Source organism: Malania oleifera, chromosome 6 (genome assembly GCF_029873635.1).
Source record: "Malania oleifera isolate guangnan ecotype guangnan chromosome 6, ASM2987363v1, whole genome shotgun sequence".
Classification (NCBI taxonomy): domain Eukaryota; kingdom Viridiplantae; phylum Streptophyta; class Magnoliopsida; order Santalales; family Ximeniaceae; genus Malania; species Malania oleifera.
In genome coordinates, this window is record NC_080422.1 from 111,162,433 (window position 1) to 111,234,521 (window position 72,089).

General features: G+C 37.7%; 2 protein-coding genes across 3 annotated transcripts; both read left to right on the plus strand.

Annotated features, from left to right (window-relative positions):
* The first annotated feature begins 14,364 nt into the window (after window positions 1-14,364).
* Window positions 14,365-28,692, plus strand: LOC131158877 (omega-6 fatty acid desaturase, chloroplastic-like). Of its 2 annotated transcripts, XM_058113806.1 has the most exons (11): window positions 14,365-14,573; window positions 14,732-15,125; window positions 15,328-15,370; window positions 18,185-18,423; window positions 19,556-19,699; window positions 19,833-19,984; window positions 26,610-26,732; window positions 26,902-27,079; window positions 27,294-27,412; window positions 27,750-27,864; window positions 28,355-28,692. In XM_058113806.1, exons 2-11 carry the CDS (start codon window positions 15,072-15,074, stop codon window positions 28,514-28,516), a joined length of 1,329 nt encoding a protein of 442 aa, XP_057969789.1. In that variant the 5' UTR covers window positions 14,365-14,573; window positions 14,732-15,071; the 3' UTR covers window positions 28,517-28,692. The 2 variants fall into 2 exon arrangements, with proteins under 2 accessions (XP_057969789.1, XP_057969788.1); XM_058113805.1 differs by lacking the exon at window positions 14,365-14,573 and having other exon boundaries at window positions 14,622-15,125.
* Window positions 22,428-26,629, plus strand: LOC131158878 (uncharacterized mitochondrial protein AtMg00810-like). Its single transcript, XM_058113807.1, has 3 exons — window positions 22,428-25,226; window positions 25,306-25,372; window positions 25,472-26,629. Exons 1-3 carry the CDS (start codon window positions 24,951-24,953, stop codon window positions 25,576-25,578), a joined length of 450 nt encoding a protein of 149 aa, XP_057969790.1. The 5' UTR covers window positions 22,428-24,950; the 3' UTR covers window positions 25,579-26,629.
* Window positions 28,693-72,089: the final 43,397 nt, after the last annotated feature.

Below are 72,089 nucleotides of genomic sequence, written 5' to 3' on the forward strand. Positions count from 1 at the left end.
CTATCTTCTGTTTCCCAAATATGCAATCCTCACATGTGTCAATCTTCTTCAAATGTAAATCACTCAACTTACCCTTTGAGTGCATCACCGTGAGTCCTTTCTCACTCAGGTGTCCAAGTCGTTGATGTCATATGTTGCTATCATCATTTCTTGTAGAAACTATAATAGACATGCATGCATTACGAGTTACATAAAGAGTACCACTTTTTTTACCTCGTGCAATTGTTAATGCACCCTTTAAAATCTTCCATTCATCACCAATGAAAGTTGTGTTATATCCTTCATCTTCCAGTTGACCGAATGAGATCAAATTCTTCCTTAGGTCTAGAATATATCTGACATCTCTTAGTTTCCATACTGACCCATTCATTTTGATCTTCACTGTCCCCTTGCCAGCAATGTCGTAAGGTTGATCATTGTCAAGATATACTTTACTGAAATTACGTAATGTATACTCCTCTAGGCAATCTCTGCTGCAAGTGGCATGGAATGAAGTTCCAGAGTCTAACACCCAAGACTCCTTTTTGCTCTCCAAAGAGTAGATCAACATATCATCATTTTCTGAAGCAACATTTGCTTCTGTCTTTGCCCTCGTCTCACATTCTTTCTTCAAACTTTTGCACTGGTTCTTGTAATGACTAGTTTTTCCACAATTTCAGCACTCAATAATTTTTGTGCTCTGGGAACCTATGTCCTGAGAACCTTTAAGATTTATGGATTTAGACCACCTGGGCTTAGATCTGCCGTAGTTGTTTGATCGTCCATGCATGTTTCATCTGCCTCGACTTTTCATGTTCAAAGCTAGACTCAAAGTGGAACCATGGTTTGATTGTATTCTGATTTCTTCCGTTAAAATCATGCTGACAACCTCATCGTATATAAGCTTTGATTTCCCTGCGGAGCTACAAATTGCAGTAACAACACTATTCCAACTTTCGGGCAACAGACTGAGACTCAATAGGGCACGAATCTCACTATCAAATGTAATCCCGACTGAGGCAAGTTGATCCGACAACTCATTGAAATTATTCAAATGTATGCTAAAACTTTCACCTGTAGACATGATCATAGTAAATAATATTTTCATATGATGTACCTTGTTAGCGGCTGACAGCTACTCGTACATATTAGAAAGCACATCCATCAGAGACTGGGTGGATGATATATGCTTGATATTGAATGCCACAGACTTTGACAATGTCATTCTGATGGCTCCGAGAGTTTTTCGATCAAGCAACTCCCACTTGTCCTTGTTCATAGATGCTGACTTACCCTTCAATGGTAAGTGCAACTCCTTCCCAAATAAATAATTTTCAATATGCATATTCCAGAAACCGAAATTGTTGTCATTGAACATTTCGATTTTTGAGCTCTTTTTGTTTGACATCTTGATTTGCTGATCTAGAGATGGAATTAGCTCAAATAGATAAAATGATTGGATCTGGAACGGTCGAAAACCTTAGAAATGGTTCAAGTCGTTCCAAAAACGAACCCAAAATGACTCCGAAAAACCCGGTCAAAGATCAAGTCAAACTTGGTCAACGATGTTGACGTGCTAGGGTGCTGACAGTGCAGTGCTGATGTGTCACTATGGGGTCCACTTCGTCGGCATGGTATTGGGGCCCACTTGCTCACATGGTAGGTGGCGTGGATTTGACGTGGCGGCTGACGCAATAGTGGCTGAAGTGTCACTAATAGCTGATGTGGCGCTGACTCAGTGCGTCCCTGGATTCGGATTGGGGTCGGGTCGAGGATCGATTTCTGGGTCAGATCAAGGATAGTCGGGTCGGGACGAGGTGGTCCGGGCGAGGAAGACACGTGGTACGCGTGAGCGGCAGGTCACTGGCACGTGGTGAGGCGAACTACTCTGGCGAAGCGCGTATTGGCACGTGTGCCTCCGTTTGAGCTCCTTTCGAGCTCTAGCTTGCACAGTTGGCTTCATCTCGGCAAGGTGAACATGATGGTGGCCTCAAAATTCAATTTCAAGCCACTGGACAGAGCTCTGATTTCGATGAACAACTCTAATATGGCCTTTCTACTCCAACCAAGCTTTGATACCACTTGTTAGGACCGGAGGAGCTCATGGGTGAGCTTGATACACATAGGTGAGCACCAACTTGACCCAAAAGCTTAAGCCTATTGGGTCTTGGGCCCAACCATGTATATAAGCACCCATCATCCACTCTAATTTTCTAATGTGGGACAAGCTCACTAGTGAAATTCTCAACAATCTCTCCCTCACTTGTGAGTTCTAACTGCTCCCCCTTGAACGGAAATCGTCTCCCTTCTGGAAGTAAGCCCAATTTCCCAACAGTTGCTCAAGTGGGTTTTACCACTGGTGCCTTACGTGCGTCAAATTGCATTCCACGTGCCTCCAAACCAATCCTACCTCTCACGTCTTGACCCTATTCGGATCCATTCACAGCCTAGATGATCCTTATTGGCCTCAGCCACACACTTGGTCCTCTAACTGTTAGCACGTCATGAGAATTGGCTTCTTGTCTCAACTTTTACAATGTCGCTCATCCAGAGTTATGAACCGTCGGCTCTGATACCACTTGTTAGGACCTTGTGAGCAACTAGAAAAATTGGGACACCAGAAATTTACGTGGTCGGTCAAGATCGACCTATGTCCACGGAGCACACCACAATTCACTAAAAAAACCCGCCGAAAAGAATTACAACTCTCTCAGCTTCTCTCTTCCACACACTCTCTTCTTCCTCTCTTTTCTTCTTTATATTTCTCTGTGTATATCAACTCTCCACGGTTCCTCTATTTATAGGGCTGATAATCAATTACAATTAATTACAATAAATCAAAAAATGAGAGGTTACATTCATCAAGATAAATGGCACAGCTTGCAAACGCGGCATAGCTTGCAAAACGCGTCTCCAACTCAGCGTCTCACGCGTCTCCAACACAACGATAATAATATAAAATCACTTTAAAATCTTAATCACATATAGTTCTTAATTGTAAAAGTGATTTTAGATTATTTAAAAATCTCAGTGGTTGTTAGTTATGAATAGATCATGTAATGTGTAGATTTATTAGGAATTGTAACATTCTCAAAATTTCTCCAATTTTTTTTTTTTTTGTATCTATATAACCATACCTAAGTAGTGGAAATATAAGTCATACAACCACATATACTATACAATACCAGAATTTTGTACATACAGACCATATCCATATACAATAACTCCCTCCAGTATCATCTACCCAAAAAAAAAAAACAAAACCCAATCATAAACTCACCCTAAAACCAGGGCTATCAAGAAATCCTTCTATCTGCTCGCCTAACTGGCTCACATGAAAAATGGTAAAATAATAGGGTGAGACGACGCTCAATAAGTGGAAATATGCTATTACTAGTGTGTGGCGACTGAAAAATCTGTAACATTAATATACATAAAATTGCATGATCTGAAAAATCTGTAAAACACATGTATAGTAGCTTAAAACATTTACATCATCTGAACTTTCCATCATTCATACTGTTATATCATACTATATACAACAAAAGCTGTAAAATTGTATCCATATAAATAATTGTGCTATTTCCCTAGGACTCTGTATGTCATGATTTAACCCCTCATGACAGGGTTGTGCAGCCCGTAGGCGGGACTTAACCTGCTCGGCCCTCCAAGTAAGTCATCATACTCTACACTACCTGAGCCCGGCCAAACTGCATTCACTCCTAAGCTCGGGACTGGCTGCTATCTCGTCTAACCGGCTCCCTCAACCCAGCGTTTTGGGGAGCTACATCCCCTCCGAGCACGGTTAGACGGTACCCACACACTATCTGAGATATGTGGTTGCACTCTATCTGTATATAGCAACGGTATCGTACTTTGTAAACTGTATATATCTGTAATATTTCCATAGGGATTTAATACTATATAAGTACATTTATATATATATCTTTGCTATTTTCATCATGTTTCCAATATAGTCATAATGCTATGATTCTGTACTGTAATACTATAATATCTGAGTAACTATAGCATCTTGATGCTAACTATATAATTTGTCTTTATAAACTGTCTATATAATTTGTCTGTATAAACTATGTGTTATGACATTTAGGAAAACATGACATTGTGTAAATACTATAATATACTGAACTGAATAAAGTCTGTATAAATTTGTCTGTTAAATATCTGGGAATATCTGTATATATATACTAGATAACATAATATGCTAAAACACTGTATAAATTCTACATCAAGTAAATATCTACTCAGGCCACACAAACATTAAAACTCTTATTCTGTAAAAATTATATAATAAACTGGTATGTATGTATCTATGAAATCTATGTTAATATTCTTAAAACTCCTAGCATAGCATATTCCCTTTACCTTATATCTGAAAAGCCTCTCACTGAACTCTAACCCTACACCCGCAGGGTTCTCCACTCAATACCCTGAAAACAACATCCCCCAGAACAAAACATCAGTATTTTCTTACCTACAACATTTCTTATAACTACAAGGAAGACATAATCTGAATAAAATACCTTGCCCTAGATTTGTGATGAATTCCAAACCAACTTCTCCCACGATCAGCGTCTGCAAACTTGCAGAGAACTTTGTCAGGAGCGTCATGGTAGCCTCAAATCTTCAATCCGACAAGAAACAGAGTTAGAATCGAAGAGAGAAGGGGAGAGGGCATAGAGAGAGAAAAAAGGAGTGTTTTGCGCCAAATAATGTTAAAAAATCCGAGTTTTCACTATTTATAGGGTCGGATTCGTCGACGATACACGTTACCTCGTTGACAAGTCCTTAAGTAATTTCGTTGACGAACCCAATCTCCTCGTCAACGAAATTCAGACTGTCCAAAAACCCCTCTTGGTTTCTTCTCGTCAACGAGGTGTGGCTTCGTCGATGAGACCTACTTATGCACTTGTCGACGAACTCCCTGTGTTTGTCAATGAGACCATTTGTAAAAATTTTTCGCGTTATTTATATCAAAAGGCAACGTCGGAAGCCTGCTGACTCCTTGTATTTCTATTTCTATTTCCATTTCCCTCCCTCTTAATTATTTAAATTTCATTATTCTTCGAGTTGTTACAGGAACTACATCATATTATCTATGATATGCTGTAAAACATATGTTAGTAGGTTTATTACGAACTGCAATGATATTGGTGTTATGAATTTTATAGATGTGATTTATTTATACCAACGTCATATTCATTTAGGGATAATATAAGAAATATATATAAATGATCGTACAATAAAACTCATCTGACACACACTGATAATAATGTATTCCGTCTCAGTGAGAGGTGTCTCACCCCCAACAAATATATCAATTTTTCAGGGCCTTCAGGGAGTCGAGCTTAGGAGCTCAAGGGCGGGACTTAGACGATCTCGTCAAGGGTGAGTGTGAGCAGGATACTGTATGATTTCTGTTAGATGTTTTTGGACATTATGGGGTGGACATATGTATTATTTTGGGACTTGTAGAAGTCATAATTGAGTTAGTACTCTGGTAGGTATGCTAGTAGAAAAATATTTTGCTTCCGTTATTTGTCAATTAAATTAAAGACAAAGATGCTTTGGAACCTACGGGGTTTTTGATAATTTACAAATTTTGGGATTTTATGCATTTATGTAGTATGTATTGTAATTTTGGAAATGCACAGTTATGGTATCAGAGTTGCCGTACGTTGACAGCATTATTTTATGTATGCGTTTTTTTTTCGGGGCGCTACAACTTTATTTTTGGAGATGCCATGAATTTGAAGTTATATTGGATTTGGATAAGATGATGCATAAAAAAATTATTGAAATTTGTCCAAATCCATCCAAATCCAAGATTTGAAATTCATACTCCCCAACCAAGATTGAAAGAGGGTAAAATGGTAAATGAATATTTAGAGACAAATTATAGCCAAAATATCAATGGACCCACTTGCCCCTCGCCAAGCTTTATGTTGTGATCTTATATGACAAAAAGTGAATGTAAATAAGTTCTCATACATCATTAAAGTTTGAAACTTTAATGTTAAAAACGAATGGTTCAAATTTTTAGATAGGTAAAAGGAGATATATGTGATAAGATATGAATTGTCTTTTCGTAGTGTAGTTTAGATTTACTTTATTTTTTCAGAGGTCTTGGATTTGGAGTTGTATTAGATTTAGATAAGATGATGTATAAAAATTATACTAAAATTTGTCCAAATCCATCCAAACTCAAATTTAAGGTTCGAAATTCATACTGCTAAACACTACCTTTGTCACGCCCCGAACCCGAAAATGGGACCTGAGGGTGGAAATTGTAACCTAACCTGTCCCTCTATCAAATAAATCATCACAGATACAGTACACTGGATGAGGGTCCGACCCCGTGGGGTTCCCAAGCACCCTAAGCACATCCAATCATAATCATATACGTAGTTGAAAAAGTCATTCTATATCAACATATGCAGTACCATACCAAAGTCTATACAAAAGCAGAACATGACTCTAACAAAATGTATAAACTAGGTGCCCAAATACAACTCAAAATGGCAACCCAACAAAACTACAGTCCTAGCACTTACCCAAACACTAACACAGTACACCGGCCACTACGCTCCTTACACCAGGACGCTAGTTCCGGTTACTCGAAGGACCTGTAAAAATGTACGTACAGTAGGGGTGAGACACCACTTAGTAAGGAAGAACACATGTTATATCGGTGTGTTTCACTTGAGTGTTATCATGACATAACATACAAGCAGTTGAATGCAATCCAGTACTAATTTACACAGTGCACACACGCACGCATACGGCGGCCATTTATACGCAACCCCGTAACAATACACACACATGATCAGTAACCCGGCGTTGTCACACCCTTAGCCCGAAGCCGGTCTGGAATTCCGGCGTTGGCCCGTAGCCAACCCGTGAAGCACGGTGCCACCGGCACATGGCTAGTCTTCGACTCCCATGGCATCGTACTGGCGCTAACTGGTGGATCCACACCCTTCGACCTAATCTTCCGGAATAGGCTCACGCCCTCGGATATAAAGCCGACCATTCTTGCCAACATGGCTGGAGATACACACGCCCTCGGATATAGAGCCGGCCACTCTCAGTACCTGGAACAATTTCGGAACCGCGTTCCTACTAGCATTTCAAAATATCACACACACATGCATGCTCATATAACCAAACAAACCACACTCATTTGGTAATCTAAATCATGGTTTTCCAAACATATACAGTTTAAACAAAGTCAAGGCACGTTCATCCCAATATCATAGTATAAATCACGCATTTACTCGGTTTTCAACAAAACCCGGGATTCAGCCCGTCACCCCCTTTTTCCCAAAAATGTAATAATGAAAAACCCATAATTTTCCCCGTTAGATCCCCCCAAATGAGTGGCCAAAACATACACAGGACCGTGGACCACAGTTCCACTGAGTCCGATTTCAAAAATAACCAATATAAACATAGTTCCCCTTACCTTAACCCCGTAAGCAAATCCCGAACTCCAAGGTCCCTAAACAGCGAACCGAGTTCCAAAACCTACAAATCATAGTACAGAATATACTCACAAGACTGATACCTACAAAACTATTGGATCAGAATTAAAAACCGAGCCTTACCTCGATTTTACGCCGAAACCTGAAAATCTTCAAAACGAGATTCCGATCCGTAGAAGTTGTAGAGAATCCTTCCACGATCCTCATGGTAGCTTCTGTTTTTCGATTCCATCAATGATCGGCAAAGAATTTTAGAGAGAAGGAGAGAGTAAAGAGAGTTTAGAGAGAGAGAGAGAGAGAGAGAGAGAGAGAGAGAGAGAGAGAGAGAGAGAGAGAGAGAGAGAGAGAGAGAGATAAGATTGAGTTTACTTAATGAAGAAGTAATAGAAATTTCCTTTTATAGCCCTTGACCCGAAAATTTCCAATTTTGCCCCTCGTAATATTTAAACCCATTTTTCATATTTTGGGTTTTTACAACCTTAGTGTACATTTCTAATTAATTTAAAATAAATACAAATAGACAAAATTAAAGAAAAAAAAATTCAACTTGAAGAATTATAAGAGAGGAAAGAAGAGGAGAAAAGTTACTTCTTGGTGTGTAATGTGTAGCTCAAATCAATGAAGTTTTATAAACCACAAAAAATATTCTGAGGTGTTTATGAGTCAAGTTTGTTGGAGTCAATTGACATCCATAATTTCTAACCAAAAGCTACACACATGCTAAAGTAAAGAGGCGTTTGGGAATTGACTAGTCGCTTTTGGCAAAGCTTCTAAAAGGCGGACCACTACATGGAGTAGTCATTGTACATCCTCTACCTCATCTTGCTAATAATAATGAAGGGCTTTGTTACAAGTGACAAAAAGTTTACATAAAACAATACTACATAAGATAAGTGGCTGAACAAAAATATTTCTCTACTAAAAAAATATAAATATATATATAAAAGTAAGTTTTTAAAATTAAAAATTTTAAAGTTTGAACTTGGGACTAGTAGTAATGTATAATATAGAAGTGCTATAGATGCCCTTTAAATAATATTTTAAATGCATTTTTACATTCGCTAATTTAATAATAATCTCTTCACATAATTTGGATTAATCTTTCTAATATAATCCTAATATTTCATAATTTTAGTGGAGGCATAATCACATTCTTAATTTAAATATTTCATAATTTAATATAAAATACATTATTTTCCAAAATTTTAGTAGGGGCAATTGTCCCTTTTAGCCGTAATCTAGGTCTACCACTGCATAAGATTTTTTAAGATAGCTCATTTGAAAGAAGTTATGAGGTTTGGTAAAAAGGAAAAGTTGAGCCCTAGGTATATTGGTCCTTTTAAGATACTTGAGAGAATATGGTCAGTTGCCTATAGGTTAGCTTTGCCGCCAGCTTTGGCTCGAATTCATGATGTGTTTCATGTTGCCATGTTAAGGAAATACGTCCCAGACCCATCCCACATAATCAATTATGCAGAAATAGAACTAAAGGATTCATTAGTTTATGAAGAAACACCAGTACAGATTTTAGACAAAAAGACACAAGTACTGTGCACTAAAGAAATTCAATTAGTAAAAGTTTTGTGGAAGAATCACGCTATGGAGGAAGCTTCTTGGGAGCTCGAGGAACAGTTCAGATAGAAATACCCGCAATTGTTCCAAGAGGTATAGAAGTATTCAGGTAAGGTATAATAGTTAGATAAGTTTCTTTTGCAGGAACATGTATTGATTTTAGTTAATAGATAGTTTTTAGTTTTATATATGTAATCTCCCAGAACATAAATGTAACCACGGTATTCCTCCGCCACAAGTGAGGGCAGGAAATATAATAAGTAGACCCTTTTCCTTTACGGAAGGATGGAGTGTATAAATGGGGAGATACAGATAGTAAATTTCAAGGATAAAATTTTATAAGGAGGGGAGAATGTAATCACCCGAAAAATAATGATATTTAAATAATATAAAGAAGGGGAAATGGAAGTCGGAAACAAAAAGATATGCATGCATATACAACTTTTTGTAAATCCACTTGTTCTCCAAAGTTTTTTTTCCTTTAGGCAGCTTCACTAACTCAAAGGTGTGGTTATCTACAATGACTGCATCTCATCTTGCATGGCCTCAACCCACTCTGTCTTGTGTTCATCTTCCATGACTTCTGCAAAACACTAGGGCTCTCCCTCGTCAGTCAATAACACATATTGTTCTGCTGAATACCGAGTGGAAGAATGTGGGTCTCTAGCTGACCTCCTGGATGGAATCTCTGGCACTGTGAACTGTTCATCAGTCTCAACATCTCCCTGAACCTGTAAGGGAACATCCATATCACCTCTACCCTGGTGGTCATCCTAAACATCATTCTCAACCTGAGATGAAAAATTCTTCAAAGAAATTGGATCCACATCAATCAAACTGTCACCCTGTTGAGACATAGATTTCTCTACCTTCTCAATATCCTGAATCGTCTGATCTTCTACAAACATGACATCTCTGCTTCTCACAATTTTCTTCTCAACTGGATCATAAAGCTTGTATCCAAATTCATCTTGACCGTAGCCAAGGAATATACACTGTTGCATTTTCTCATCAAGTTTGGACCTTTCATCTTTTGGAATATGCACAAATGCTTTGCACCCAAAAACACGCAAATGATTATAGGAAACATCCTTACCTGTCCAAACTCGGTCTGGCACATCAAACTGTAGAGGAACATAGGGTGTAAGATTCAACACATGAACAACAATTCTCAATGCCTGCCCCCCAAAGGATTTTGGCAACCGAGCTTGTGAAAGCAAACATCTCTCTTTCTCAAGCAGTGTTATGTTCTTCCTTTCTGCTATGCCATTCAATTGAGGAGTTTTCGGAGGAGTCTTTTGATGCCGAATACCTTGCTGTCTACAATACTCATCAAATGGACCAGAATACTCTCCACTGTGGTCAGTCCAGATGCACCTCAGTTTCTTCCCAGTCTGTCTCTCAACTAGGGCTTGAAATTTCTTGAACCTAACCAACACTTGGTCTTTTGACTTCAAGATATATACCCACAACTTCCTTGAATTATCATCTATAAAGGTCACAAAGTATTTGGAGCCACCAAGTGTTCTCGTCTTCATAGGGCCACACACATCTGAATGTATTAAATCTAGTATCTCTGACTTTCTTGAATGAGGGGAATTCTTGAAAGAAACTCTACTCTGCTTCCCTAACAAACAATGAGCACACCTTTTCAGAATTGTACTTTTCAGTCCACATAGTAGACTTTTCTTCCCTAGTAGAGCTAATCCTTTCTCACTCATGTGAGCCAGTCTCTTATGCCACAACTCTACTATACCATTATCCTCCATCGCATTAATAATTTCGTTGGAGATCTTTGCTTGTAGAATGTACAATGCAGAGTGCTTCATGCCTCGAGCCACAACTATAGCACCCCTGGTGAGCTTCCACTAGCCATCACTAAAAGTGCTGCAGTACCCTTCGACATCATGTTTACTTGCAGAAATCAAATTCAAACGAATGTCAGGAATATGCTTCGCATCTCTAAGAATTAAACTCGTGCCATTATTTGTTTTCAGATACACATCCCCAATTCCAATAACTTTAACTAAGCCATCATTTCCCATCTTTACTGTTCCAAAGTCACCAGATCTATAGGATATAAAGAGATCCTTCCGAGATGTAGCATGAATGGAGGCACCACTGTCAATCACCCAACTGGTCTCATGATATACAACATTTATCATCTCATCATCATAAATAATGAGGAATTCTGTAGGAGTGGTGGTAGTAACTCTATCATCACCATCTTTGTCATCTCCATTCTTCGTTCCCTTCCCTTTCTCATTCTTGTTTTCTTTCTTCAATTGCCTGCAATATTTCTTAATGTATCCCTTTTTCCCACAATGATGACACTCAACATTTACAAACTTGCTTTACTTGCTTCTACTGTTATCTCTGTTCTTCGGACCTCTGCTCTTACTGCTCCCCCTCTTTTATGTAACCAAGATCTCTGACTGTGAAGAGGATCCCTGTGTTTTTCTTCTCATCTCTTCATTTAGCAAACAACTTTTGGCCATATCTATTGTGATTACACCTTCTGGAGCGGAGTTAGACAATGAAGTTCTGAGCATCTCCCACGAGTCCGGTAATGAACCAAGCAACCATAACCCTTGTATCTCATCATTAAAGTTAATACCCGTTCCAGCCAATTGATTAATAATTCCTTGGGATGTATTCAGGTGATCAGATAAAGGAGTCTCGTCTTGGTACCTCAAAGCCATCATTTGTTTAATCAGAAACAACTTATTATTTTCAGCCTTTCTAGCATATAACTGCTCAAGCTTATTCCATAGAGAACGTGCATTTGTTTCTCCACTAATTTTGTTTCTCCAGTAATATGGTTCAAAACATTATCATCTACCCATTGTCTGATATACCCACACACCTGTCGATGTAACAAAGTCCATTCCACATCAGACTTTTTTTTTTTTTTTCTGGTTTTTCAGCACTAAATACTGGTAGGTAATAATCTTTAATATAAAGAAGATCCTCCATTTTTCCTTTCCATATGTGATAATTTACACCATTGAGATTAATCATTCTACTATTATTTGCTTCCATAACTCAAACTGTCAACTTGACAATCTGTGAACCGGGCTCTGATACCACTTTATTAGGAGAGATATCAATAAACAACCACAATAGAATAATTCTTCTCCCTATATGCAAGTAAATATAGTGTATCTTTACTTTTATACGTGATGGAAATAATAAGAAAAATAATCAATCACACCAAGCCACAAGAATACAATCAATTTTTTACGTGGAAAACTTCCCCAGTGTGAGGAAGAAAAATCACGGGACCTAATCCAGTTAAAATCTCCACTATCAATCAAATAATGGGTATACAAAGTTTTCTCTAATCGTAATTAAAGGATACAAATATCTCTCATTAAGATATTAACAATTTTGGCAAATACAAAGAGAATTGGAGAAAATATACCAAATTCGCGGTTACTGTTCACGGGCAAAAACCCTAACACCTGAACTCCAAATCCGATCTCCACCGTTCAGATTGTAGCTCCTTGAGTCATGAACCTCTCCTCCAAATTTTAGCTCGATCAAACCGTAGATAAAGTGGGATCGGAGTCTTGATGAAATCTGAAAAGCATGAGAAAAATCGCGTTTCTCTCTCTTTCTTTTGAGAAGTGATGGTTTCTCTCTTCTCACCTCTCTTTTTATAACTTCCTTTAGGTTTTTCACACTAAAAATGATGAGCTTTGAGTTTTTAATAAAGCTTACTTGGGCTTTCCTCCACATGGAAGGAAATAACTAAACACTCTCGCGTGAGGTTTGTTTCGTAGGTTCTTGTTGATTTTACTTTTTAGGAGGTTTTTTTAAAGTTTTGTCTTTTATTTCTTCCATTGATTGTCTTGTAAATACGATATTTTTTCGTTAAAAATAAGGGTTTATCAATAAAAATTTGGAGGTGCGGCCTTCCTCTTAAAAAAAAGAAAAAAGAAAAAAAAGTGTGGGCTCAACTAGAGCCACGAACTTCTAAACCATCAAACCCATTTCTAAAATAATGCAGTTGGGATAGCGACAACATGCAAAAGACCGAACCTGCAATCTTTCAAGACTAAATTTGTTTTATTTTTTGCCCTTCTGGCGTGCGTGAGGACTGAGGAGTTTTGATTTGGGATGGCACCAAAATACAAAAACTAATTGGGTCCTTTTGTGGGGCAAACCAGTGGCGGACCTCATGGAACCCACTCACACATTTCAAACTCAAAATATAATAATATATATATATATATATATTTTAATTGAATAATATTAATATTATTTAAAATAAAAAAATTGTATTTTAAAATGTAAAAAAGTGCAATTTAAATTTTTTATCTTTTTTCAAGTCTCATTCACTTCCTAACTAATAATTTTATTATATTTCTAATTATCTATTACTTCCATCTCTCTCTCTCTTAGCCTCTCTAAAAAAATCTTTCCATCTCTCACACTCTCTCTCTCATCTCTCGGTCTCTCTATGATTTTTGTTCTGGCTCTTGTGTTCATTATCTTCAAGCCTCCGATTTTCTGTAATTTTCATTAACCATAATTTTGATTTCAATGTTTGTTCACTCTGATTTTTTTTTTTTTTCTATTTTTTCTTAGATTTTGGAAGCTTTGATGTTAGAGCGTTGTATCCGGTAAGAATCCGATATCTCTAAAACCTCATTCGCCGATCGATTTGTAATAATAATAATAATCAGGTTATTATTTCTATAGATTTATTAAATTTATTTTTATTTGTTTACATAATTTGTCAATTTATAGTTAGTGTTAATTTGTTTATCGTATTTTCATCTACATTCTAAATTTTTTTACCTTTAATTTTATTGTACCTATTCATATATGTTACTATTTTTTAAATTTAATTTTTAATAGCACACGTATAAAATATATGAAATCGAATAAACTTGAGTGAGGTGAGCAACATTTCCCAATAGTTACAAAAGAAGGATAGGTGGAAAAATTGAGTCCTAATTTTTTCATGGACCATCGTACACCAAGCTAATAAAAAATGAACACTTGTATAACAGTGATTTGTTGTCAACGATTTATTAGTGAGTTGTATATGTTCGGTGACCTAATAGTTTCTCCTCTAATCCTACATCTATAGCATGAATTTTCAAATCTTAAATTTAAATTAATATGTAATTAAATAAAATATTTTATAAAATTATATCGAATATCTTTCAAATTTAAATAAATTCAAATCACATGCTCTCCAGCCAATGAACTTTTATGGGCCAATAATAATAATGATAATAATAAGTGGAAGGAATAAGTAAATGCTAATTCTATTTTTATTACAATAAAGTAGACAATTTGAGGAGAGGGGAAAAAAAGAAGTAAAAAAAAAACAGATGCAATGAGTCTCTCATTTTCTTTTAGGTCAATTCCTCAAAGAAAATGAGTCAAGAGCAAAATATCTCTTTCCATTTAAATTTAGTTGTCCTGTTTGGCAGCGGAGAATTTGACAGCCCATTTGAAACTTGAGGAAAGAAAAAAAAAAACAGGAAAGAAAATCGAAAGGTACATGCTTTATTGCCTCTCTCTCTCTCTCTCTCTCTCTCTCTCTCTCTCTCTCTCCCTATCTCTGTTTAATGATTCATTTAAAGAATTACGGGTTTGGTGCACCCACTAGCAAGTGTCTGATTAAAAAAATATTTTCCATGGGTCTTCCATCAAAGCTGGTCAAGCCTGCACTCCCAAAAAAGCAAAAAACCAAATTAGCACAAACCCCAGGGAAGAACCCTAAAACACTGAAGATGATGAGTTTAAAAAATGGAATGTGGGGATGGGGGATAGGGGGTGGGGATCGAGCGTCATAGCACGTGCCAAGCTGAGACACGGACACACCCTCTTTTTGAGTCTTATTTCTTCTTAATTTCCACCGTGCTGTGATCATCCCAGCCCAGCCCAGCCCAGCCCAGAGGTGGCTTTCATCTGCTTCTGCTTCCAGTGAAGGAGCTGCTCTGTGATCAGTGGTGCTGGGGCTGTGGAAGTGTTTGATCTGTGCTGCTCTGCTAAATGGCTTCTGGGGCTTTCATGATGCCTTCAACTCTCTCTGTGTCCCTTTCTCAGGTATTAGCTCATTTTGATTTTGTTTCTTTTTGGGTTTTGAGTTTTTGAATGGTTTTGGTTGTTGTAGATGCTGTGAAGAGCTAGTTGAAGCTTGTGCATGCCATGAACCAGTTTTTGGTTTTGAAACAAAAAAAATTTTAGTTTTTGAAACGTAGAAGTTCATTGGTTTTGATGTATTGAGTGTTATGTGCTGATTTTTCAGGACTCGTATCAAAGGTCAGCTGGAATCCATGGACTTGCTCCTCGTAATTCTCCACGCCTCTCTCTCTCTCTCTCTCTCTCTCTCTCTCTCTCTCTCTAAAAAAAATGATTTTGACTTTCACTATTTGCATATTCATCATCAATGCATGGCTTTTGATAGAAATGCATGGGAAGAAGAACATGGATTTTCAATTGCATGAGAAAAGAGCTTAAAGCTTTTGTCGTGTGTACGCACACACAGTGCCTCATTTGATATCTATGCGGGGGCTATGAGATTGCAGTACTAGTTTAAGTAGATCTAGCTGGGATCTTATGGATCAAGAGAAAAACAAAGTATAAAATTATTTAACCAAAATTTTCTATTATTACTATATGTTTTCGAATTTGAAATGTTGACGTTTCGTGAGATTTAATCATGCATGATAAAGGAAATTATTGATCTTGACTGATTCATGAGTCATGTGAGTTTCAGATCTATGGGAACTTGGATTGGATTTAGAAATGTGTGAAATTTGACAAAACATAATACCCAATTGTAAATAAGTTTCATCTACTCTTGACATTCACGCCCCCAAACGCTTTCTGATCGGACAAAGTCTCGATCAAAACTTAGATGCAACCTTGGAGGGGGTTACCGTGTTCAAAACCTAGATCTAACAAAATGGATAAAAATTCGTTAATCTGAACCGAATTCGTCCCGCTTAAATTGACTCATGACCGATCTACACATTAAATGAGTCGAATATGGTATGAACTTTTTTTTATCTGCCTCTAAATGAGTTGGTTGGCGAATTTAGGATTTTATCCTATGGATATCCGCCTATACGCCAACAGCTAATGTTTAAATTCATTGATAATCCAATATGTTCATACTTATTAGATATCAAATCAATTAGCACAAACTCTATTGATCAAGGCGTAGTACTACACTCAACTTTTGCACTACTATATGCGTCTCTAGGTCTACCCTGTGCCCACATTCAAACTCAAGCCCAAATGTTTAATTTTTTTTTTTTTGTGATCAAAATAAAACTTTCTAAATTGATGCTCTAAAAATTTTAAAAAAAAAATTGAAATTTTGTGATTAGTTATTAAATATTTAATATATTATCAAATTATAATTTTTAAATTAACTTCACTTATTGTGTTATAAAAATAAATTGTTCATTGAATGGTAAAACAATTATATTAGGTAGGAGAATGATGGATTATCCGTCATGCGTCACAAATTATCCGATCTGAATTGCAATAAATCCGCAACTTAAATGAATCGGATATGAATTATAATATTCTCATCCGATAATCCGCCTAATCCATCACGGATTATCCGACCCGATCCGTTATGTCAGGTCGATCTATTCAAAACATAATACCCAACTGTAAATAACGGCCACTAGTCCTTTCATGAACTCTTTTGTGCTCTTCCATATAAAAAAATCAATTGCAAAGCAAGGAAGCTGATTTTTTTTTTCTTTTTTTAAAAGCGTATTATTTGTTTTATACAAATTTAGTTTTGGGTAATTTTAAATTTATACATGCAAAACATGTAAGGATTGGCCTGCCTCTTTACGGACATTTTTAATGGTTTTTAACATTAGCCGATGATTGTATTATTTTATAATTTTATTGGGGACATAATCATAATTTAATAACTTGGTGATTTAGTAAATAAATAATGTGTCAGTTTTTTAAAGGCTATTGTGGGCAAGGCAACTGCCCTACTGAGCATTGGGCCGCCAGAATGTGGGTCCACCCTTTACTGTTTTATTTATTTATTTATTTTTATTTTTTTTAAAAAAAAAGACACCTTCATTTATTTATTAATATACTCTCACTTTTTTAAAGGGTTCATCCTTTTCTATAATAACATTAATTTTGTTATAGTACTTAAGTCAAATATAATTGAAACGAAATTTATTTTTATTTTAACTGTTCAAATTACATGCCATTGTAAAATATTTTGGCAAGAAAAAATTTTAAAAAACAATTTGAAATATATTACAATTGCCTTTGACAAATTTTTTGTTCTCATTGTTCGGAAAGCAGTGAAATGTATGTATTAGTGTAGGGTTCGATGTGAGTCCCACATCATTTTAATAGGTTCAAATATTAATATAACATAATAATTTTTAATACGATTAACTAGACAATATTCTCTTCCATTCAAAGTCAATTCTTCACAATTTTTATTAGAGAAAATACCCCTTATTGCTGTGATGGCAACAAGTAAAATCAATGAAAGTTTGTAAAAAGTAATGGGTTGATGAGACCCCACTGCGCCTCCACTACCTTTACCAAATTCCTCTCAACTGATGATATTTGAGCTTGACCAGTGACCACACATTATCAATTTGAGTTGGGCTAACTGCAACAATTTATCAAACTTGACTGTAAGATGATCTGATTATGTATGTATCCAGTGAATTTTGCACATCTCAATGGGAGAAATTGCCCACTGAGATCATTGTAGATCCGCCATTGACATGAATCTTTGTTCTCTACTCAGCTCAATGCAAGCCTGTGTCCTTTTAAATAAAATTTTATGAGGTCATTTTCCATCAACGCACGTTATTTGTTGTCTTTCTCTTGTCATTGTGAAACAAGTTGTTCCCACTATTGCATGTTTCAACAATCTTAGCCAATATGTTTATCTAGATTCCTTTATTATGCTTCTCCAGTTTACTTCAAGCCTGTATTATTGGCATCGTCTCATGTTGTGCGAGTCATAAAATGTATAGACGACATTTCACTATTATTTACTCTTTAGAGGTTACAAGCCTGCAATTGTATGTGGTATTTGTTATTTTCCTTTTGTGTTTCTCCTAAAAGCATCTTGTGATGATTATGGTGATGGACAGGCATGTATAATTCAAAATGGGAAAGCCTTCTCCAAAGGAGAATCAAACACCTACAATGTTTGGTTCCTGCAAAAAGGACTAAAATCATTCAGGCATTGGCAATTCCAGATGCGCCGGCTTCGCTAGACAATGCAGAGTGCAGAAAACGCCTAGCTGAGAGTTACGGTTATACACAAATTGGAGAACCACTTCCAGGAAATGTTACATTAAAAGATATTGTTGAAACAATTCCGAAGAAGGTACTCTCTTTAAGTGATTACATTCAGGCTCTTTCCTTTGCTGTATATTCTGAACCTACCCAGTCGGAAACTTGAACTGATAGGTTCTCTAATTCACTAGAAGCGTATAGCTGCTTCAAAGCAGTTTTCTTTGATACAAAATGGTATTCATACTTGTATGTATGTATGTATGTATGTATGCATGTTGGATGAATGGAAGGTCCATTGGACCTGGGTGGATGCCATCTCCCTTCCCTGACCCCTTTCCAGTTTTCCCCGACTCCCAAATTTTGAACATCTCCAACATGAAGAAATGGTTTGGGTATTCCCTAGGAGACAGTAAATAGAGGATTGACTTGACAGATACTACTTTAAAAAGTCAACCACTGAATAAGATGCTGTACATTTGGTATATTTCTTGACGTCTGCATTGTGATGCATTGTGATTTTGGTTATCTTCTGAAAAAACTATTAAGATGCTGTTTTTTGTTTAATCTTACAAGTCAAAAGGTGGCTGCATAAGCAGAATAGTGTCTTCTAGGCTTCTCCAAGTAAATCATTCCTTAAAATTGCGAGGTCCTAGTATTGGAACTGTACAATGGCCCATAAAACAAAAATATGAGAGAGAGAGAGAGAGCTGGGAGGGGGCAGTCAATGGGAATTATGTAAATCAAATACTTAAAATATGCAGCAGGCAAAAGATATACTCATATATTTATTGATTATATGATTAGTTGTAGTCAGCTCTTGTAATTTTGTAAGGTTATTCTATCTATGAGAGTTAAAAGATCTAGTTTTCACGTTTTTTTGGGTGTTTGTTCTTTATGATAATTAACTCAATATTTGCATTGATTTCTTTAAGATATGGTACAAATGGTGTGTTGTAAGCATTATTCAATATCATCAGCTTGTTTGTATATCTATTATCATCACATAAAATTTTTGTTGATGGAGTTGCCTTATGACATGTAGACAGTATTTTATTCTACAAACAAAATGTAGTGAAGGAACGCCTTAACTTGGTGGGAGTGCCCATCTGGAGGGGGCGAGAGGGGTCGTAATTACATAAGCATGGGAAGATAAGCACAATAATATGTATTTGGGGGCATTTCCTGATGCTTTCTTTTTTATTTTTTCAATTTTTTGTTGTAAGTTGTACGAGATCGATCACGTGAAATCGTTGAAGGCACTTTCATTCTCAGTTGGTACCTATGCATTGGGACTGTTCATGACTTCACAAGCCCCCTGGTATCTGCTTCCTTTTGCTTGGGCATTGACAGGAACTGCAGCCTCAGGGGTTAGTTTTGTAGTTATTTTTTTTTCTTCTCATATTGCTTTGTGACTTTATGCACTCCTTTTTCCTTCTTTTTCTTTCCATTCTTCTCAACTCAAATACTGATTTCCTTATTTGTTTTGCTGCCATTTGAAAGTTGTTTTGCATAGGTCATGACTGTGGCCACAAATCATTTTGGAAGAACAAGTTAGTGGAAGACATTATTGGAACTTTGGTCTTTTTGCCGCTGATATATCCATACGAGGGATGGCGTTTTGAGCACGATCGGCATCATGCAAAAACAAACATGTCTGTATGATTTTCTCTATCAGTCTTTACATACGTTGAAGCCAATCTTTACCACTTTTTTTTTTTTTGGCAACCTCTGCATATTGTCATATGGAGGGGTGCTTTTAGGATGATCTCATCTTCTGAAATCACCGCGCAGATCTAAGAGTTGAACCTGCAAAGAAAATTTCCCATCCAAATAAAAATATATAAGTGGTCAAACAAACAAGAGAGAAGTCCTCCCCTACTTGTAAACTTTAGCTATCCAATCATAAGATTGTTTTGGATCATTAATATCACCATTGAATGTTTGTTGATAATTTGTTTTTAAACCCACTTGCTAAACATGGTTGATGGAATTCAGTGGCTGGACCACCTCATTCTTTTATCTCGAAAAATATTTTAGGTGAGCTTTGTGTATCTCGTCCGTGACTTCCTTTATTATTACTATTGGAAACAACTCAAACAAGGTGTTAGCACCGAAAGAGTCCATTGGTAGACTCAATACACATGGGTGAGCATCAACTTGACCCAAAAGTTTATACCTATTGGGTCTTGGGTTTAACCATGTATATAAGCACCCATCATCCGCTCAATTTTTTCAATGTTGGACAAACTCACAAGTACAATTCTCAACAATCTCCACCTCACTTGTGAGTTCTAACTACTCCTCCTTGAACGAAAACTGTCTCCCTTATGGGAGTAAGCCCAATTCTCCAACAGTTGTTCAAGTGAGCCTTACCACCGCGCCTTACGTGCCTCAAATTGCAATCCACGTGTCTCCGAACCAATCCTACCTCTCACGTCTTGAGCCTATTCGGATCCATCTTCCAAACCTAGATGATCCTTATTGGCCTTGATCACACACTTGGTCCACCAACTATTTGCACATCAGGAGAATTAGCTTCACGCCTCGACTATTTTTTTTTTTCAATATTGCTCACCCAAAATTACGAACTGTCGGCTCTAATACCGCTTGTTAGCACCGAAAAAGTTCATAGATGGACTTGATACACATGGGTAAACACTAATTTGACCAAAAAGTTTAAACCTATTGGGTCTTGGGCTCAACAATGTATATAAATACCCATCATCCACTCAATTTTTTCAATGTTAAACAAACTCACTAGTGGAATTCTCAACAATTGGTATCATGATCTCCCCCTTCTCGACTAGGTGGGGGGTTTCGCCATCTCGGCGTTCGAGTGACAAGTCTCAAACTTCTCCCTTGCTAGTGCCTTTGTTAACATATCAGACTCATTATCATCTATGTGAATTTTATCAAGTGCTATCAACTTGTCATTAAGATTATCTCTAATCCAATGGTACCTTACGTCAATGTGTTTCAATCTCGAATGAAATGAAGAATTCTTAGCGAGGTGAATAGTACTCTAATTATCAAAAAGCAACACATATTGTTGTTGCTTGAAACCGAGCTCCTGTAAAAACATTTTCATCTATAGCAACTCTTTACAAGCTTTCCATTGCTACAATCAACTCTGCTTCAGTTATAGAAAGTGCAATACATTTTTGTAACCTCGACTACCAAGAAATAGCCCCTCCTGAGAAAGTGATCAAATGACCCGAAGTAGACTTACGGGTATCCACATATCCAACCATATCAGATTCTGTATAGCCAACCAACATTGGTTTGCCTCTCTCAAAGCTAAGACTTAACTTGGAAGGGCCTCGCAGATATCTCATAAGCCACTTTACCGCATTCCAATGTTCTTCTTGGATCTGAGAGTAATTGGCTAACAACACCAACTGCATGGGCTATGTCTGGCCTCGTACAAACCATTGCATACATCAAGCTTCCTACTGCTGAGGCATATGAAATTCTTTCCATATCTTCCTTCTTTTCATCTATTGAAGGGGTTTTCTTTGTGCTCAACTTGAAAAGTGTAGCAAGAGGAGAGCTAACCACTTTAGCCCTGTTCATGTTGAACCTCAAGCACTTTCTCAATGTATTGCTCCTGCTATATAAACGACTTCTTGTATTTTCTGCATCTATGAATGCGACCCCAAGAATCTTCTTTGCTGGCCTCAAGTCCTTCATTGCAAATGACTGACTTAACTGCTTCTTCAACCTGTCAATTTTGGAAGAATTCATGCCAACAATTAACATATCATCAACATAAAACAATAGAATAATAAAATCACCATAAAAAAATTTCTACACAAAAACACAATGGTTAGAAGTAGTGTTCCTGTAGCCTTGCTCCTTCATAGCAGACTCAAACTTATTATACCACTGCTTGGGTGCTTGCTTCAAACAATTAATACTTTTCTTAAGCCGACACACATAGTCCTCTTTTCGTTTCACCCTGAAACCCTTTGGTGTTCTGTAATGACCTGCTTTTTCATGCCATTTTTTTTTCATTTAATATATATATATATATATATATATATATATAGCAAATATCTCTGTAATATCTGCTAAAAGCATCTCAGGCCCCAAGGAAGTACTGAGGAAACTTTGTTCACATTACATTTCTAGGCAGCGGTAAACATAAAACTGACAACTGTATTTACAATACCAAAAATCTAGAAAGTCTCAAAACATACATCACAAAATACCCAGTGACATCAATAAAAAATCCTGGGGTCTACCCAAACCACCAACACTCAGAAAACACTCACCCTTCCGAAAAGAGTAGCGCAAGAACCTCTCTACCTATGAGCTTGATCTACTCGCGTAGTTGGATCACTTGAAAAATATTAAGTCACTGGGATGAGACAACGTTCACTTGAAAGTTATTGGTTCTTCATCTCCCTATTGGATCTTAGACTTAGGTGCTTCTAGTCATATGACTAATTCTCTCCATGGTTTAAGTAATGTCAAAGAATATTGTAGCTTTTCACATATTCAAACAGCCAATGGTAGTGCTTTACCCATTGTGGCAGTTGGTGATGTATCTTCTTCCTTTAAGGATGTTCTTGTATCACCTTAATCTTTCTATGAATTTGTTTATGTTGGTAAGCTTGTGGACCAATATTACGATGTACATATTACTCGTGGTGGTTGTGTTGTGCAAGATCAGATGTCAGGGCAGTTGATAGCGAAGCATAGATGTCTCTTTTCTCTACAACTATATGTTCCACGAAGCTTACCTTCTTTCTTTGTATCGTATTTGCTTTGTAGTAAGTCTAGAGTGTCAAATGAAGTCTGGCATAAGCGCCTTGGTCATCCTAATTCTAAGGTTCTATCTTATTTGTTGAAATCTGGTATATTAAATAATAAAGAGCATTCTTCTTCCACTATGTTTCCTGATTGTGCAACTTGTAAACTTGGCAAAAGTAAGACTTTACCCTTTCCGCAAAAGTAAGACTTTACCCTTATAAAGTAAAGCCACCCACAATATTGAGATCATTTATAGTGATGTCTGGGGTATTAGTCCTATTATTTCTCATACCCAGTACAAATATTTTGTGACATTTATTCATTACTGCAATAGATATACATGGGTGTATTTCTTGCAGCACAAATAAGAAGTTTTTCATATGTTCAAACTGTTCTTAGCTCTTTTTGACACTCAATTTTCAACTGCTGTTAAAATTCTTCAGTCCGACTCGGGTCAGGAATATATGTCTCATGAGTTCTAATCCTTCTTGCAATATAAAGGTATTATCTCTCAACATTCTTGTCCATATACTCTACAACAAAATGGAGTAGTTGAACGAAAGTATTGCCATCTTTTAGATGTTGTCCGGACCATGCTCATTGAGTCTTCCCTTCCTCCTACGTTTTGGGTAGAAGCACTTACCACATCAACCTTTCTTATAAATAGACTTCTTTCCCAATTTTTGGATTTCAAGTCTCCATATTTCCAGCTTTATCATCACAATCCTACCGATACAAATCTTCACATTTTTGGGTGTGTATGCTTTATGCATCTTCCCCCACCGGATCGAAACAAGCTTTCTGCCCAATCCATCTGTTGCGCCTTCTTGGGATATAGTGTCACACAAAAGGGTTATTTATGCTATGATCCAAACTCTAATTGGGTTCATGTTTCAAGGAATGTGCTCTTTTTTGAAAATCAATGGTTCTTTCCTATGTCTTCCTCACCAAAGTCTTCCATTGCTTTCTTGCTTTTTTTATGACACTTTTAGTGCTCCTAGTACTCATGTTGAAAGGTTTTAGCCAGGCATGGTATACCAGCGAAGACCTCCAGTGCTGCTCCCTTCTGCTCCCTTCTGCTCTTGTCTTGCCATATACTCCTTTGTGCCGCTCCTCTAAAGTATATGTTCCTTTTGACTGTTATGGATTCCTGTTATGTATGGCATGTACTGCTACTTCTGCATTGTCTGCCACTTTTTGCTATTCCTACTAGTTACTCACAGGAAGTCAAAGAGAAATGCTGGTCGTAGGCCATGCAGGACGAACTATGTGCTCTTGAGGCCAATAAGACTTGGAAAGTGGTGGATTGTCCTACAGGAGTGACTCCACTTGAATGTAAGTGGGTCTATTCTATTAAGGTTAAGTCTGATGGTAGTTTGGACAGTTATAAAGCCCACTTAGTAGCTCTTGGAAATAATCAAGAATATGGAGTAAACTACGAGGGTACTTTTTTTCTGGTGACCAAAATTACCACCATCCACACAATTTTGGCTATTGCCGCTTCTTAAAAATTGGGGTTTGCACCAAATGGATGTGAAGAACGCCTTTCTTCACGGGGATTTCAAGGAAGATGTTTATATGCGTCCTCTTGTAGGTTTACTTTCTACCCCTTCTTCGACAGTGTGCAAGTTGCGTCGCTCCTTGTATAGTCTCAAACAGGCCCCTTGTGCATGGTATGAGAAATTTAATTCTACCCTACTCAAGTTTTCTTTTCTCAAAAGCAAGTATGATGTATCTTTGTTTCTTCGCATAATTGCGATTGGTGTTGTCATTCTCTTGGTATATGTTGACGATATAATCATCACGGGTACTAATTCAGTTCTGATCTCCTAATTAAAGTAGTATTTACAGGACTCTTTTCACATGAAGGTTCTAGGATCTCTTATGTATTTTCTTGGTTTAGAAATTACTACTGGTTCACATGGTATTTTTCTGTCACAGCACAAGTATGCCCAAGATTTGGTGGCTGCTGCTGGTCTGCAGGACTCTACCCCTCTTGATACTCCCATGGAACTTAATCTCAAGCTGCACAAAGAAGTGGGTGACTTGTTATTAGATCATGTAGCCTATCGTACGTTGGTTGGCAGCTTGGTCTATCTTACAATTACTAGACATGATATTTCTTATGTAGTCCAACAGGTTAGTTAGTTCATGGCTTCTCCTCGGCACCTTCATATGGCTGCAGTTCAACAAATCATTCTCTATGTCCATGGCACAGCTTTACGGGGACAAGATCATTCGCTATGTCCATGGCACAACTTTGCGGGGACTTTTCTATCCTGCTGGTGCTTCACTTGATCTTGTAGCATATAGTGATGCTGATTATGCCATGTGTAGTGACACTCGACGTTCTACTACGGGTTAATGTATGTTTCTTGGTCCAGCTCTTATTTCATGGAAAAGCAAGAAACATGACTGTGTTTCTATGTCCTCTACTAAGTTCGAATATAAGGCCATGTCCCAAGCTTGCGCTGAGATACATTGGCTCTGAGGGCTATTGGCTGAACTTGGCTTCTCTCCAGGTGGTCCTACTTCTCTTCATGCGGATAATACTAGTGCCATTCACATTTTATCCAATCCCATCTTCCATGAACACACTAAACATATCGAGGTTGATTGTCACTTTATCCGTGAGGCGTTTGAAGCTCTAAGTATCTCTCTTCCTTATGTATCTAGCAATCTTCAAGTGGCAAACATTTTCACTAAGGCTCTCACAGGAAACGACATAATTTTCTTGTCAATAGAAGGCCATAAATTATGCCTTGCTAATAGCTATTAATCTAGGTTGTATATACTTTCATAAATAGAGGAGGAGATTTAGCTTACCATGTATAGCTTCCTAAAATCACTCTATGTAAATTAGTTGGCTTACTATATATAGCTTCCTAAGATCACTGTGTGCAATGGGCATGTATAGATTTAAGTTTCCTTGTATAACCGGTAGTCATGCCTATATAATGAAAGACCTTCTCAAAAGAGAGGACAATTCGTATCATTATGTTAAATACCACTTTACCTAAAAGTTTAAGCTATTAGGTTGTGGGCCAATAATATATATCAAACTTTTAACACAACTATCGTTTGCTTGCATTTGAACTAAGGGTTGAGAACCTTATAGTAGGTATTATATTTTAATTTATGCACCATATACTTACGTTAAAACGATCCCCTACTAGTTCAAGCTTTTGATGTAGGAGAAAGGTTAGGAGTTTTTAGTTAGGTAGATGTCTAGTATATTTGTTACTTGCATGGTTTATATGTAATTGAATTCTTTTCTTATAATGCCAAGTACAAAAGATCATTTAATCTTTCCTTATTCTATTACATAATGTATTTTGCCTTCAAACAGTTGTTGTGTTGAAAAAAATTAAGAAAGCTTCAGAGTTCGCCTGAATCAAATGAATAAATTTGTAATTTTTTTTTGGCTATTTTCTGACTTTCCTAGATCTGTATGTTCCCTTCCCTGTCTTTTTCATCTTTTGCCTGCAGAATTTCACGTATTTCCATTTATTTGAAATCTAGGTTGCATGAGGATTCAGGTTGGCACCCAATTTGGAGAGAAGATTTTGAAACATCTCCACTTGCACGCAAGGCTATGATATATGGATATGGCCTCCTTCGGCCTTGGATGACCATAGCACACTGGTAAGATACTGATGGAGTATGCATCATACCATAAAGATCTTTACCTCTGTCTAACTTCTTAGCTCATGACTATTTGACCAAATTACATCTTGTTAGTTAAGAAATCCTCTAGCCGTGTTTTTAACAGATGTACCTGCATTTCTACTTTAAATCTAATCGTACATGACAGGTTGATGTGGCACTTCGATTCGAGCAAGTTCAGACCGAACGAAGCGAAAAGGGTGAAGTTAAGTGTGGCTTGTGTTTATGCATTTATGGCAATAGGATGTCCATTGCTTATCTATGAGACGGGGGTTACAGGTTTGATCAACTACTGGTTAATGCCGTGGCTGGTGTTTCACTTCTGGGTAAACACTCCTTTATGATCTTGAAACCGTTGCTTCTCAATTGCCTCGAGAATTTCTTATGGATTTATTCTTGTGCTTTGAAATGTTTGTTATTATTCAACCTCGATGTTTTTGTTACACCCACTCAATGATTCCAAATGACTTGCTGCTTTCCTCTAAATTACAAAGAAACACATTTGCATCTAAGAATTTTGGTTTCTTTTTGAATTTGCAGATGAGCACTGTTACGATGATCCATCACTCATCTCCTCACATACCTTTCAAATCTCCAGATGAGTGGAACCCAGTTAAGGCCCAGTTTAGCGGGACAACTCATTGCGACTTCCCTTATTGGTAATTTGTCCTGCTTTAATCTCTCTTTTTCTGTTATCCTTTGTTCTTTACTTGACCAAAGGATGGATGCATTTTAGAAATTGATGCAATAAATTGCCAGAGATCATTTTTTTACGGATTGTATGTAGGTTGTAAACTAGTTATAAGACAATGTTGGATGGTTGAAAATTGGGTTTGCATTTCCCAGCTAAACAAAAGTAGTGTTTTCTTGCGAATTATTTTCCTTCCTGTGGTTGAGTTGATGAGAATTGCTTCACTGAAGTCTAGTTCATTGTCTCAGATGTCTACTTTGATTAATTTGAGCTGCTAAAAATTTCTATTATTTTCACCTGGACAGGATAGAGGAATTCTTGCATCATATCAATGTCCACCTCCCCCATCATCTTGTTCCCAAGATACCAAGCTACAACTTGAGGGCAGCTCATGAGTCTCTTCGAGAAAATTGGGGCAAGGTAAGATGATTCAAGTTATGTCTGGTTTACTTCTACTCTTACGAATAAAACAGTCATAATATATTTACGGATTTAGTGTTGTCATCGTAACATAAATGATAATAAATTACTATTCTCAAGATGGAATTAGTACTTTATGTTGGCTTAGCATTCGAAGCCTATCCGTAATGCCCTTTGGTCCTTAGAATAGAGTGTCAATTTACATCCTTCCTACCAATAAAAGACAGCCTGAAATTGGAATGACAGTTCAATTGCAGAGAATAGAGGGCTTTTAACTTTTTAAAATGCCAAGTGTCATTTTACATCCTTCCTACCAATAAAAGAAAGTCTGAAGTTGGAATGACAATGACAGTTCAATTGCAGAGAATGAAATTGGAATAACAGTTCAATTGCAGAGAATAGAGGGCTTTTAACTTGTTAAAATGCCTTGTAAAACAAGATGTGATCATTTTTTATCTAATTCAACCTGTCTTCTCCGCACTGTCAACAGTATATCAGTGAGGCTAATTGGAATTGGCGCTTGATGAAGATGATAATGACCGAGTGCCATGTTCATAATCCAGAGCAAAATTATGTTGCATTCGACGAGCTTGCTCCGGAAGAGGCTGGTTCGGTCTCTTTCATCCGGAAAATGATGCCTGACTGGACTTAGTTTTGTCACATGCCTCATGGGTTTCACAGCATTTTGGTTTCTCTCATCCTATCTTTCTGCTGAGGAGGATCAAGTTGCTGGCATGCATGTAAAAAGTTTTTTTCTTGTAGTCTGGATTATGAACATGGTTACAGGACTTGATAAGAGTCTACTAAATAAAGTCTGGATACTTATCATGGTTTTGAGTTTTATTCTATTAAAAAAACACAAAAAAATCTTTTGAAATATTTAACCAGTGGAGAATCTATATCCTAGCTTGTATAAATGATGTTGTGTGGTTTCCCAGGGATTAGTGAGTGCCTTCTACAAAATTGATACTGTTTTACATTTGTTTTGCTATGTTATTTTCACACCAAGCTTGAATGCAAGGGCTAAAATTTTAAAATGGATTAACACTTAAATTTACTATCTTCATTCTTTTACGTCCTGTTTGGAACTCAGAAAATATGAGAGAAAGGAAAAAAAAAGATATCAAGGAATATACATTTTTACGTTTGGTTATCAAGAAAAGTGATAAAAGAAAATTTTAAACAAATATACTAGGCTCTTTTTGGAATTGAGAAAATATTAAGAAAATGAAAGGAAAATGTATTTTCAGGTTATTAAGAAAAGTGAGAAAAAAATATATCAAATTTATGAATAAAATTTTGATTTTATACATCATTAATATTTAATATTTTTAATTTTTAGTCTATTAAAATAAAATTTTATTTTTTATAGTATTTAATAGAGAATAAAAACATAAAAAAATAAATTTATTTTTTATTTTCCTTTCTTAAGTAAAATTCTTGATGAATTAAAATTTGAAAGAGTGAGAAGAAGTGTGTTAAATAATAAATGGAGAAAATATATAGAGTTGAAAATGCTTCAAGTCACGTTATAATGTCGCTTTCCTTAAAACGTTATTTGCTTCCACCAGATCAGTATGTATTGAGTTAGTAAATACGTTTCCAGCATACAATAAAACCCAAAATATAATTTGATATCAGTTTGTGTTATACACAAACGAAAAATTGATTACAAAGACCCTTAGAAGAATTTGAACAAATTTTTGGAATTCTACTTTTACAGAAAATAGAACCCGAGATTGAAAAAGATATAATTAGTGAAAGCTTTTTGAGAGAAAGAGAATGAGAGAACAATTGAATATTTCTATTGAACTTACTATATATATTTATTAGATTCATGTATCCTAAAGCCTTTAGAAAGAATAACTTGATCAAATTTTTCATGCCACCGTTTTGGAACTTGTTTGAGTCCATAAAGAGACTTAACCAACTTACATACTTTAGATTCATTTCTAGGCATAATAAATCCTTCAGGTCGTTTCATGTAAATTTCTTTATCCAATTCTCCATTAAAAAATGCAGTTTTTATATCCATTTGATGGATTTCGAACTTGTAGAAGGAAGCTAAGGCAAGCAAGAGTCTTGTGTAAAGCCTTTAGCTACTAACCTTACTTTGAACTTGTGAATTGTTCTATCTACCTTCATTTTCTTTTTGAAAATCCATTTACAACCTATTGGTTTTGAACTAGGAGAAAAATCAGCCAATTTCCAGGTTTTATGACCTATGATAGAATCCATTTCATCATTTATAGCTTCTTTCCAAAATGCAGAATCTTGAGATTTCATTGCCTCTCCATAGAATCCATTGTCTAGAGTGTGATTCTCTAGTACCTTCTACTAGGTAGATTATGAAGTCTGGTCCAAAAGACTTTTTTGTTCTCCTCCTCTTACTCCTCCTAGGTTCACTAGGTTTAGAAGGTTTACCACTTGTATAAAGTGGTTTCAAAGTCTCCACTGATTTATTTTAATCACTAACATTTTATATGGAAGTGAACTCATTTTCATAGAATTCTGCATCTCTGGATTCTATCACTAAATTAACTCCTATAGAATCATTTGGTTCAATTACCAAGAATTTGTACGCTTTGCTATGTTCAGCATAGCCAAGGAATACACATTCTATTCCTCGCTCACCTAATTCCCTTATCTTAGGTTCAGGAAGTCTTACAATTGCTCTACAACCCCAAATCTTAAGATATTTTAAATTAGGCTTTCTTTTCTTCTATAACTCATATGGAGAAGTCTTAGTCCTCTTAAAAGTGTTGTAGCTGTAGCCAAGAGACAGCCAGAAGAGTTGGAGCTGAGCTGGAAAACGCATGTTGAGTTGGAAACGCAGTGCATTTATCTCCATTTTATCTCTCCATTGTAACTTCCCATTTATGATTGATTATGTTTAATTGTGATTAAATAGTGATTTAAATATCAGCCCTATAAATATAGGGCTGACGAATACAATAGATGTACAAGTGAGAAGCTTAGAGAGTCAGAGAGCAGAGAGGAGAAAGAGAAAGAAGAGAGGGAGAGAGAGTGTGAGAATTGTAATTTTTCGGTGAAATAGTGAATATTTGGTGTGTGCTCCGTGGATGTAGGTCGATATTAACTGAACCACGTTAAATTTCTGGTGTCACATCTTTCTGAATGCTCACAGGTTCCTAACAAGTGGTATTAGAGTCGACAGTTCGTAACTCTAGGTGAGCGACATCGTAAAAGTTGAGACGGGAAGCTAATTCTCCTGATGTGCTAACTGTTGGAGGACCAAGTGTGTGGCTGAGGCCAATAAGGATCATCAAGGCTACGGATGCATCCGAATAGGGTTAAGACGTGAGAGGTAGGATTGGTTCGGAGGTACGTGGAATGCAATCTAATGCATGTAAGGCGCTAGTAGTAAGGCCCATGTGAGCAACTGTTGGAGAATTATCCCAAAAGGGAAACAGTTTCCGTTCAAAGGGGAGCAGCTGGAACTCACTAGTGAGGAGGAGATTGTTGAGAATTCCACTTGTGAGCTTGTCCCACATTGGAAAATTAAAGTGGATGATAGGTGCTTATATACATGGATGGACGCAAAACCAAATAGCTTGAGCTTTTGGGTCAAGTTGGTATTCACCCATGTGTATCAAGCCCACCCATGGGCTCCTCTGGTCCTAACAAGTGGTATCATAGCCCGGTTGCAGCGGAAAATCTAGATTAGAAGTGATCCTGAAATCAGAGCTCTGTCTAGCGAATCAAAACTAAGTTTTAAGGCCACCATAATATTCAGCTTGCCGAGACGAAGAGAACCGTGCAGACTCGAGATCGAACAGAGTCCAAACGAAGCCTCACGCACCCTCACACGCCACGCCAGAGCAGGATGCTTCGCCACACGCCGATGACCAGCTCTTCCACAAGCCCACGCGTTGCCATGCGTCTTCCTCGCCCGAACGGCCTCAACCGGACCTGGTACACACCTGACCCAACCCAGACGTTGACTCAGACAGGATCAACCCAAGACCCGGTCCGCGGATCCGTATCCGACCCGAACCAGCAATCCAGAACTAAGGTGCCACGTCAGTAGGTGGACCCCGCTACCACACCAATAGGTGGGTCCACTTCCACGTCAATAGGTGCCACGTCAGTAGGCCGCTGCCATGTCAGTAGGGGCCACGTCAGCATACCACGTCAGTAGAATTGACCAAGTTTGACCATTACTTTGAGTGAGCTTTTCGGAGTCGTTTTGGGTCCGTTTTTCGAGCAACTTGAACTATTTCTAGGGTTTTTGATTGTTTTGGATCCAACTGTGCTATCCATTTAAGCTAATTCCATCTCTAGATTAGTGAATCGAGATGTCAAATGAAAAGAGCTCAAAAATCGAAATGTTCAATGGCAACAATTTCGGTTTCTGGAAGACCCAGATAGAATATTGTTTGTTTATGAAGGAATTGCACTAATCGTTAAAGGGTAAGCCAGGATCCATGAACGAGGACGAGTGGGCGTTGTTTGATAGAAAAGCCCTCAGAGCCATCAGAATGACGTTGTCGAAATCTGTAACGTTCAATATCAAGCATATAACATCCACCCAAGTCTGTGATGGATGCGCTCTCTAATATGTACGAGCAGCCTTCAACCGCAAAAGAGGTACATCTCATGAAAAGACTATTTACGATGAGCATATTTACAAGTGAAAGTTTCAGCAGACATTTGAATAATTTCAACAAGTTGTCGGATCAACTTGCCTTAGTCGGGATAACGTTTGATAATGAGATTCGGGCTTACTGATTCTCAGCCAGTTGCCTGAAAGTTAGAATGGTGTCGTTACTGCCATCAGTAGCTTTGCAGGAAAATCGAAACTTGTATACAATGAGGTCGTCGGCATGATTTTAACGAAGGAAATCAGAATGCAGTTGAACCATGGCTCCACTTCGAGTTCAACCTTGAACATGGAGAGTCGAGACAGAGAAAACAGGCATGGACGATCAAACAACCGTGGCAAATCTAAGCCTAGGCAGTCTCAATCCAGAAATCCCAGAGGTACTCAGAACACAGGTTCCCAGAGCACAAAAGTTATTGAGTGCTGGAACTGTGGAAAAATTGGTCATTACAAGAACCAGTGCAAGAGTCGGAAGAAAGAATACGAGATGAGGGCAAAGACAGAAGCAAATATTGTTTCCAAAAATGATGAGATGTTGAACTGCTCTTTGGAGAGTAAGCAGGAGTCTTGGGTCTTAGACTCCGGAGCCTCATTTCATGCCACTTGCTGCAGAGATTGCCTATAGGAGTACACATCAGGTAATTTTGGTAAGGTATACCTTGGCAACGATCAGCCTTGCGACGTAACCAGCAAGAGAGTTATGAAGATCAACATAAACAGGTCAGTATGAAAGCTGAAGGATGTTAGATATATTTCAGACCTGAGAAAGAATTTGATCTCAGTTGGTTAGCTGGCAGATGAGGGATACACAACGAAATTCATTGGCGATGAATGGACATTTTCAAAGGGTGTACTAATGATTGCGTGAGGTAAGAAAAGCGGAACATTTTTTCTAACCTCCAATGCTTCCATATCTATTTCAGTTGCTGCAAGAAATGACGACAGCAATATCTAGCACCAACGACTTGGTCACATGAGCGAGAAGGGACTTAGGGTGATGCACTCAAAGGAAAAATTGAGTGGTCTACAGTCAGTGCAGATTGACATGTGTGAGGATTGTATAGTCAGTAAACAAAAGAGGGTCAGCTTCTAGATAAACACCTGTGGCCCAAAGAAGAAGAGACTAGAACTAGTCCATTCAGAATGCGTCAGGACACAACAGCAGAATACCGAGAATCCTCAGGTGGAGGAACTAGTGGAGTAGATCGTCGCACCACCGTCTCCTACTCCAACTTTCGAAGCTTAGGAGATCTACTCGGTCTCATGTACCAAACAGAAGGTATATTGATTACTTACTTCCTACAGATGGAGGAGAGCTCGAATGCTATGATGTAGCATGTCAGGTGGCAGATACAAGCAAGTGGAAGCTTGCGATGAAGGATGAAATGAAGTCCCTCACCTCCAAAAGAAAGTGGGAATTAGCCGAGTTGCCCAAAGGCCTTCACAACAAGTGGGTGTACAGAATCAAAGAGGAGCATGACAGCTCCAAAAGGTACAAGCCTCGGTTGGTAGTCAAAGGCTTTAAGCAGAAGGAAAGGATTGACTACACCGGCATCTTTACACCAGTTGTGAAGCTGACAACCATTAGATTAGTCAGCAGGAATCGAGTAGACAGGAAGGTGGTGACTACAGAGAAGCTGAAGTTGTGTTCAATTTCAGTTGGTCTTCATGCTTGAAGACAGCACATCATTTATTCACGATACTGATTGAGGAGGCATCTCCGTCTCCAAGTGGGAGATTGTTGTAGCTGGAGCCAGGAGACAGCTAGGAGAACTGGAGCTGAGCTGGAAAATGTGTGATGAGTTGGAAACGTGGTGCATTTATCTCTATTTTATCTCTCCATTGTAACTTCAGGGAGGGAGAGAGAGAGAGAGAGAGAGAGAGAGAGAGAGAGAGAGAGAGAGAGTAGTGAACAGAAATAGTGAATATTTGGTGTGTGCTTCATGGACGTAATTCGATATTGACCGAACCACGTTAAATTTCTGGTGTCACATCTTTCTAGATGCTCACAGGTTCCTAACAAAAAGGAACTCTGTTTAATATATGACAAGCAGTTAGTAAGGCTTCACCCCAATAACCACTACTTAATCCTGAATTTGACATCACGACATTGATCATTTCAACCAATGTTTGGTCTTTCCTTTCTGCCACTCCATTTTTGTTGTGGAATATATGCTGCAGATGTTTCATGTATCACACCTACATATTCACAATAGATGGGGAAGTGATATTCACCTTCTCTATCCGATCTAAGACACTTTATCTTAGTGTCACATTGGTTTTCAACTTCTCCCTTATAAACTTTAAATTTATCAATTACTTCATCTTTAGTATCCATAAGATAAACATAACGAAATCTAGAAAAATCATCTATAAATTTTAAAAAATATTTCTTGCCTCCTATAGTAGGTGTGCTATGCAAATCACATACATCACTATGCACTAATTGAAGTAAAGAAGAAATTCTAGCAGTTTTGTTAGGAAAAAGTTTTCTGGTTATTTTGGTTTTAATACATACACTGCACTTATCATTTATGTCACTTACATATCAAGGAATTAATTCCATATTAGCCATATCATGCAATTTTGTAGTATTAACATGTCCTAAATGATTATGCCACAAAGAAAGTGAATCAACAATGTGAACATAAACATTCACTTTATTGATATTAAGTTTAAACATACCCTTATACATATAGCCCTTTCCCACAAAGACTCCACCCTTGGAGAGAACAAATTTGTCAGATTCAAACACTAACTTAAAGCCAAACTTATTAAGTAGGCTTCTAGAAACTAAATTCTTTCTAATTTCTGGTAAATGGTATATATCAGTGAGAGTTAAACTTTTTATAGAAGTAAATTAAAAAGTGGCATCTCCTTTGCCTTTGACTACAGTAATGGACGCATTTCTCGTGTAAAGAACATTGCCATCTTCCATATATCAGTTCGTACTTTGAGAATGAACTCTTGTCTTTGCAAACATGCCTTGTTGCACTTGAGTCAATCCACCATGTACAATCATCTTCAACAACATTGATTTCAAAAATCATAACCACAAACTTGCTAGAGTTTGTTTCATTTTGTTTTTTCTTAAGAAGACGACACTTATTTTTGTAGTGTCGAGGTTTTCCAAAATGGAAGCATGAGCCTTTCTTTTTCTAATTTTGACTTTTGACAGAATTTAACTTCCTCTTCAGATTTCGACCAAGTCGACGCCTGGTCGCGCCCTGGTCAAGCCTTAGTTGATTTCAGAAATTCATGACAGTTAATGAAACATTTGAATAGATGTAAACTTTCAGAAAAGGCATAATTCTTCCTATTTAAAGACAGAACTAACTCTAAGAATATATAGAAATATTCAATTCTTTCTTCGTCTTCAGTAAACATGGTTGCACTTCCAAAGTCTCTTGGTCGCGCCCTGGTTGAGGCATTTTGGAAAATCAATTATTTTGACCGTTAGATTAATTACATAGTTCAGATCGCACCATCTGTTTTTAAAAAATATAAGATTAATTTTAAGTCATCCGATCATGATCAACGGTCATGATCTCGCAATGATGCAAGTGTGCTAAGTGCTTGTGTGCTAACTAAATGTGCCACTAGCGCCCTACAGCCCACGCTATGTGCGCGTGCGCGTGCGCGTGTGCGGACCATGCGAAGCACCGTCCTAGGGTGCACTAGAGTATACACTGACACTATCTCTTAACCAACTTTAAAAGATAATTCCACCTTATCATTTATTAATGACTTTTTTTTTTCACTTTTTTCAATGTGAGACAAACTCATATAGCATTAAATGTTTCTCATGAATGCTTTAGAAAATTTATAAATGGAAGACTTTGAAAACTCATAAAAGTGATTATTTTAGAAAAATTTCAACAAAGTGATCCCATGATGAAATGGGAATGAGATGTGGGGTGAAGGAGAAAGGTTTCATGTTCTTTCTTGGTGCTATTCACTTTTGTTTTTTATTTCTATTGTCATTTGTGAGGCAAATAAGTATGCCTTCCATACCTAACAAGGGAAAACCTGCATGAAGATTGTAGAGAGATTGTTTAGTACAACCAAATCATACTTTATTTATGCTAAAATGTTTTTTTAATGAGTGAGAATCTGCGGTGGCCTGAGGGTATTGTTAAGATCTTTACCTCCTTACTAAAGAGTCGCAAACTCTCATTGGCCAATTTAGGTTAAGCGGCATAAAAATCAAAGGTAAAAAAAGAAAAAGTCAAAAGAAAAAAAAATGAAAATTTTGTGTGGAACAAGGCAAATGAAAAAATGTGATTTTGATTTTCAGGAAAAATAGAAATGGAGTCGCCACTAACCTTTTAATATGGTTAGAACACTTAATTACTATCCAATTAAGGGTAAAATCAGTCTGCGTTATTAAAGTCGGGATTGAGAATTCAGTTATGCGAGGGAAAGGTACAAGCATCCCCTAAACACCCATTCTTACGAATGGTACCCAATTAATTATAAAATTACCCCAAAGTAAATTCAAAAAGCCTTTTATATTACTCCTTTTGTGAATTTACAAAATACAAATGTACATGAATGCATCACATAAATATTTACATAATATATATATATATATATATATATATATATATATATATATATATTCTCTTAGAACTAAGGTACACGAAGTTTGGAAAGCTTGTACCCTTTTGTTGCAATCATAGGGATGAAAATTGAGAAAATAGGTTAAGAAAATACACTCCCAAGATTTTAAAATTTGTGGGGTTTTTTTAAGTATGAAAAATAATATTTCGAGAGGTTTTGGAATTTATTCGGGGATGAAAAATTTTGCAAAGATAGATTTCCAACTTCAAAAATATTTTTTTATGTTTTTCTACAATTTTTGAACTTTTACAACATTTTTGATATTTTTCCCCAAAATTTGAAACAACAAAAAAACAACTAAAGAAAAACCATGAAAATCAAGTCAAAAATATTTTTGGAGTTTTCTTATTAATTTCCTAAATTGTATTTTTTTTCTTCTTATTTTCATTTTTAAATATTTTTATCCATTTTTAAAACCCAAATGAATAAATGTGAAAAAATAGGAAACCGGTTCAAATCACTAAATATGCATAACTATAAACACAAAATAATTACAATCAAAAATAATAAAAAAATAATAAAAAAACTTTAAATAATGTGTGACATTGGGCATGATATAAAAAAAAAAAAAAAAAAAAAACCTAAAGATTAAACATACAACTTGAATATGAAATAATAAAACAAATACAATGCTCCCACGGGCATGACATGGTGGAAAGACATTAACACGTAAGAATGAGCATCGGTGGTTCAATTTGAGATATACTTACAGAGCCAGCGGTACCTGTGGATGGTGAAAATTTACTCTGTGAGCCAGCGAGAACTGTGGATGATGAGAGTTTTCTGTGAGCTAGTGGAAACCGTGGATGGTAATGGAGATGTGTCCCGGGAGTCAGGTTGGCTGAACATCCAACTGATGTATGGAAGTTGAGTCTGCATTCCGAACTTTACCTGATTAGCGAGACCTGGGGGGAGGACGTTGATCCATAGGTTTGGTGCTGCACTAAGGGGTCTGAAGGGTTTATTGGTGGCTGGAGTTCATGTAATAAAAAAAATAAAAAAATAAAAAAAATAAAAAATAAAAAACAAATAAAACAAATATAATAGCAAATAACGATTCTACAACAATAACCAATTAATATCTACAATAAACATGGAAATTACTAAAATCCTACAACAACGAGAACAACCCTATTAGTATTTACAATATATGCCACAAAAAATCTAAACAAGTATCTCAACGATAAAATTAAACATGCAACAACAAAATTAAACCATGAAACACATACAACTAAAAAAATATAATCTGCTTAAATAAGCAACAAATATTCACAAGGAACACAAAAAAAAAAAAAAACAAACAAACTTATCCCAATATCACTTATTCAATATTAAATCTACAATGACAAGATTATACATACAACCATATGAATATTAATATAAAAACACAATTTTAATATATATAACAAGGATAAAATAAAGAAAAATTTAAACTTTAAAACATAAGGTGTGTGTGTGCATGTGAGAGTAGAGGAGGCTTACTGTGCGGGGAGCAGATGGAGTGTTTGGCAATGGCGAGGGTGGCTACGGTGATGGTTGCTGGTGTAGTAATGCCAGGAGGCTCGTGGCCAGAGCAAGATCGCTGGCATTGCAAGAGAGTTCAGACGAGCAAAGGCTTGGAGGCGAGGCGGTGATGGGAAGTCACAAGGCAGCTAGCGAGCGATAGGCAACAGGTCAGCGACGGCAATGGCGATGGTGTCTGTGAGTCTCTGCCGTGGCAATGAAAGAGAGACCAGGGCTAGTGTCGCTGAAGTTGCGGCATTTCTGTGAGTCTGATCTATTCTAGATCTGCCAAAGTTTACTGCAGCGATGGTGGTTGACGGCTGTCGGAGATGAAATGGGTCGTGAGATGATGGCTGTGAGGATAATGGTGAGGATGATGGGTAAGAGTAGAGGTTCCAAGGATGGAGGCGTTGCAACTGCCAATGAAGCAGTCGTGGAAGAAGGTCCGGAGTTTACCAGGTGTCATGGAGATTCGTCAGAGATGGGGAAGGCTGAATGGGTGCCGCTGGTCATGAGGATAAGTGAGAGTGAGGGAACAGAGAGACGAGAGGGGGTATTGAGAATCTTCAATGGAGAACCAGGGTGGTGAAAGTGTGAGTGTTAAAGCTTGATATACATTGTTGGTCCACAACCTAACAGTTTAAACTTTTAGGTAAAGTGGTAATCTAACAGTGAGAATGAGATGGAGAGAATAAAGTGTTCTGAGAGAGAGTGAGCTGTGTGGGAGAGAAGGAGATAATGAGAGAATTGTGCATGGAAACCCCTCTGCAACCATGTTTGATGGTGGTGCCGTGGGGCTGGTGTTAGGAACCTGTGAGCATCCAGATCAAAATGACACCAAAATTTTAATGTGGTTCGGTCAATAACGACCTACGTTGACGGAGCACACACCAAGTATTCACTATCTCGCCGGAAAATATTACAATTCTCCCACACGCTCTCTCTCTCTCTTCCTCCCTTCTTCCTCTCTACTCTCTTTGAGCTTCTCTGTGCTCTCTCTGCACTACTATGATATCTCTATCCTTCCAATTACAATTTCCATTGCCCTCAATTTATAGGCTTGGAATTTAAAACATATTTAAATGAAATCAATACAAATTGGAAGTTATAAAGAATAGATTAATGGAGAGATAAATTCCACCGCGTTTTCTTACTCAGCAACGCGTCTCCAACTGTCTCCTGGCTGTCTTCTCGCTCTATCTCTAACAATCTCCCACTTGGAGACAGAGACGTCTCCTCAACCAGTATCATGAATAAATGATGTGCTCAAAATATGTCTTCAGGCATGAAGACCAACTGAAGTTGAACACAATTTCACCTTTTCTGTAGTCGCCACCTTTCTGTCTGCTCGATTTCTACGAACTAATCTGATGGCTATCATCTTCACAACTGGTGTAAAAATGTCGGTGTAGTCAATCCCTTCCTTTTACTCAAAGCCTTTGACTACCAACTGAGGCTTGTACCTTCTGGAGCCGTCATGCTCCTCTTCGATTCCGTACACCCACTTGTTGTGAAGGCCTTTAGACAACTTCCACATTCTGTTGGAGGTGAGGGACTTCATCTCATCCTTCATCGCAAGCTCCCATTTGCTCGTATCTGCCACCTGACATGCTTCATTATAGCATGCGGGCTCTCCTCCATCTGTAAGAAGTAAGTAGTCAATATACCTCCTGTCTGGTATATGGGACCGAGTAGATTTCCTAAGCTCCGAAATTGGAGTAGGAGACGATGGTGTAACGATTTGCTCCATTGGTTCCTCCACCTGAGGATTCTCGGTATTCTACTGATGTGTCCCAACACATTCTGAGTGGACCAGTTCTAGTCCCTTCTTCTTTGGGGTATGAGTGTTTATCTGGAAACTAACCCTCTTCTGTTTCCTGACTATACAATCCTCACACATGTCAACCTGCACTGACTGTAGACCACTCAATTTTTCCTTTGAGTGCATCACCCTGAGTCCCTTCTCGCTCATGTGACCAAGTCGTTGGTGCCAGATGTTGCTGTCGTCATTTCCTGCAGCAACTAAAATAGACAGGGAGGTATTGGAGGTTAGAAAAAGTGTTCCTCTTTTCTTACCTCGTGCAATCGTTAGTACACCCTTTGAAACTTTCCATTCATCGCTAATGAATTTCGTTGTGTATCCCTCATTTTCCAGCTGACCAACTGAGATCAAATTCTTTCTCAGGTCTGGAATATACCTAACATCCTTTAGCTTCCATGCTGACCCGTTTATATTGATCTTCACAACTCCCTTTCCAGTTATGTTGCAAGGTTGATCGTTGCCAAGTACACCTTACCAAAATTACCTAGTGTGTACTCCTCTAGGCAATCTCTGCAGCATATGGCATGAAATGAGGCTCCGGAGTCAAAGACCCAAGACTCCTGCTTGCTCTCCAAAGAGCATATCAACATCTCATCATTCTCGAAAGCAATATTTGCTTCTATCTTTGCCCTCGTCTCGAATTCTTTCTTCTGACTCCTGCACTGGTTCCTGTAATGACTAGTCTTTGCACAATTCCAGCATTCAATAACTTTAGTGCTCTGAGAACCTGTGTCCTGAGTACCTCTGGGATTTCTGGATTGAGACCACCTGGGCCTAGATCTACTGCGGTTGTTTGATCATCCATGCTTATTTCCTCTGTTCGATTCTCCATGTTAAAGGCTGAACTCAAATTGGAGCTCTGGTTCAATTGTATTCTTATTTCCTCCGTCAAAATCATGCTGACAACCTCATCGTATACAAGCTTCGATTTTCCTGTGGAGCTACTGATGGCAGTGACAACACCATTCCAATTTTCAGGCAACTAACTGAGAATCCGTAGAGCCCGAATCTCATTATCAAACGTTATCCCGACTGAGGCGAGTTGATTAGACAACTCATTGAAGTTATTCAAATGCCTGCTGAAACTCTCACCTGCAGACATGTTCATTGTAAATAGTCTTTTCATGAGATGTACCTTGTTTGCTGCTGAAGGCTGCTCGTACATATTAGAGAGCGCATCCATTAGAAACTTGGTGGATGTTATATGCTTGTTATTGAACGCCACAGATTTCGACAACGTCATTCTGATGGCTCCGAGGGCTTTTCGATCAAGCAACTCTCACTCATCCTCGTTCATGGATGTTGGCTTACCCTTCAACGGTAAGTGTAATTCCTTCCTAAACAAATAATCCTCTATTTGCATCTTCCAAAAATCGAAATTGTTTCCATTAAACATTTCGATTTTTGAGCTCTTTTCATTCGACATCTCGATTCGTTGATCTAGATATGGAATTAGCTCAAATAGATAGCATGGTTGGATTCGGAACGATTGAAAACCCTAGAAATGGTTCAATTCGCTCGAAAAATGGACCTAAAACGACTCCGAAAAGCTCAGTCAAAGTTTGGTCAAACCTAGTCAAGCTTGCTAACGTGGCGCTGATGTGAAAACCCTGCTGACGTAGCGCTGACGTGGAAGTGCTGTCGTGGCACGATGACGTGGCTGTGGTGGCCCACCTGATGACTTGGAGCTGATGTGGCAGTGGTGGGACCCACAGATGATGTGGCTCCTCTGCCGGCATGGCTCACTCGTACTGACATGGCCCGGGTGTGTGGCAACTAACACAGCAGCGTTGACGTGGCCGGTTTTGAGCTACGGGTCGGATCCGGGTCGGGGATCGGATCTCTGGTTCACCCAGGTATGAGCCACTTGCCGGGTCGAGTCGAGTATTGTAGCGTGTCAGGTCGAGGTGGATCGGGCGAAGAAGACGTGTCCAGCGCGTGACGAAGCATTCTGCTCCGGCGTGGCGCATGATGGCACATGCAGCTTTGTCTGAACTCCTTTGGAGCTCCGGCTGGCACCCTTCTCTTCGCATCGACGAGCTGAATGCGATGGTGGCTTCAAAACGCAGTTTTGATCTACTGGATAGAGTTCTGAATTTCGGGATCACTTCCAATATGGCTTTTCTGCTCCAACCGGGCTCTGATACCACTTGTTAGGAACCTGTGAGCATCCAGGTCAAAATGACCCCAAAATTTTAACGTGGTTCGGTCAATAAAGACTTACGTCCACGAAGCACACACCAAGTATTCACTATCTCGCCGAAAAATATTACAATTCTCTCACACACTCTCTCTCTCTCTTTGCCTCCCTTCTTCCTCTCTGCTCTCTCTAAGCTTCTCTGTGCTCTCTCTGCACTACTGTGCTATCTCTATCCTTCCAATTACAATTTCCATAGCCCTCAATTTATAGGCTTGGAATTTAAAACATATTTAAATGAAATCAATACAAATTGGAAGTTATAAAGAAGAGATTAATAGAGAGATAAATTCCACCACGTTTTCTAACTCAGCAACGCGTCTCCAGCTGTCTTCTGGCTCCATCTCTAACAGCTGGTGTGGCAGCGAGAATAGGGAGAGACGAGGATGGCGGTGGGGATGGAAGGAGAGGGTGACGGGTTGGTGTGTTACGAAGGGTTGAAGAGGAATGCTGAGAGGAAGCCTGCGAGAGGGATGAGAGAGGGAGAGAGAGGCGAGAATGTGGGAGAGGTGGAGATAAAGACCCACGGCCGTTCTTGGACGTGAAACTGAGACAGAGAGAGTGGAGAGGAGAGAGTGGGAGAGAGAATAGAGGGGTGACGGTTGAGGGAGAGAAATAGAGAGGCTTAGGTTTTTTTTTTTGGTCTTCCCCCCACAAATGGCCGTGTCCTTTTTTGTTCCTGTTGTGGCTCTTTTTATAAGCATATACAAAACCCTAGAAATCCTAAGTGTGTGTGTGTGGCAGTGGCCAATAGGCTCCTCAACAAAAGAAAAACCCGGACTCAAAATTAAGACGACTCAAAAAACATAAAAAGGGACTAAAAATAAAAAGAAACTCAAATTTTAAAATTAAAAAATCCAATTTTTTAAAAAAATTAAAGAACTCCATTTCAAAATTAAAAGGACTTAATTTAAAAATAAAAGAACTCAATTTTTTAAAAAAACATCGAGACTCAGTTTAAAAACACTAACACTCAAAAATAAATAATCGAGGCTTAAAAATAACTGGGACTCAATTTAAACAAATAAGACTCAATTTAAAAAAAACAACACTCAATTTGAACTAATCGACATTCAAGAATAAACGGGACTCAATTTAAAATTGAATGAGACTCAAAACATCCAGGACTCAATAAAGAAATATAGCGGGACTCATTTCTCAAGACTCGATTGGAGTCTCCCCTTCCCAGGATACAAAGTTGATTTTTATTATACCAGGTCTTCTCAGAAAGAGTTAGTTAAAATTGAGATGTCTACAACTGTCCCTTTTTATACGCTTTGTGTCTTCAAGGTAACAGTAGGAGCTCTTCAATGTTATCTTTAACAACAAGCTTATAAAGATAAAAGACACATATTTTAACCAGGCCACATAACTACCTATTGCTTTCAAATTGATCATGTATTGTTGGCTTCCGCCAATAGGGATAGAGAAAGGGGCGACTGGGGCAACCTAGGACTGTTTAGAACACTCTCAAGAAGATGACTACTCGGGATAGGATCTCGGGAGCCAGATGAAGATGACTGCTCGAGTGTGAGATCTCGAGAGTCTTTAGAAGATGACTACTCAAGTGTAGGATTCCTAGAGTCTTTGGAAGATAACTACTCGAGTATAGGATCTCGAGAGCCGGGAAGATGACTTCTCAAGTGTGGAATGTTAAGATCCAGAAAGATGACTATTTGAGTGTAGGATCCCGAAAGTCTCAAATGTAGAATCTTGAGAGTCTAATGACTACTTGAGTGTAGGATCTTGAAAGTCTCATAACTGCTCAAGTGTAGGATCTCGAAAGTCTCAAGTGTAGAATCTTGAGAGTCTAATGACTACTCGAGTTTAGGATCTCGAAAGTCTCATAATTGCTCGAGTGTAGGATCTCAAAAGTCTTAAGTGTAGAATTTTGAGAGTCTAATGACTATTCAAGTGTAGGATCTTGAACGTCTCATAATTGCTAGAGTGTAGGATTTCGAAAGTCTCAAGTGTAGAATCTTAAAAGTCTAATGACTACTCGAGAGTAGGATCTCGAGAGTTTGAACTATTCGATGGGAACTCTGGACCAATGGTTGATGATGGTTCAGGTGTAGAATCTCGAGTAGCAAGGCATTTGTGGAGGACTTGTGCCGGGTGTAGGATCCCGATGACTTAGGAGGTGACTACTCAGGTGTAGGATCTTGAGAGCCTAATGACTACTTGTGTGTAGGATCCCGAGAGCATGATGAATTGTCTAATTGAAGATGAATGCTCGGGTATAGGATCCTAAAAGCCAGATGAATTATCAAATGGACGATGAATGCTCGGGTGTAGGATCCCGAGAGCCAGATGACTTAATTTGGTCTTGAAGGCTGGTGCCCTAGTTTCAAAGTGGATGCTTAAATTTGGACTAGGGTCAATTTCCCCAATTCCAAAGTAAATGACTTAGCTAAGACCTAGGCCAATTGCCCTTGTCTCAGACTAGATGGTTCAATTTTTCCTAGGTCAGTTGCCCCAGTATTAGAGAATAATTCGAACCTAGGTTAGTTACCCCAGTATTCAAACATTAGCGAAACATGGATTGCTTAGACAAGGATGAAAAAAGATGTACAAAAACCTATACAACAAGACAAGTGTGAATGAATGATGCTATATGGTGTATGCATGTTGCAACTTATGATGCTAGAATGCAGGGATGCATGCATGCTGAATGCAAGGATATGTATGCATGCTATGTGTTGTAGGGTTATGTATGCATTTTTCTCTTTTTTTATTTTATTTTATGTAATGTATCAAATGCATGATGATGCGCAAATTCTCCAACGAACCTGTGATCAATAACCCAAAATCTGATTTTGGCCATGTTTTCGAATTCCAATTTGATATGAAGGCACTTGACTTGGCTCAACATGGAAATCTTCCTCAGTTAAATGCGTCTATAAATACTCCTGACCATGCTTTTAAATTCCATTTAAATAAGTAAATCTCTGAATTGGTTCTTCTGAAACTTGTCATGACATCTACCCTAGTTACTTTTATCAGTCATGTTTTCAATTTTTACTTCTGATATGAAGGCACCTAAATATTCTTGTACTCCCTGGGGAAAAGGCCTCCAGTCGACATGGGGAAACTAATGGCACGATCACAAAAGTATATCAATCTGGAAGAAGTAATGGACATAAGGAGAGACCGAGTTGATTTGAAAAGAAAGAGCTCGAGGGATACAGAGGAGGCCTCCAAAACAAGGAAGAAGCAAGAGAGTAGCAAGTTGTAGAGCAACCCTAGGGCGTTAGGACATAAAAGTAAGTTCTAGTCCTACACTCCCCTAAACGTCTCGCAAACCAATGCCCTAGGGGACTTTGACCCAATCTAGCATGCCTAAAAAGGAGATTGTTTCATAAAATTGCACCTCTATCAATCATATCTTTAAACATTTTGTGTGCCTCTATTAAATTATCAAACTTTGCGTACATATCATTAAATTATTAGAAGACTGCCCAACAAATGAGCACAACTCATTAGGCAAATTTGGCCCAACTGACGAGCAACGCTCATGAGACCAGAAGGTTACCCAACAAATGAGCATTGCTCATTGGGCAAAATCGGCCCAATTGACGAGCAACGCTCGTGAAACCGGAAGACTGTCCAACAAATGAGCACAGCTCATTAGGCAAAATCGGCCCACCTGACGAGCAACGCTTGTGAGGCCAAAAGACTGCCTAAAAAAACGAGCACAGCTCATTAGGAAAAATCAGCCTAACTGACGAGTAACGCTCATGAGATCAAAAGACTGTCCAACAAATAAGCACAGTTCATCAGGAAAAATAGGCCCAATTGACGAGCGACACTCGTGAGGCCAAAAGAGCTGTTTGGTAAGAATTCCCCACAAAGGGTAGTTCGGCAAGAATGCCCCACTAAGGCCAGCTCAGCAAAAATGCCACCAGAAGAGCAGCTCGACAGCTCGGCAAGAATGCCTATACAGAGTAGCTCTAGAAGAATGCCCATGAAGAGCAGCTCTGTAACGCCCCAACCTATGTCTACCAGGGATTATCGCGTCTTTCCTCCTTCACCTGGACTAGACAATGGGGGTGGGCCTTATCAGACTAATGACTGGCCTCACAAACCAACACGTGTCATTTTCAGTGTGTTTTGTCCTCACTCGCACACATCTTGAGGAAACTTCCCAAAAGGTCACCCATCCCAAGATTACTCCAAGCTAAGCACGCTTAATCGTGGAATTCTCATGGGAAGGCTCTCGAAAAGAAAGGTACACCTCGTTGATATGGGTAGTAACATCTAATCATTTTAAGTCTTTCTTCCATGGGGTATCACATTCTCCCCCACTTACAGAACGCAACGTCCTTGTTGCGAACCCACATTTTTAAACCCAGGCGATGTAAATCTCATCACACTTTCGGTTGGGTAATGGCTCTGATACCATTTTGTATTTTGTAACTCCCCAACCTGGGTCTACCAGGGAGCACTGTGTCTCGCCTCCTCTACCTAGACTAAACAACAGGGGGGGCGAGCCTTATCGGACTAATGACTAGCTCCACAGACCAACACGTGTCCTTTTTAGTGTGTTTTGTCCTCACTCACACACTTCCTGAGAAAACTTCCCAGAAGGTCACCCATCCCAAGATTACTCCAAGTCAAGCACGCTTAACCATGGAGTTCTTATGCGAAGGCTCCCAAAAAGAGAGGTGTTCCTTGTTGATATGGGTAGTAACATCTAATCCTTTTAAGTCTTTCTTCCATGGGGTATCACATTCTCCCCCACTTACAGAACACAACGTTCTCATTGCGAACCCACATTTTTAAACCCAGGCGATGTGAGTCTCATCACACTTTCGGCTAGGTAATGGCTCTGATACCATTTTATCACTCCCTAACCTGGTTCTATCAGGGAGCATTGTGTCTTTCCTCCTCCACCTGGACTAGACAACAAGGGTGCGGGCCTTATCAGACTAATGACTGGTCCCACAGACCAACATGTGTCCTTTTCAGTGTGTTTTGTCCTCACTCACACACTTCCTAAGAAAACTTCTCAAAAGGTCACCCATCCTAAGATTACTCTAAGCGAAGCACGCTTCACCATGGAGTTCTTATGGGAAGGCTCCCGAAAAAGAAAGGTGCACCTTGTTGATATGGGTAGTAACATCTAATCATTTTAAGTCTTTCTTCCATGGGGTATCACAAGTTCGGCAGCTTGGCAAGAATGCCCATAAGGAGTAGCTCGACAAGAATGCCCATGAAAAGAGCGGCTCGGTAAGAATGCGCATGAAGAGCGGCTCGGCAAGAATGCCTATGTAGAGCAGCTTGACAATAATACTAATGTAGAGCGATTCGGCAAAAATGCCCATGAAGAATAGCTGGACAGCTTGGCAAGAATTCCAAATGAAGAATAGCTCGGCAAGAATCGCCATGAAGAGCAGCTCGACAGCTCAGTATGAATGCCCATGAAGAGCAACTCGGCAGCTCGGCAAGAATGCCCTTGTGGAGCAGCTTGGTAGCTTGGCATAATGCTAATGAGAAGCAGATCGGCAAGAATGTCCACAAAGAGTAGTTCAGTGGCATGGCGGAATGCCCCATGAAGAGCAACTCGGCAGCTCGGCACAAATGTCCCATGAAGAGCTGCTCGGCACGAATGCCCCACAATGAGCTGTTCGGCATAAATGCCTTATGGAGACCTTCTTGGCACAAAATGTTCAATGAAGACTTGCTTGGCATCATCGGCTCGGGTAAGCTGAAAAACCAGGCTCGGCACGACTCGCACACAAAAGCATCGGCTTGAATGAGCCGGCATGTCACTACATTCGGTTTGACAAGCCACACCCAAATCTAGCTCAGCAAACCCATGTACGCCTCCACCTCAGCTCGAACTAGCTGACTCTCCCTCGAGTTTGGCTCGGCAAAGCCAAGAGTGCTGCAAAATCGACTTGGGTAAGCCAAGCATGCCCCAAATCCAGCTCGACAAGCCGTAAATAAAGAAGTAGCTAAAGAGGGTGTTAAAAAAAAAAAATTCTCGCGATGACTCACTCGAAAAATGAGCAGCTTGGAAGCTATCCCAAGTATAGGAGTTCTGTCATGTAATATTAAGCCCAAGGGCTAGATCGTCTCCTCAGGGAATGCGTTTAATCTCAGATTTTACGTTCTTCCAATTAAAATTAAAAATGCACTGAACTCAGTTCAGATTCGGGTTTTTCAAGATGGTTCAATTTCACTTTTGACAAATTAAATGACATGCAATTTAAAACTCTAAACTAACATGCACTAAATAAAAGGAAACAATAATAGAAACCCTACGTCTACTTAAGGGAACATTGGGACACGTGTTAATAAAAACTGGAAACCTAGAACATGGAACTAAAACATGCAAGAATGGAAACTCTAATCTACCTAAGGAAACATCGAAACACGCTCTAATTAAAAATGGTAACATTAATCATGGAATTAAACCATGTAATGGAAACTCAATTAGATTCAAAGCATACAATAAAAACCAAGACTTTAACACAAATCAAGAACCCGAACCAAATGTAAATACATAAAAAAAAAAAAATCTAAGCTTGAGCGATACCAAAAAGTAAAAATATGAACTTTAACAAAAAGGAACCTAACTAAATCAATCTTCAAAAAAAACTAGATTTTTGGAAAAAAACTTCAAAACAAGAACACTTTTTTTCTTTTCCTTTTTTTATATTTTATAATTTTTTTCTTTTTCTTTATTACTATTTTTCAAGAAGTAAAGCGGAATTTAAATTGAAAGAACGATAAAAAACCACTAATTTAAATATAATAATAACTTGAATTAAAAACAAGATAAGTAAACAAAAAGAGAATTAAACTTCAAAAGAAATTAAAACCACTTGAACAATATTCAAATAAACTCTTCAAGAATTTAATAAATAACTAAACAAATAAAAAAAACAGAACATTAAGTTGCAATTGAAATTAAACGGAAGAAAAGAAAAGAAGAAAGAGGAGAGAGAGAGAGTATAAAACGGAGTAGCAGGTTGTGTGTGGCAGGTATGGCAGCAGCATAGGAGCTCTGTGCTTCACGACAACAATGGTGCTGTGATGGTGTGGACAGCAGGAGGTTGGCCGAGAAGGGCTCCTCAGGTCTACTGGTATGGTGGTCTCGGGTAGCAGAGAACTGCTATGGCGGCTGGGCAGAGATGCAACAGTGCTGAAACAGGGGCTGTGTTCGGAGATGGAGCTGCTGATGCTCTGCTGGAAGAGCCCTTGGGTGCTGTGTTGCTGGAGTTGGCCGTGGAGAGGCTGCTGAAATAGGGGCTGCCATGGCTGTGCTAGGCAGAGGGAATTCAAGGAAACAGAGGAGGAAAAAGAAGGGAAAGGAGAAGAAGAAAAAGGGAAAAGAAGAAGAGAAATAATGGAAGATAGAAAGGCTAAAAGAAATACCAAAAGAGAAGACAGGAACAGCAAAGAAAAGTAAGGAGAAGAGAAGAAGAAGAAGAAGAAGAAGGAGAAGAAGAAGAAGAAGAACAGAGGAGCGTGAGAGGAGAGGCTGCGCTGGAGGAGGGGTTTAAAAAGAGAAAAAAAAAAAAGAAGCCCTACCCAGGTTAGCCAACCCGACCCAGCTATGCATGGCCGGGTCACATCAACTATCCATTCAAGTATGTATTTTTTAATTTTTTTTATTTTATTTGTTCTCTGTTCGTTACAAATTCTGCTCTTCTGGAGCCCGTATCTCACAAAACTCAAAACATGAAAGTTGTAGATTATCCTTTCCTCTTTCTCTAGAAATTTGAATCGTCTCAATTGGAGCTCATACGAAAAAGTTATGCATAAAATACGAACAGGTATCGATTTTGATTCCTAGGAATTTTCCTGCAACAAAAAATTACCAAATTCTCATAAATAGTGCAATAAAGTTCAAGAATGATGATTTTGAAATTTTATTAAAATATTGAACAAATTTAGTCATTTAATTAAAAATATAAACGGTAAAGCCCGGGTTAAACGTCCAATTACGCAGTTTCGGCACGTAATCACACCCCCCAACTAATGTTTTGCTAGTCTCTAGCAAATGACGTGAATGAATCTCAGGGTGGTGTCTACAACTACATACTCCAGTAATCATGAAATCAATGCACATGCGATATAACTATACCACTTCATATACAAGAATACTACTGAATTTCACACAGGCTCGTTCATATTCAATACACACGACTCCAAAGCACGTCACTCATGCAAGTTTCATCATTTATATGTGATTTGGAAGCAGTATACTCACATAAAGTTAATCAGTGGCACATTCAGAGTTAATGCAATTATATAAGTTCAAGTATAAACAGGTAAATTCTCAAGGTGTGTGTGATGTGTGTGACTCAGTACACCTAGGACGCCAGTGGACACCTACAGAACGGTCGCTTTGACTCGGCCTAACTGGTATACCCTCAAGAACACTCAAAGAAAATAGGTTCACTCATCATATGTGAGGAGGAGTGTCGCGATCAAACATCTCATATATTAAAAGGAACAATGCTAAGTATATGGAGTGGACTAGTTTGGAAAGGATCTAGCCGATCTATGAGGTGTCGGGTCCTTCACCCTAGCATCTTCTCACCTACTCGCCATATCCAACTGAGACCACCCTAGATCAACTTATTCACAAACTTATCGTGAATACATCTGAGGCATTAACCGGTTGAAGCATCTTCATATGTGGAAAACATGTGTCGTCCTTGACTTTTTGTGATATGTATTTGGGCCGGCATTGACATTTCATTTCATCTGCATGTGTATTGCTTATTCTTTTTTTCTGCTCATTCTTTATTTTTTGTCTTTTCTTGAGCAATAAGGACAATATTAACACTTCTTTTGTAATCTTCATACCATTAATGGGAATTGAGCTCGAATAGAAGTTCATGAATTAAGTCTATCTCTAGGGATGGCTCAGCCTTCACATCTTGAGTAGGTTACAAGACCTAGGTTTCTATCTCCCCACTAGGTGTCACCTCTAGGCTAGCAAATCAAAAATAAAGACTAGTGTACAAAGGAATCATCCAGAAAAAGAGAATTGAGTTCTATGAACTCTGATTTGATATTAACGCTCAAAAGGACGATAAATAGCTCAAGGATATCTCACAAGGTGTCATAGTCTCCACGGGTGCTCTCTCAATGCTCACAGAAACCCTAAGTGCAATGAATCACGTGAATGTGCTTATTCAGCCTCGTGAGATGCCGTGTAAATACAGGAAATTATATAGTTAAATTAACACGAATGTACTACCAATCGATTCTTCATGGAGTCATAAGATCATATAAAGAGAAAAATACGCATGATTGACTCAAGTGTATCATTCTTAAGATATGCGCAAGTATGTGAAGGGTATACACAGTGTTAAGCATGGCATAATGCAATGTAATCCTTCAGTGCTCCTCCTTTCTTTCTCTCTCTTTTTGATTTTTTTTTTTGTTTTTTTTGTTTTTTTAAAAACCCAGTACGTGTACATGCACAGTGTCACATGCGAATGCTCACCCCCCAACTAAAGTGGACATTGTCCTCAATGTGAAAGCGCAGGGGAAATAAAATTGTGCACGGTAAACAACTAATGGAAAAGTACTACTGACTAATGTAACAAGAAAGAAAAGGAAAAAAAACACAACTAAAACAAATAAACGAAAAAAAATAAAAATAAAAATAAAACAGTAGCATAGAAAGGTCAGAGGACTCCCCTTCTGCAAGACCTCTTTGTCAACATCGAATGGGGTCATGAAAGGCTTTAGGCGCTGTCCATTGATTATGAAACGGGTGCCATTCGTTGGATTTACAATCTCTACTGCACCATGACCTCTTTGTCGACATCGAATGGGGTCATGAAAGGCTTTAGGCGCTGTCCATTGATTGTGAAACGGGTGCCATTCGTTGAATTTACAATCTCTACTGCACCATGAGAATGAACTTTTTCAACAATATATGGACCACCCCATCTGGATTTCAATTTCCCAGGAAACACATGCAGTCGGGAGTCATAGAGTAGCACTTGTTGAGAAGGAAAAAGTTGTTTTTCTTTGATGTTCCTATCATGTAGCAACTTCATCCTCTCCTTAGCCAAATGAGCATTATCATAAGCGTCCCTTCGAGATTCTTCAAGCTCGCATACCTGCAATTTTCTTAAACCTGTGGTATCATCAAGTGAAAGGTTAATCTGTTTGATAGCCCATAACGCATGATGCTGAATTTCAACAGGTAAATGACATGCCTTACCGTGTACTAACCTGTAGGGAGACATCCCTAAGTTTGTCTTGAAAGCTGTTCGGTAGGCCCAAAGTGCGTCAACAAGTTTTTCTGACCAGTCCTTACGGTTAGGACGCACGGTTTTCTCAAGTATCGTTTTGATCTCTCTATTGGCCAATTCAGCTTGACTATTGGTCTGAGGGTGGTAAGGGGCAGAGACTTTGTGGGTTACACCATATTTTTACATGAATTTTTCAAAAGGTTTGTTATAGAAATGGGACCCTCCATCACTAATGATTGCCTTGGGCATGCCAAAGCGTGCAAATAACTCTTTGAGAAAACGTATGACAACCTTGTGGTCATTGGTTCGACAAGGAATTGCCTCCACCCATTTAGAAACATAGTTCACAGCGGCCAAAATGTAAGAATGCCCAAAAGAAATGGGGAAAGGTCCCATAAAATCAATACCCCAACAATCAAAAATCTCAAGAGTCAATATGGGGGACATAGGCATTTCATTCTTGGCAGTAATTTTTCCTAATTTTTGACAGGCCTCACATGCTTTACAAAAATTTTCAACATCTTTAAACATGGTGGGCCAATAGAGTCCACTTTGTAATATTTTTGAAACAGTTTTCTTAGCAGCAAAGTGGCCTCCACATATCCCATCATGGCAAAAATGCATCACAGAATTAAATTCATCATCTGGAACACATCTACGCACTAATTGGTCAGAACAATATTTAAACAGGTATGAATTATCAAAATAATAATGTCTTACCTCAGCTAGGAACTTACGCTTGTCCTGGGTTAGCCAATGGTCTGGCATCCGGTCGGTGACGAGATAATTCACAATGTCGGCGAACCATGGAGCGCGTGACACAGCAAAGAGACGTTCATCGGGAAATTCGTCATTCAAGGGAGGGGACACCAGTACCTCGGGTAGCTGTAACTGAGAAAGATGGTCGGCTACAACGTTTTCCACGCCCTTTTTATCGCGTATGGTGATATCGAATTCCTGGAGGAGTAGAATCCACCTGATCAATCTGGGCTTGGCGTCCTTCTTTGCTAATAAATATTTCAAAGCAGAGTGGTCAGTAAAAATAATGACATGTGCACCAATGACATAAGAACGAAATTTTTCTAAAGCAAAAACAACAGCTAGCAATTCCTTCTTAGTGGTAGTATAATTTCTCTGAGCATCATTCAAAGTTCGACTGGCATGATAAATAACCGACGGCTTGTTATCAATTCATTGACCTAGAACAGCACCAAGACCGTAGTCACTAGCATCGGTTATGATCTCAAACGGCAAGTCCCACCGAGGAGGTTGCATGATAGGCGCAATAGTCAAATGTCGCTTTAGCGTTTCAAATGCCTGTTGAAAATCATCAGTCCACACAAATTCAGTTTCATTTTGCAACAAGGTACATAATGGTTTAGCAATACTACTGAAACCCTCAATAAAACGTCTATAGAACCCGGCATGACCAAGGAAGGAGTGAATATCCTAAACTGTCTTAGGGATAGGTAACTGATAAATCAGCTCTACCTTGGCCCTGTCAACTTCTATACCACGCTCAGAAACCAAATGTCCAAGTACTAAACCACTACGTACCATAAATTGACATTTTTCCCAGTTTAGAAGTAAATTATTTTCCTCACATCTTTTCAAAATCGCAATTAAATGTGTCAAACAATAATCAAAAGACTTACCGAACACAGAAAAGTCATCCATAAAAATTTCGCACATATCATCTAACATATCAGAGAAAATACTCATCAGACAGCGTTGGAAAGTAGCAGGGGCATTGCATAGACCGAATGGTATTCTGCGGAAAGCAAAGGTGCCAAAGGGACAAGTGAAGGTAGTCTTCTCTTGGTCCTCAGATGCTACGACAATTTGATAGTAACCAGAAAATCCATCCAAGAAACAATAAAAAGAATTACCAGCTACTTTCTCTAATATCTGATCTATGAAAGGTAACGGGAAATGATCTTTTCGGCTAGCCGAATTTAATTTACGATAATCAATGCACATTCTCCAACCCGTTACTTTCCTAGATGAGATCAATTCTCCATTAGCATTTTCAATGACAGTCAAACCAGATTTTTTTGGAACTAACTGTGTTGGGCTTACCCATTTGCTGTCGGAGATTGGATAGATGATGTCTGCAGCTAATAATTTCAGCACTTCATTTTTTACCACCTCTTTCATGGCTGGATTCAGCCTCCTTTGTGCATCTCGAACTGGTTTAGAGTCTCCTTCGAGGAAGATGTTATGAGTGCAAATGGAAGGGTCGATACCCTTGATGTCAGCAATGGTCCATCCAATTGCTCCTTGATGCTCTTGAAGTACCTACAATAATTTAGTTTCCTATTCAAGAGTAAGGTCTGAAGAAATTACCACAGGGAATGTGCCATCTACTGGACCCAAGAAAGCATATTTCAGCTCGGCAGGCAATGGTTTCAACTCAAGGGTTGGAATTTCTTCTGCGAATGACTTCAGAATTTCTAGTAGGTCAATGGCCTCAAATGTAGGCTTACGCCAACTACTTGTATAACTCGCATCAAACATATAAGGACCACTATCTGGGATCTGCTCCTCTGATTCTAGTAATAATTCATCAATCCCTTCAAACTGCGCAAAAGAGCCATTTTCAAGTGCGGCATCGACATCGAGTACCGACAGTAGCTCTGAAGTGTCTAAGTCATCTATCACATCGACTGCATGAGTATCTGCATCATCACACCCACTTGACATCCTATGAGCATTAAAAACATTCATTTCCAGTGTCATGTTCCCAAATGTGAGCTTCAGGACTCCGCTCCGACAGTTAATCAGGGCGTTTGAAGTAGCAAGGAATGGTCGCCCCAAAATGATAGGAGCCTGATAAATGGTGGAAACAGGCTGCTGCATATCCAAAACAACGAAATCCACGGGATAGTAAAATTTGTCAACCTGAACCAAAACATCCTCAACAATACCTCGTGGAGCCTTTACAGATCTGTCTGCCAACTGTAGCATCATAGTAGTTTTCTTCAATTCACCTAAACCCAGCTGGTCATATAATGAAGACGGAAGCAGATTCACACTACTCCCTAGGTCAAGTAGAGCTCTCCCGATACGAGATTCGCCAATCATAATAGGTATCGTGGGGGAGCCAGGATCTCTAAGTTTCTGTGGAGTCTGACTAAGAATCAATGCACTGACCTGCTCAGTTAAGAAAGCCCCTTTCTTCACGTTCAGTTTCCTTTTTACGGTGCATAGGTCTTTTAGAAATTTTGCATATGCAGGGATCTGTTGTATGGCATCTAAGAGTGGAATATTGATTTTTACCTGCTTGAATATCTATTGAATCTTCGTATGATATTTGTTCTTTTGTCCAAATGTCAAACGCTGAGGGTATAGGACCACCGGCTGGTATTCCTTAACTGGCTCATCCTCTTTATTATCTGACTTTGTTAAACTTGAGCTAGCCTCATCTGATTTTTCTTTTCCTTTATCTGTCTCATTTGTCACCTCAGGTGTCGGCGTGGTTGTTTGTTGGTCAGTGGCCATTTCAGGACGGGGAACTTCCTTTCCACTTCGCAAAGTAATAACTGCTTTTGTTGACTCAAACGTATCCCCTGAAACAGTGTGCACTGACTGTTGTGGCTGTCTATATACCTGGGGATTAGGCTGAGGCTGTGCAGGGAATTTTCCTTTTTCCTGGGTATTAAGCTGTGTACTCATCTTGCTTACGGTATCTTTCAGTTCTCCATTGGTCGTAACCTGCATTTGCATGAATTGCTGGAGCATGGTTGCCACCTGCGCTACACTATCATCTGAAGCTTTCTTTACTGGAATGGGGACTAATGCTGGTTGGAATCCTGGTGGTGCATAGCTCCGAGAAAACTGTTGCGGTTGATACTGCGTTGGAGGAGTTATGACTGGATTGTATGTCGGTTGCGGAGGCGGTGCATATGATTGAGGTGCCTGCTGATACCGTGAAGATGATGGACTAGGCTGATCATTTCTCCATTGGAGGTTTGGATGATTCCGCCACCTCGGATTGTAAGTATTTGAAAGCGGCTGATTCTGCGTCTTGTTAACCCAATTTGCCGATGACACCTGATCGGATCTGCTCTCTTGCAACACAGGTAAGAATTGACAATCCTGAGGTCTGTGGTCTGAAGTCTCACAAATCGTGCAAATCTCAGCTTTCGACTTTTCGGATTCCATGACTTCCAATTTTTTAGATAACGCAGCTACAAGGGCCTGTAAACTAGTGTCATCTTTAACCTCATATCTGCCCCCGCCACTGATTGCTCGGATAGGTTGGGCAGCTATCGGCACCCGTTCTGGTCGTGGGTTCCACTGCTGGGCACTCTCAGCGAGATAGTCTAAAAATGATAAGCCCTCATCTGGTTCCTTACGGAAAAACAACCCATTGCACATAGACTGGACAAATTGTTTGCACACAGGGGTTAAAGCAGTAAAAAAATAATTCACTAACCTCCACGATTTGAAACCATGGTGCGGGCATATGTTCATCAGTTCCTTGAATCTCTCCCAACATGCCTGGAATGTCTCGCCATCTTTTTGCATGAACTGACTGATCTGCTTCTACAGGTACTGAGTTCTCTGAAGAGGAAAAAACTTATGTAAGAACTCACGCTGCATTTCAGCCCAGCTAGTAATAGAGTTAGGGTGCAAAGAATTAAACCAGATTTTTGCCCTGTCTTTCAGAGAAAAGGGGAACAAACCCAGTTTAATGTATTCATCAGTCCCAGCCCTATTAATGAAAGTGGTGCAAACCATCTCAAAGTCTGTCAAGTGTTGGTACGGACTCTCAGAGTCCATCCCGTGAAATTGGGGAATCATAGAAAACATGCCATGCTTAAGAGTGAAATTCGGGGCATCCTGGGGCAACACAATGCATGAAGGTGTAGATGTGCGTGCAGGCTGTAGAAAATCTTCAAGTGTACGTGGTGCATGTGCAGCCATAGCTTTTTCAAAATAATTGCCAAACAGATTATTCAGTTCAAATTCAGAATCACTCGCAGGACTAACAGGGGAATAGTCAAACTAAGTACTATGTGTATCCCTACTAGTGTTAGGTGAAAGTCTACACAATCGATTCGAATTATCTCGAACCCAGGGCATCAAACATTACAATCGCCAATAGAAATCCACTAACACGGCAACAGACAAAATTTTTTTTTTCAATTTCTCAATTTTCAATTTTTTCATTTTTTTTCTATTTAATAAAAGAAAAGCAAAAAATAATTGGGAAAACGCAAAATTCGAAATTAAAACTGGCAATTCCCTGGCAACGGCACCAAAAACTTGACTCACTCGAAAAATGAGCAGCTCGGAAGCTATCCCAAGTATAGGAGTTCTGTCGTGTAATATTAAGCCCAAGGGCTAGATCGTCTCCTCAGGGAATGCGTTTAACTCAGATTTTACGTTCTTCCAATCAAAATTAAAAATGCACTGAACTCAGTTCAGATTCGGGTTTTTCAAGATGGTTCAATTTCACTTTTAACAAATTAAATGACACGCAATTTAAAACTTTAAACTAACATGCACTAAATAAAAGGAAACAAGAATAAAAACCCTACGTCTACTTAAGGGAACATTGGGACACGCGTTAATAAAAACTGGAAACCTAGAACATGGAACTAAAACATGCAAGAATGGAAACTCTTATCTACCTAAGGAAACATCGAAACACGCTCTAATTAAAAATGGTAACATTAATCATGGAATTAAACCATGTAATGGAAACTCAATTAGATTCAAAGCATACAATAAAAACCAAGACTTTAACACAAATCAAGAACCCGAACCAAATGTAAATACATAAAAAAAAAAAATCTAAGCTTGAGCGATACCAAAAAGTAAAAATATGAACTTTAACAAAAAGGAACCTAACTAAATCAATCTTCAAAAAAAACTAGATTTTTGGAAAAAAACTTCAAAACAAGAACACTTTTTTTCTTTTCCTTTTTTTATATTTTATAATTTTTTTCTTTTTCTTTATTACTATTTTTCAAGAAGTAAAGCGGAATTTAAATTGAAAGAACGATAAAAAACCACTAATTTAAATATAATAATAACTTGAATTAAAAACAAGATAAGTAAACAAAAAGAGAATTAAACTTCAAAAGAAATTAAAACCACTTGAACAATATTCAAATATACTCTTCAAGAATTTAATAAATAACTAAACAAATAAAAAAAACAGAACATTAAGTTGCAATTGAAATTAAACGGAAGAAAAGAAAAGAAGAAAGAGGAGAGAGAGAGAGTATAAAACGGAGTAGCAGGTTGTGTGTGGCAGGTATGGCAGCAGCATAGGGGCTCTGTGCTTCACGACAGCAATGGTGCTGTGATGGTGTGGACAGTAGGAGGTTGGCCGAGAAGGGCTCCTCAGGTCTGTTGGTATGGTGGTCTCGGGTAGCAGAGAACTGCTATGGCGGCTGGGCAGAGATGCAGCAGTGCTGGAACAGGGGCTGTGTTCGGAGATGGAGCTGCTAATGCTCTGCTGGAAGAGCCCTTGGGTGCTGTGTTGCTGGAGTTGGTCGTGGAGAGGCTGCTGAAACAGGGGCTGCCATGGTTGTGCTAGGCAGAGGGAATTCAAGGAAACAGAGGAGGAAAGAGAAGGGAAAGGAGAAGAAGAAAGAGGAAAAAGAAGAAGAGAAATAATGGAAGATAGAAAGGCTAAAAGAAATACCAAAAGAGAAGACAGGAACAGCAAAGAAAAGTAAGGAGAAGAGAAGAAGAAGAAGAAGAAGAAGGAGAAGAAGAAGAAGAAGAACAGAGGAGCGTGAGAGGAGAGGCTGCGCTGGAGGAGGGATTTAAAAAGAGAAAAAAAAAAAGAAGCCCTACCCAGGTTAGCCAACCCGACCCGGCTATGCATGGCCGGGTCACATCAACTATCCATTCAAGTATGTATTTTTTAATTTTTTTTATTTTATTTTTTCTCTGTTCGTTACAAATTCTGCTCTTCTGGAGCCCGTATCTCACAAAACTCAAAACATGAAAGTTGTAGATGATCCTTTCCTATTTCTTTAAAAATTTGAATCGTCTCGATCGGAGCTCAGACAGAAAAGTTATATACAAAATACGAACAGGTGTTGGTTTTGATTCCTGGGAATTTTCCTGTGACAAAAAATTATCAAATTCTCATAAATAGTGTAATAAAATTCAAGAATGTTGATTTTGGCATTTTATTAAAATATTAAACAAATTTAGTCATTTAATTAAAAATATAAACGGTAAAACCCAGGTTAAACGTCCAATTACGCAGTTTCGGTGCGTAATCACGCAAGCATTGCCCTCGGACCCCCAGGAGACCTATCCCTAAGTTGTCCCAAGCCTTCGCTCCATGGACTACGCTTGAGTAAGAAATCTCCCATTAAGAAACCACACATCACTACTTTGGATGAATTTATTACTCAGATCAAACTCAATTAGGCTCCATAAAAGCCCAATAGGAATAACTTTCGAACTTTGGGAACATGGTTCAAAACTTCAAAACTAAGGGGGGGGGGGAGTAACTGATATACCCCAAATATATCACCTACTCTAAGGAGAAGGCATGTGCCTAGCATTAACAAAAGGAATCACCTACAAAGTCAATCGCTCGGCCAGAGTCATTGACGCCGACCATATATTGAATGGAGTGATCCACGCCCGTGCTATAATGGTCAGAGTGATCCACGCCAAGCGCTATAAATGACAGACCAAGATCAAACCTGTCCAGTATAAAAGGGGTACTACGGAGAGGTTAAGGTATCTCATTCTAACCCAATTTCACTATTGCTTACAACCTCTCTAAAGCACTCTCTTACTTAGGCATCGGAGAGATCTCTCGGAGCACACCCCGGGTCCTCCAAGTTACGTTTGTTTTCGTCCTTTTTAGGTGACCAGGACCGGAAAGCTCGCCAAAGGTCAGATCCACATTTTTGGCAGCAACATAAGTATTTATTAATATTCTTCTATTGTTAATAAGAAAATGAATGGTAAATTTCCTCTTAACAATCCTTTGCTTGTGCCTTACAAAGCATAGGTGCATCTTTGATGAGTAAATTTGAGACTTTGATATGCATGCATACTCTTACATCAAAGCTAATAGTCATATAAACATCCTATCCACTTTGGCATCAAATTAACCTTCTAATCTCAAATTATCGTAAAACTTATAAAGGAGACCATTTCAAATTACAAAATGAAAAACCTACTCTAGTTAGTTAGACTCATCAAATAAATGGTTGTTAGAAGATTGACATAGATGGTAGTGCTAATGATTATCCAAATCTTGATAAGGGGTGGTTACTAATGTGCTTATTGAGCTCATAACAATTAGAATTTGAGTTAATAGTGACTTGGGGGAATGATTCTTAAAAGGTGACGATGTTTGATTATAAGAAAGCTTGTATTTAACATTAAATGAAGTTTTGAGGCACATCTTTGGAAATATGATTGTTGATATTCAAAGTTTAAAGTCAATCAACTAGCAAATAAAATTTCTCTTAACATTTTTTAAAGGCAACCGATAAGCAATTTTTTTCTTTTTTTTTTAAAGAAAAGAAATGTGTAGTTATGCTTGTCAAAACCCTTTCCAAATTATTTATTTCTTTTATTTTCCTTTTGCACCACACACAACGAATGTGTCATTCATCTCAAATAGAATAAGAATTTACATGATCATTTAAATTTATGTATTCAAAGTTCTTAATCATTTAAAATAATAAAATACGACTTGTTTTCCAAGACTAAGCCTAGCCTTCATCAATAAGTCATTTATTTCTATTGAAAAAAGTTTACTAATTTTTTTAAAAAAATATATATATTATAATAAATGACTTCATTATTGTTAACATAATTTGTAAAGTGACGTTACTTTTTCATAGTTATTTTTTAAAAATAACTTCAACAAGATTATCATGAATTGAAAAAGCTAATTTTGAGTTAGGGATTTCAATGATACTTCAATTGATCACTACACAATTTTTATTTTTATTTTTGTTCTTTTCTCTGAATTTATTCTAGAACGTAATTTTGAAAGGAAAAATAAAAGATTTTACAAGAAATTGTACATCGTGTGATACATGCAAGGAAAAAATTAAGATAGAATTTAATTAATAGAATGAGGACCCAAGCAAATAGAAACTTGACATTGACTTAAACTCATTAATTAGGGGCTGAACTCTTATAAGTGAAGGTTCAATTTATTAGAAACTTTTAACAAAGACAGACTTGCATTTCATCATTTATCATGCATGCCTGTATGTATATGTATATAATACTTGGTAATGCCTAATATTAAAGTTTATGTCATATAGAATAAGAACTAAATATAGTAAGACTCATTTAAGTTTGTGTATCCCAAGTTCGTGCTTATTAAAAACGTGACTTATTTTTCGTCTAGGCTTTCTTTCCCAATCATTACTAACATACTTTCTTTTATTCTTTTTGTTTTCTTTTCAGAATTCTTTTTGAAAAAATAAAAAAAATACCTTTAAAATGAACTTTTTGGTTTTCATACTTCCTTTGGAAAAAGAATGCATTATTCTAACTTTTCTATTGGTCATTAATAAATCATTTGCTTTTATCTTAAGGTAATTTTAAGAAATATATGCTATAACAATCATCTTCTATTGTTTCTACTTAATAATTTTATTCGTCATTGTCGAGTTCTAAATAAATTTAATAAGCCAAATACATCTTCCAAAGCCACTTTTGAAGAGTTATGAATTATAATATTATTCCTCCAATTGTGAAAAAAAGAGATAAAAATTGAAACAGAAATATCATTTGATTCATTGATCCTTTAAAAAAGAAAAAAAAGAAAAAGTAAAGTTCCATCATTGAACGACAAATGGGAAATTCATGGAAAGTTACAATCTCGACCACATAATAGTGTACCTACATGTCTTTATTGACGTTGTTTTTTGACCAGAAGACTATAAGCTCTTGGGGAAGATCAACCTGTTATCCCTAAAGTAACTTTTATCCATTGAGAGATCACCCTTCCACTCGGCACTGTCGAATTCATATCTGAAAGAGGTTGACAATAAGTTCTTTCAAAATTGACTATTTGTCCCTCTATTAGAGGTGTTCGGAAAATATAAAAAAAAAAAAAAGTTTGTGACGCTGAGATGGACTCTCGATAAAAGAAAATTAGAAACACAATGAATTTGGAAGAAAAAAAAATTATTTCAAAAATGTGGCAACGTAAAACACTTTGGCTATACAATGGGTATTATTTATAGGGGATGAATGATATAGTTGTGGTATTTTAAATTTCAAAAATTCCGTTTCTTGAGGCTCCTTAAAGATTGGAATCAGATCTTCAATAAGTGTGCAGCAACGGTTTGAATTCTTCTTTAATTGGTGAGGGATTTGTTGAAGTGTCTTTGTAACAACCCGAAGAATAATGGTATTTAAATATTAAAAAGAGAAGGAAAAGGAAGGTGGCAACTTGGGTGACTCTGAATTTCGTCGACGAAGGGGAGAGCTCGTCAATGAATTTTCTATTGACCTCGTCAACGAGGTGACATAGCTCGTCGACGAGAAGATACCGAGAGGATATTTGGGGTGACTCTAAATTTTATCGACGAAGGGGAGAGCTTGTCGACAAATTTTCTATTGACCTCGTCGACGAGGTGACGTGGCTCGTCAACGAACCCACAAGTATAAATAGTGTAAATTCGGGTTTATACACAGAAAAATCAAGAATCTCTCTCTCTCTCTCTCTCTCTCTCTCTCTCTCTCTCTCTCTCTCTCTCTCTCTCTCTCTCTCTCTCTCTCTCCTCCCTATAGTTTCTCTCTCCTCTCTTTTCGATTTCGGCTCCGTCATTTATCGGAACTACAATCTGAGGCCACCACGATGCTCCTAGGGAAGTTCTCTCCAAATCTGTCGGAGTGGATCGTTGGTGGGAGTGAGTTGAAATTCATCCCCGAGTTGAGGTAAGGCTTTTTATACCAAATTTGGTCTCACTGTAGTTATAGAAAATGTTACACACAGAGAAAATACTGAGGTTTAGTTCTGAGAGTTGTCATTTTCAGGGTATTGATCAGGAAATCCTACGAGTGTGAGACCAAGAATTCATAGGAGCTTTTCAATTGTCAGGTAAGGGAGTAAACTAAAGCAGTGATTTTCCATGAAAATTATATTATTATTATTTATCAGCACATTTATTTTCAAGAAGTATGTATAATATATATGAGAAAATTGGTAATAATGCATGTTTGGGAAAATACTGCTATTATGTTGAAATGTATGTATATTGTTATGAGATTCCAGAAAATATGATTTTTGAGTAAAACGTATGGTTTTATGCAATACGGTGTGGCATGAATATTACTTTGTGTGGAAAATATTATGATAGGGAAATTTTATGAATAAGCATATTTTCAGGAATTATAAAATAATGCAGTATATGATAATTTTGAAGTGCATGATTAATGACTTGTTTACTCAAAATGATATGCATGAGATTTTCAGACGCAAGGCCGTGTATGTTATATGTTTTCGGCGTAAGGTCGTGTTTATGAAATGTTCAGCGCGTGGCCATATTTACGAAATGTTCGGCGCAAGGCCGCATTTATGAAAGTATAGAAATGCTATATTATCACGTACTATATGTTATCAGAACCCGAATGTTAATTTAGTTCAGTTCAGGAGCACGGTACCGTAGCTATATAGATCAAATATCTATGTTCAAATTAGTGCTAACCACCCCACGAGGTGGTGGGAGATGGATAGTCGATGTGGCTTTCAGTGTAGAGTTGTAGACGTCCACCTGGCACTCCAAATCAGGGTGTGGCGGGCTCATCGTACTTATAGACATTTTTTACTCGACAATAGTCGACTAACCATTGTCGGGTCCCACCTTTGGGCTGCACAACCCGTCATGGGGGGTAATGTAACAACCCGAATAAAAATGGATTTAAATAATAAAGAGGAAGGGAAATGGAAACAGTAACAGAAGGAGGAAGTCAACTTCGTCTACGAATACAGGGGATTCCCTGTATTCATAGAAGAAGGTATAAGAAAATTCATCGACAAAGACAGGGGATTCGTCGATGAGGGTTTAAGAAAATTCATCGACAAAGACTGAATTTCGTCGACAAAGAAATACCGAGAAAGGTTTTAAGACGACTGAATTTCGTCGACGAGGACTGAATTTCGTCAACGAAATTATTAAAGGATTCGTAGACGAATGGCGTAGCTCGTCGACGAATCTAGTTCTATAAATATAGAAAAATCTGGAATTTAACTTCATAATTAAGCAACACTTTCCCTCTCTCTCTCCCCTTCGGTTCTCCCTCTCTCTCTCTCTCTCTCTCTCTCTCTCTCTCTCTCTTCGTTTTTGGGCCGGATTTACGCCAGTTCGACAATCTGAAGTCACCACGACGCTCCTAGGGAAGTTCTTTCCAAATCTGCCGGAGCGGATCGTTAGTGGAAGCAAGTTGGAAATCATCCCTAAGTTGAGGTAAGGTTTTTTAAGCCAACTTTGATATTACGACAGTTATAGGAAATGATGTACGCGTGAGAATACTGAAAGTTTTCAGTTTTAGGGTATTGATCAGGAAATCTTACGGGGGTTAGACTAGGATATTTTAGGGCTTTCTCAGTAGTCAAGTAAGTGAATAAACTAAAACAATTATTTTTCTACACGTATTATTATTATTATCAGAAAAGGAATGTTTAGTAAATATGTATGATTTTGAATATTATTGAGAAAATGTGTGTTACTAGAAAAATACTGTTGTTGTATGAGAATTGTGATTTTTGAATGAAATGCATAATTTACCCAACTTCGTGTGGCATGAGTATTATTTTTCATGAAAAGTATTATGTTATGGCAATTTTACTAATAAACATGGTTTTAGGGATTACGTAATAATGCAGTAAATGATGATTTTGAAATACATGATAAATGATTTATTTTCAGAATGATATGTATGATATGTTCGGCACGAGGCCGTAATTATGATATGTTCGTCACAAGGCCGTAATTATAATATGTTCGGCACGAGGCTGTAGTTATGATATGTTCGGCAAGAGGCCGTAATTATGATATATTCGGCACGAGGCCGTAATTATGAAATGTTCGGTGTGAGACCGTAATTATGAAATTATGAAAGATACTATACTATTATGTACTATATGTTATCAAAACCCGGATGTTAGTTTAGTTCAGTTCAGGAGCTTAGTACCGTAACTATATAGATCAGATATCCACGTTCAGACTTGTGCTAACCACCCCACGAGTGGGTAGGAGATGGATAGTCGATGTGACTTTCAATGTAGAGTTGTAGACGTTCACCCGACAGTCCGGACCAAGCTGTGGCAGGCCCATCGTACTTATAGACATATTTGACTCGATAGTGGTCGGCCAGCCATTGTCGGGTCCCGCCTTCGGGCTACACAACCCGTCATGGGGGGTAATACATGACATTAACTAACTATTCATCATGGGTATGTTTTTAGTATTATCAGATATAATAGACGATTTATGAATGATATGAGTTACTAGAAAGATATGAAAGTATATGATGATTCAATATGTTATGACGTATGTTCACAGATATATGAAATGTATTGTATATGTATAACTATATATATATATATATATATATATTTATATATATATATATATTCATGTTGCCACACAACTATATTTAGTTTATTTTCCCTTACCGAGAAGTGTCTCACCCCCGAACTTAATTAATTTTTCAGGAGACCCTGAGAGACCGGTGGGTCGTGGCCGCCGTTGAGTGAGTTGAGCTTCCCTGCTAGTGAAGTAAGCAGTGAACTAGGATCAAGAGATTTTTTTGTTGTATGATCTTAGTGTTATTTTGACTTTTTGGAGATTGTAAACATATACAGTATATTGATGATGTAGTAAACTCTGGTATTATGTTTTATGGCTGGATGTATGAGATTTTATACTTGCTGCTGCTTAGGTTTCCACTGCGAATAATAAGTGTCCCCATTACCCACGGGTTCGAGTTGACCATTTATTTATTATGTTTCATTTTATATTAAGGAAATTGAGGTCGTTACATGTAATACATGACATCTACTAGCTATTCATCCTAAGTATGTTTTCAGTATTATCAGCTATAACAGACATTTTATGAACGGTATGATTTATTAGAAAATATGAAAGTATATGATTATTCAGTATGTTATGATGAATGTTTACAAATATATGAAATGTACTGTATATGTATAATTGCATTAAATGTTCATGTTGTCACATAACTGTATTTAGTTTATTTTCCCTTACTGAGAAGTGTCTCACCCCCGAACTTAAATAACTTTTCAGGAAACCCAGAAAAACCGGCGGATCGAGACCGTCGTTGAGCCTGTTGAGTTACCCCACTAGGAGGGTAAGTTTGGATTAGGATTAGAAGTTTTTGGGTGTGGGGTCCTAGAGATATATTGTAAAATTTTTAGGAGATGTATATAAACATTTACTCACTCGAAAAATGAGCAGCTCAAAAGCTATCCCAAGTATAGGAGTTCTGTCGTGTAATATTAAACCCAAGGGCTAGATCGTCTCCCCAGGGAATGCGTTTTAATCTCAGATTTTACTTTCTTCCAATCGAAATTAAAAAGGTACTGAACTCAGTTGAGATTCGGTTTTTCAAGATTGTGGAGACTTAAATGAAAACACAAATTAAAGTCCTAAAACTATCACGCACGGAATCAAATAACAATAATGAAAACCCTAGTCTACTTAAGGAAACACTAGATCTGTAACACCCTGACCCCGAGGGGCCTGGGATATTAACTTTTTATTACTAATTTACAGCGGAAGCAAAATAAACTCAATTATTATTAATCCAAAGCGCTAATTATCCATATTACAATCACTTATTTCAAAAGAAAAAATTACACAAACATAAATATCTGAAATCATACTAATATTTCTAATCAATCTTTATTTTTCTAATCCCCACCCGCATGCTTACTAAGCCTGATTTCCAACATGCTCTTCAGAGTTATCTGAAATAAAAATATGATTGGAGTGAGATGACGCTCAGTAAGTAAATAAGATTATTATTAGTGTGTGGCAAAAAAGAGTTTTTTTAAAAATTTCGTAAAACAATATTTAATATTATAACTTCAAAACTGTTTTTAGAATAAATATAAATTTAAAAATTTCTACATAAAACTTTTACCATCAACTATAACAGTAAAATTTTATAATCATATACTATAACTGTTAAATTAAACTTTTAACTTTAAAACTGTATAAATATTTAATGATAAATATACATATACTTTTCCTTATACGTTTTCTTTAGATCGTCATTTAAGTACTAAAATGATCATTTTCATGTAAACTTATACTTTTCCTTCAAATCATCAGTAACTTTGTACACGTAATTAAATATGTATAAACATATATTATAAAAACCACCCTTAGGTCTGTTTGCTGTAAGTCATGTTTACCTCCATGACTGGGTTGTGCGGTCCGAAAACTGGACTTAGCTGGCTGGCCGACCAAACTAAATCAACGTACGTAAACTTTAAGTGAGATTTTCCTTATTAAGTCCTGGTCCGGAACCAGGTGTGTACTTAGGAGAAATCCACTAATATAAATAACCACTCTGTAAACAGTGTGGGTGCACTCTGATTCGTATAAACTTTAAGTTGCAGTACCGAGCATCTGTAACTTTGAACTTTCGTTGCCATAAGGGGTTTTAAAATCATCTTATTATAATTTATGCAATTTAAAATAATATCGTAAAAATCTCATCTTTACTCATATTTTCTTAAAAAATGCAACGTAAAAATAAACTCATGCCACACAATTTTTGTGTTAAAAATATATATTATTTTATTTTTGAATAGAAAGAAATGCTGAAAATTTACCCGAGCGGATTAGAACATTTCTTAACCCAAAAATAGATGCAAATATATTAAAGATAGAACTGGTATAATTAAATATACGTAAAAATAAACTCATGGAAATTTTGTAGTATAATTAACATAATTGAAATTTACTTATAAAGTAAATTCAGGTATAAATTTTAAATTAAAAAAACTAACATAATCAAAATTTACTTACCTTCTTCTTTTACCGCGTGCTACGAACACAATAACTATCTTTAAGAAATGAGATCGGAAAGAGTGGGTGAGTGAGAACTTATTCAAAAATTCTCTCTCCACCACAAATTCTTTCACTCACTAACCCTTCTCTTCCTTGGAAAATTGTTGTGAAAAATGAAGGTTGAGAGCTCCCTATTTATAGGAAAATTTTGGGGAAGAAATGAAATTTATAAAAGTGTGGGGAGATGGGTGAAATTATATATATATATTTTTTAAATTAAAGAATGGGCAAGGGATGGACAAGGTATAGGTTGAGTATGGGATGGGGATGGAGGCCATGTGGGAGTGTTTGCTACCATTCCCATTAAATAAATTTTTAATTAACTACTTACCTAATTAATTAATCAATTAGTTAATTAATTATTTTATTATTTTATTATTTTTCTGAATCATTATTTATCATTATTATTATCATTGTTATTACTTTTAAACTATTTTTAGTATTTATTTATTTTATTATTTATTTTTGAACAAGAATTAAATTTAAATTTTAAAAACTCATGTGGGCCCCACATAGTCTTGTGGGCCCCACACAACTTCGAGACCCGTATGAATCCTACGTAACTCGAATAATTCTTATACGATTTTATATATCCTACATAACTTTGAGACTTGTGTAAACCTCCATACGGCTTCGGGACTCATGTGGGCCCCGCATAGGATACCTATATTATTATTATTATTTTATCATATATTTTTACAAATTATATCAGTCAAAATATTATTTTATGTACTTATTTACGTATATAAATAGTGTCTTGTGGCTCCGGGACTCGTGTGGATCCCATATAGTCTTGTGGGCCCCACATATGATACCTATATTATTATCATCTTATTATATATTTCTACAAATTATGTCTGTTAAAACACTATTTTATGTATATATACTTATTTACGTGTACAAACAGTGTCTATCCTGTTTATCCTATAAAATTCCATTTTGACCAGGCCGACCTCTAGGGAGCGACTGAGCCGCAATGGTCTCTGAGCACTCGCTTAGATAAGGTCTTTCTTAGGTATCAAACAATGAATCAAGGATCCTACAGAAAAACACTTCTGTATTGATATTAATTCAATGATCATTTTTATTATTTTATTATTATTGTGCTTTAATCATATATATATTTTTGGGTTATCACAAGATCATATTAACTAAAAATGGAAACTTTAAAAATGGAATTAAAATAATAATAATGAAAACCCTAGTCTACTTAAGGAAACACTGGGACACGCGTTAATTAAAAATGGCAACCTCGAACATGGAATTAAAAACACACAATGGAAACTAAACTAGACACATACTAAAAAAAACTGAACCTATTAAAAATTGAACCTTTTGCACAATTAAGAGATCAAATCAAGACTCACAATTTAAATGCAAACATGAATTCAACGGAAATTTAAAAAACGTAAACAATAACGGAACACAATAAAAACACAACCTTTACTAATCATAGACCCTAACTAAATCGAATTTCAACAAAAAAAAAATATCTGAATTTAATTAAGAATGCTAAATTAAAATAACTATCAAATAGATAAACAAAGAGATTAATTTAACAATAATGAAATACCCAACATTACTCAACTTAAATAAAAAGAAAGAAAACTCCAATAACATTAAAAAAAAAATTAAACTTTCTTCAATATTCCAAGATTCAAAGAAAAGTAAATAAAAGAAAGAAAGGAAGGAAAAGAGAGAGAGAGAGAGAGAGAAACAAATCCACAGATCCGTGGCAGCAGCTGCGGCTGTGTGTGGGTTGGTTCGTGGCTGTGGCATGGAGCAAGGAACAGCGGGAGAGTGGCTTACGGATCTGCTGGTGCTGTTGGCGGCCGCCGGAGAGAGCAACAAAGTGCAGATGGAGCTTTTTGTGCTGCGACAACAATGGGCAAAAGAGGTTCGAGCGAGAGAGAGAGAGAGAGAGAGAGAGAGAGAGAGAGAGAGAGAGAGGGATAAAGGGAAGGAGAATAGAGAATAGAAAAAAGAGAAAGAGAGCAAAGCAGAATTTAAAAGAACAAAAAAAAAACAAACTAAAGAAGAAGAAGGAGAAGAGGAGAATGGGGAGCCCTGGGGGCTGCTGTGTGTGGGGAAGAAAAATAGGAATAAAAAGGGGAAATTGGGTGCCCTAGGATCCGTGAAGCCACGACCCGACCCGTTCGGAAAGGGTTGACCCGTATTGTTATATTTTTTCTATTTTTTTCATTCTTTGTTCATCGCAAATCTGACTCTTCTGGAACCCGTATCTCACAAAACTCAAAACACAAAAGTTGTATATGATCCTTTCCTCTTTCTCCAAAAATTTTAATCGTCTTGATCGGAGCTCGGACAGAAAAGTTATGCATGAAATACGAACAGGTATCGGTTTTGGTTCCCGAGAATTTTCCTGCGACAAAAAAATTACCAAAACTTCAAAAATAGTGCAATAAAGTTCACGAATGATGATTTTGGCACTTTATTAAAATATTGGATAATTTTGAATATTTAATTAAAAATATAAACCGTAAATCCCGGGTTAAACATCCAATTACGCAGTTTCGGCGCGTAATCAAACACAGTCTTTTGATTTATAGTTAACTCTGGTATTATATATAAATATATTTTGTGGTTATCTAAATGGTGATTTATATTTACTGCTGCCTAGGTTCCGCTGTGTATGACAGGTGTCCCCATTACCCATGGCTTCGGGTTGACCTATTTATTAAATATGCTTTATTATATGATAAATTAAGTAGGATGTTACAGTCTTCATGGGTGGAATTGATTTCTTCATGATTTGCTAAAGTATCTTCATGAGCGGAATTGATTTCTTAATGATTTGTTGAAGTGTCTTCATAGGTGGAATTGATGTCTTCATGGATGGAGGTGATTGAGGGGAGTGTGTTGCTAATACTGTAGAGACTCAGAGAATTATAGCAAATAAATAATAAAGGAAAAGAGAGAAAATGATTTTTCCTAAGGGGCTCAGCAGGTTCTCGTCAACGAATGCAGAATGCTCGTCGACAAGTAGCCTTCTCGGGCACGTTGGTGAGGGCATATGTCTCGTCGAAAAAGAGTTACCAAGAGAGGTGATTTCAAGACATTCAGGCTTGTCGACGAACCAGTAGTCTTCGTCGATGAACTACCTTCCTATACTTGTCGATGAGGCCACGTGGATAACAAT

Coding starts and splice junctions, on each gene's coding strand:
- LOC131158877 (XM_058113806.1), top strand. CDS start 15,072: ATGGCTTCTGGGGCTTTCATGATGCCTTCAACTCTCTCTGTGTCCCTT. Junction 15,126..15,327: donor TCTCTGTGTCCCTTTCTCAG/GTATTAGCTCAT, acceptor CTGATTTTTCAG/GACTCGTATCAAAGGTCAGC. Junction 19,985..26,609: donor CATCATGCAAAAACAAACAT/GTCTGTATGATT, acceptor TTTGAAATCTAG/GTTGCATGAGGATTCAGGTT.
- LOC131158878 (XM_058113807.1), top strand. CDS start 24,951: ATGAAGGTTCTAGGATCTCTTATGTATTTTCTTGGTTTAGAAATTACT. Junction 25,227..25,305: donor TTTCTTATGTAGTCCAACAG/GTTAGTTAGTTC, acceptor TCCATGGCACAG/CTTTACGGGGACAAGATCAT. Junction 25,373..25,471: donor GGGACTTTTCTATCCTGCTG/GTGCTTCACTTG, acceptor TTCTTGGTCCAG/CTCTTATTTCATGGAAAAGC.